Below are 72,089 nucleotides of genomic sequence, written 5' to 3' on the forward strand. Positions count from 1 at the left end.
TTCTCCCGAGAATTGAGAGAATTTACCTTCAGTGTTTTTGATAGCTGATACTTTAATTAGAGGATAAAACCTTGTACAGAATATTTTCTCCAACTTGTTCCAGCTATTAGTAGTGTTTGCCGAGAGAGAGATAAACCACGATCTTGCTACATCACGTAGCGTGAATGGGAAGAGTCTCAGCTTCACCAGATCCTTAGGTCCGATATTAAAATCCAAATCAGTAATGAATTTCTCGAAATTCCTGAGATGCAGGTTTGGGTCCTCAAGAACTGACCCCCCAAATTGAATAGTATCTTGCAGCTTGAGAATGATTGATGGCTTGATGCGAATGCCACTGGCTGATATCGCTGGCTCAATTATGTCAGCCTTATTATCATTGATGTTCAAACGAGAAAATTCACGTGCTGCCACACCAACTGCTGTCCTTGCATAATTCATTGGTTCAGAATTAGAAGAAGAAGATGAATCCATTGCTTCCTTACGGGTTTGAGAACGTGTTTGCATAAACGCGACCCAAGTACCTGAAATAAAGAAAAGAAGAAAAGTGAGAAGAGAATAGAATCCTAGTCAGTGAATTTTAATGCACACTGATGACAAGTACATAAACTAATTAATTAACACCGAGTCCCCGGCAGCGGCGCCAAAAACTTGTTCGGTGAAATCTACACGCAAGCGCACGTGATCACAAGTAATATATTTGTTCGTTCCCACAGAGACTGGTGAATTAAGAATACGCACCTATGCAACAATGTATGATCAATTATCACTGCCAAGACAATTAACAAGGATTGGTTTCTTTTATACTAATACTTAAATTTACTAATCAAATTCAGAATAGGAAAACACATGGGACTCTAATTTCATTATCGAATTCATCTAGAATTGAATTTACTGATTAACATGCGACTGTTGATCCTAATCAGACAACACGGAAGTAATACATGCCAACTCTCGTTGCACACATATCATACCAATCAAAATCCGCAATTAAGACAGAAATCTCATGGACACCAACAAAGCTCAGACCCTATATCTCTATAGCGGTAGTGTAAGCAGAGAGGTTTAATAGCAAGTCGTCTATCGTGATTACACAGGGTGATAAAAATAGTTCAAGTCTACCACAAATTATGCTTCATTCACATAATCCTATGTTTACATGGCATAGTTCTAAATTCAATCATCCACTCTCGCTTCAGAAAGAATTAACAAACAACTTAGAAGTTAGCTACGCTCCTAAGAAGAATAAGCACAGCTCATGCAAAGAAATCAACGTATGTCACACAATCAAGCAATAAATATTCGTTACTAGACTACATCGATAAATCCATTAGAATCCCATGAAGGCGGTTAGTTCATAATCGAACTAATCGACATCATGGTTTCTAATGAAAGCATTATATATAAAAGACAAGAATTAAACGGAATAAAAATGCTTGAATTAATAATAAAGATCACACGTTACAGATTGAAGTTCACGATCTCGCTCGAAACTGTCACTTCCTCGCGAAGAACGATCTAATACAACTGATAATGTGCTTGAATGATTAAACTGAAAACTACGATATTGTTCTATTCTACTCAAACTACTTCTCTATGGCTAGGGTTTTACACACGAGAAATTATAAAGTGCATTGACCAAGTCAACCGGGCCTCGACCGCTGCGAAAATCCATCAGAAAAGCTGTAAAAATCGGCCCGGGGAGTTCTGCTGGGCGCGGCCGCGCTAAGTATAGCGCAGGCGCGCTAGTTGCAGCAGTTAGTAGCGCGGGCGCGCTAACAAGTAGCGCGGGCGCGCTACTGTCTGTGATGACAGCCCCGTTTCTTCGTTTCTCGCTCGTTCTCGCGTGCACGTCCTTCCTCGCTTCTAGTACCACTTCCGTAGGTGATCACGGTTGCATTTAGCACATGCAACAAGCCCTTTAAACCCCTAGATAGCTCTAGTGGACGAGTGTGCTCTCGTGAGGGTTTGTAGAAGATATACCCACAAAATCCCAAGTCGCGGTGAATCCACAATCCTCTATTCTTGCAAATAATGCACCAAAACCAACCTAAAATGATAGAAAATCACTTCATCACCTCAACTCGTGACCTGCACAGAAAAACAATAAAAACACATCAAAAGACACTAAACACTTAAGTACAACCAACCAATTTAAGCGGAAATGAAGGCCTATAAGTGTGTATAAATACCACTTATCATTGATCTTTTTGGACCAGTAAATATAATGTCCATTGTAAAGAAAAGATATACTCTGGTCATTGTTGATGAATTTACCAGATATACTTGGGTATACTTTCTACACAGCAAGGATGAGACATCATCTCTTTTAATTGAGCATGTCAGAAAACTGGACAAAATTTCCAAAGATGCAGTCAAGATCATCAGAAGTGATAATGGCACTGAGTTCAAGAATTCTAAGATGGAAGAGTTCTGTAAGGAAAATGGAATCAAGCAAGAATTTTCAGCACCTGGAACACCTCAGCAAAATGGTGTTGTGGAACGAAAGAACAGAACTCTAATTGAAGCTGCTAGAACCATGCTGGAGGAAGCAAAGTTGCCAACTTACTTCTGGGCTGAAGCTGTACAAACTGCTTGTTTCACACAGAATGCAACACTGATAAATAAGCATGGGAAAACACCATTTGAGATGGTACATAGCAGGAAACCAAATCTCAAATACTTCCACATATTTGGGTGTAAATGCTTTGTTCTGAAAAATCATCCTGAACAGTTGACCAAATTTGATTTAAAAGCTGATGAAGGAATCTTTGTTGGCTATCCTCTATCAACAAAAGCCTTCAGAGTTTACAATCTGAGAACAAAGGTAGTCATGGAATCCATTCATGTATCCTTTGATGACAAGAAAATTACTGGAATGGAAGATTTTGCTCACCATGAGCAACTAAGATTTGAAGATGAAGATGCATTCTTTGACTCCATAAATTCTGACTCTGAGATCATATCAGAGTATGTCACTCCAACTCACCTACCTCAAGCACATGTTGAGGTGGAGCACTTTCACAATGAAAATCTGGGTGAAAATGTTGAAGTCTCAGCAGAAAACACAAACTCTGATACTGACTCCTCTAACTCTGATCATTCTACATCAGAGAATCATGAGAACACATCTTCAGGGGGAGCATCAGAAACTCAGAATACTCTTGGAGATAGCATGAATAATGGGGGAGAGGCATCTGGAAAATTAGAATGACACTGGAAATAGCATGGATTATGGGGGAGGATCAAATTCCAGAAGTCAACTGCCACATGAGAGAAAATGGACAAAGTCTCACACACCAGATTTAATAATTGGTGATCCAGATGCAGGAGTACAAACCAGAATTGCAACAGCAAATGAATGCTTATTTCACTCATTTTTATCTCAAACAGAACCAAAGAAAGTGGAAGAAGCTCTTAATGATGCTGATTGGGTAACAGCAATGCAGGAGGAGTTAAATGAATTTGAAAGAAACAAAGTCTGGACACTAGTACCAAGACCAAAGAACAGATCAATAGTTGGTACCAAATGGGTATTCAGAAACAAGACAGACAGTGATGGAATAATCACCAGAAATAAAGCCAGACTGGTAGCTAAGGGATACTCTCAACAAGAAGGGATTGACTATGATGAGACCTTTGCCCCAGTTGCCAGATTAGAAGCAATCAGAATTTTCTTGGCTTATGCAGCACACAAGAAATTCAAAGTTTTTCAGATGGATGTAAAGAGTGCTTTTCTGAGTGGAGAGTTGGAGGAAGAAGTATATGTTGAACAACCTCCAGGTTTTGTGGACACAAAATTTCCAGACCATGTCTACAGACTGGACAAGGCACTGTATGGACTAAAGCAAGCACCAAGAGCATGGTATGAAACTCTGGCTCAATTCCTCTTGGACAGTGGTTTCAACAGAGGTACAATAGACAAAACTCTGTTTTATCTCAACCATGGTAATGACCTGCTTTTAGTTCAAGTTTATGTAGATGATATCATTTTTGGATCTACTAATCCTAAACTCTGTGAAAGATTCTCAAAGCTTATGCAGTCTAGATATCAGATGGGCATGATGGGAGAGATGAGCTATTTTCTGGGACTACAAGTGAAACAGACTAATGAGGGTATATTCATTAATCAGTCTAAGTACACCAGGAACCTACTAAAGAAATTTGGTATGCAGGATAGTTCAGCTGCTACAACTCCCATGGCAACAGCCACCAAGTTAGATAAAGATACTGGATCATCAGTAGAAATTACTAACTATAAAGGTATGATAGGCTCACTTCTATATCTGACTGCTAGTAGACCAGATATCATGTTTGCTACCTGTCTCTGTGCAAGATTTCAAGCAGATCCAAGAGAACCACATCTGGTAGCAGTCAAAAGGATTTTCAAATATCTCAAGGGTACAGTTGAGATGGGACTCTGGTATCCCAGAGAATCAGACTTTACACTGATTGGTTACTCTGATGCAGATTTTGCAGGGTGCAAAATAGACAGAAAGAGCGCAAGTGGGAGTTGTCAATTTCTTGGAGGAAGACTAGTGTCTTGGTTCAGCAAGAAACAAAAATCAATTTCCACATCTACTGCAGAGGCAGAGTATATTGCTGTAGGAAGCTGCTGTGCTCAGATTTTATGGATGAAAAATCAATTGTTGGACTATGGTTTATATCTTACTCAAATCCATATTTACTGTGATAACCAAAGTGCTATTGCTATGACAGGAAATCCAGTACAGCATTCCATGACCAAGCACATCAGCATAAGATATCATTTTATCAGAGAACATGTGATGGAAGGGACGGTAGAACTTCACTTTGTCCCAACAGATCAGCAGTTAGCAGATATCTTCACCAAACCTTTGGCTGAAGCAACATTCACAAGACTTGTAAACGAATTAGGGATGATCTCTGGTCCTCTCTAAACTCTGCTACATTTCATAATAAGATATCTGTTATTAATTTCTTTTATATACTTGATCAACATCTCCATCTGTTATTCTCTGATCTAAACTCTGATGATTATGCTCTGATTTGACAAACTATGATATTTATACTCTGACCTGACAAACTCTGATGACATGAATTTTCACTGATAAGAGAAATTCCTGTGAAGAATATGTTGCAAATACTTGAATTAAGTCATGAACATCTCTAAAGTCTGATTTTTGTGATATTACATATTTGGAAATCTATGTTACACAAAACATGATTTAAATTTGTTGCCTGGACTGCCTTACTTCTTAAATATTAGACATGTACTCAGTGAAGAACTTGCTTTACTCCCCTTATGAGCTAAGAGTGAATATATCTCAGATAGATATGGATCAACAAATTTGTTTCTTCTCAGAAAAGAAAAGAAAACAAAAAGAAAACAAAAGAAAAGAAAACAAAAGAAAAGGAAGAAAAGTTATCTCGGGTACTCCTTTGAGATCTTAGAAATTCTGTGAAAGGAAAGATCCAAGTGCACTGCTGGTATTAAGCAAAATGCATCAGAAAAATCGTATTTTTCTTGGAGACCTTTCGCATTCTCTGATTACTGGAGAAATACACTGAGTAATAAAAATCTGATGAAGGTTATGCCTCACTTACCATGAGAAGTTTCCTTTCAAAAGATAAATGTTATACAAAAAAGAAGAAAACTTATACTCTGATCCATATTGTGAGACACTCGGCTTATGAGATGGTTAAAACATCTTCTGTACATCTGATTCTTTCTAATATTTTTTTAAGAAATTTGTCAATCTCTATGACAATAGAGGAATCATGTCAACACACACCTTTCACTCCGCATTTGTGATTAACAAATTTTATGACACGAGTGATTTTTGATAAAATTCAAATAATCATTTGCAAACTCTGAGGAAAAATTGTTATTCAGACTTTCAATGTCTATCTCTCATCAGTACAAAATTTTATGAACAATCTCTGTTTTGTCTCTTAATCTGCCATTTAATTAAACTCTGGTCAATGGTCAAACAACTGATCAAAGTCGGAGTTTAAAATAAATGATTTTTGGTCACGAGAATATTAGATTTAATTGTCAAACGGTACAAAATCCATTTGAATTCCTGAGTGGAGAAAAACACGGTGCATAATTGTGTTTTCTCGGTAATTGTTGCACAGTAATTCAGATTCACACGCCTGTCATCATTACCTCTCCACTACAATTTTTTTTACCGTTAGACACCTGCCACGTGTCCCACTACCAAAAGAGTCAGTACATCGTGTATACACACATATATATCGTCTTTGAATATTTTTTTTCACTTTTTACACACAATATTTTACTGTCTCTTTTTCTCAAACTCTACTTTCATTTTCTCCTACACATTTCATCAAACATCTTACATACACTCACTCAATCTCTCATTTTCTCTCAGAAACTATGTCGACTACAACATTTGAGTTCAATGGGGCGAAGTTTGTCACCAACAACTATGCTGCTATCCTAGACAATGATGAAGCCCCCAAGGAGTTTCATCTTATTCAGGATTTCTTGGCTCACAGTGAACTGATGTACGCTTTGACTCAACCAGAGTCTATTTCTCCCTCACAGGTCCTCACCTTCTGGAGAACAGCCAACTATGATGATGGGGGTGATCAAGGCTCTCCATCTCTGACATGTGACTATGAGGGTCAGGAGTATGTCGTTTCTCCAGCAACAATCAGAAAGGCTCTTCATCTTCCGGATCAGAAGAAATTTGATGCTCCAGTTCCTACTCAAACTTTGAGGGACATGATGATTTTCCTTGGGTACACGGCCAGTACAGACAAGATGGGGGAGCTCAAGCGTCCAAACCTATGCAAGGAATGGAGCTTTTTCTACGATTGCATCACCAGGGCATTCGGCATCAAATGCAGCAACTTTGATGCCATTCCAATATTCAGCCAACAGATTGGGTATTCTCTGATCCACAATCTTAAATTTGATATTGCAACTTCAATCTTAAGATTTATGGGTGATAGAAGACAAGAGAATATGAATGTTATTTATTATGCTCGATTCTGTCAGCTCATATTTTCTTACTGCTTCCCTGATGTTCCTATGCCTGAATCTGGAAATCAGTTGCCATTTAAAATTACTAAACGTGCCTTTACTGATCTCATTAAAAAGGATAGCAAGAAACCAAATGCACCAGTATTTGCTATTCCTGTAACAGTACAGGATAAGTTAAGGGTAGCTTTGCCAGATAAGTATGCAGCATTATTCTTTGATGAGAATATTCCACAGCCTCCCTCCTCTACTGATCACCCAGAAACTGTTCCAACCTCTGGTCCTTCCCAAAAAGGGCCAGTTGTAAAATCTGACCAAACCTTACTCTCTGGTTCTTCCCAAAAAGGGCCAGTTGAAATATCTTCACCTAAGAGGGTTCTCAGGTCCTCCAAATCCCCAACCAAACCCTCCCCTCCTCCCAGAAAAAGAAGATTTTTGCAGAAAATATCAGACTCTAACTCTGATGAAGCACCTCCACCTCCTCCACCAGCAAAGAAACTGAGGAAGAAAATCAAGCCCACAAACATCACTGACCTGACTGTTGAGCAGTCAGAGAATCCCACACAGGACTTGATCCAATTCTCTGTTCAACCTTCAGGTGCAGAGCCAGTTATGATTGAACCTATTTCTGCAGTTCCACTTGAACCATTGGAAGCTGATATTCACATGTAAGAATCAACATCAGAATTTCATGATCAACCAGCAGTGGCCAAATCAGATGAAGGGTTGAAGTTGAATCAGGAATCTCTGATTCAACATGAAGACATTAATGTAGCTGATACTCATGTGTCAGAAAAAGCTTCTGATGTTCCAAGTCAATCAGAAGATGCCCAGATAGAAATTGTCTTGCAGATGATTCAAGACTCTCTGATCCAACCTGAAGTGAATGTTGCAGCTCATGTTTAGGAGGTTCTTACAGCTGCAAACTCTGATGCAGCTACTGAAGCTCTGGCATCTCACACTCTGAGCATCTTTGTTGATAATGAAGATGATGATACAACAGAGGTAACATCTATTCCTCTGCAGACTTCTGCTCTTCACCTCTCTATCTCTGATCAAGTCAGAGATACTACACACGTCAAGGATGATTCTCCAATTAAAGCACTGTCACCAGTCCGAGAATCTTCTCCTCTCAGCGCTCCTACAGTTCCAAGCTCTCCACTTCCATCCTCTGTACCTGCAAGAAGAAAAGTCTGTAACCTAACCTACTTTCAAAGGATGTGCAGAGCTACACCTCCTTCTATTGAAGACAGACTTACTTCTATTGAGGCCACTCAAACTTCAATGCAGCATACTCTGGCTGATTTGAGCTCTTCTGTAGCTCAGCTGGTTCAAGCTCTTACCTCTGATAATGTCAAAAAGGGGGAGAAAGTGCTTAAAGACAAATGCAAAGATGACCAGCTATTAATGAAGAATAAGTCAGATGATGATGATGAAGAGGGAAAAGGAAATAAGGAAGCTGCTAAGGAAGCTGTTAATGAAGAAAAATCCATCAAGCAGTTGGTACAGGTCAGAGACAGGAGTAATAAGGGTGCAAACTCTGAGAGACCCAGAGAATCTCAAAAACACAAGTCTATGAAGCTGACTGTTATGTCTCAAGTTCAGAGCACAAGTGAAGAAGTCAGAGATTCTAATGTTATATCTAAAGAAATAGCTCTTGTGAACTCTGAGGTTGAAAAGGAGAAAGAAGATCTGATTCCTGGATCTGATAAGCTGATTGAAGCTGGAGACCCTGAGTCTCAGAAGTTCTGCCAAACTCTGAAGTTCAGAGGCAGAGAAACCACCCTATTCTACAAATCTCCTTCTTTGCAAGCCATTGATGAAGCTGTAGCATGGAAAATATTTGAACAGGAAAATCCAGGAGTGGATATAGAAGCCATCAGACTTGAAGAAGAAAGACTGGCTGCTGAGAAGAAGAAGATCACCAAGACAAAGTCTGATGAGCAAAAACAGATTACTGATCCCTCACAGAAACAGAAGAATTCAAAGCAAAAAGGGATAGTAATTAGTGAGGTGAACTACACTGACATCAACAGACCAAGAACTAGGTCTCAAACTCAATCTGAGACTGATTCAAAAGACAAAGGGAAGAAACCTGTTGATGGAGTTCCTCCTGTGATAAAGAAATCAATGATCAAGATAGCATCAGAAAATCCTTCTCAGAGGATGATCAAGCTAAGCAAGAATGTGAATATAATCACTGATGTATCTGATCAAATAGAAGAAGAAGAAGCTGGATTGACCAGAAGAAGAAAGGGTGATGACAAGTCAATCTCTGATATGACTTTAACCTCTGACAATGCTCAAGTTAAAGTTCCAGTAACAGAAGATAAGATTGAAGATGCTAAAGCCTCTTGGCTGAAGATAAACTCTGAGAAGACTCAAGATCAGAAGAAAAAGAGTCTCTTTAGAAGCCTTGGTACAAGTCTGTACAAGGAAAGTCCAATGCTCACCAGGATCAGGACTCATGGAACCAGAGGAAAGGAAGCTTATGATACAACTGGTCTGGGTCACAAAGAGGAGAAAATTCAAACAAGTTCAGCAACCACTTTCAGAGATCCTTATCCTCTGACTGAGAAAGTGGGAGAGGCTGTTACTCAGAAGGACCTAGATAAAGTTGAATCAGTGTAGATCCTCATGGATACTCATGATGGCACAGGGGACAAAGAGAAAATTGCTATATTTCTGGAGTCTGGCAGAGTTTACAGAGTCTCAGAAGCTGATCTGTTGCTGAAATCTCTGAGGGAGCTTGAACACTTCCATTATATGCTGGAGATCAAGAATGAAGCTACTCAGAGATGGTCTGATATGATGAAAAGGACTATCAATGAAAAGAGAAGATTTTATGGAGTAAAGTCTGATGAAGAATACATTCCAAAGATAGCTCAAGATGATGGTTCTGAAATTTGTATGGAAAAGAATAGCTCTGTAATGGAGACTATTGCAAACACCAGAATCTTGGGTTACAATAATGATGCAGACAGACCAAGGGTAATTCAGCTTGGAGAGGCAATGCAAAGAAGCAAGGTGAATGCCTTGAGAGCAGCTATCTATCAGACTGGGGATGAAACTGAAGAACTCAGAAATGTTAAAGCCCAGATGATACAGACCTTGAAGCTGAAAGAAGAAAATCTGATCAACCAGTTTGTCAGAGAAAGCTATGGATATAGGTTGATTTGATAGATAGTTCTTCTGGTTCTGTAAGTTGTAATTAATTTTGTAAATTAATTATCTTATGCATTTGTCCTTGATAGTTTTTGACATCATCAGTACATATATATAACTTGTTCATTCTGTCTAATGTACAAGTTGGGGGAGATTGTTACATATTTGATGATGTCACAGGTATCTAACTTGTTTAGTGTGCAGAAGCAAATATCAGAGTTTAACTGAAATCAGAGTTTAACAACTGCCAGCTGGATCAGAGTTTATCGATGATCAGAGTTTGCAGGCGGCTGATTTTCAGAAGCAGATCTGGCTAAATAAGGAAGATAAAGATCAAGGGAGATTGTGCAAATCAGGACAGCAGAAGGATAGCTACTGATTAGATTATTTTAGGAAGCAGATAATTATAAATCAATCAGTAGATATCATGTAACTGTGTATATAAACACAGATTAGGGTTTACTCTATAAGAGTTAGAACATCGAGAATATTATTCTTGTAACCCAGCAGCTCTTAATGATAAGATATAAATCACTAAAAGAGTTTTAGTAACCTACTGAGTTTTGTGAATAAGAGTTCACTTTGTTAATTCTCTTATTTGAGTATTCTGTTATTGATTGTGTTCACTATATCGATTTATATAGTGAGTTAATTCGGCCTAACAAGGTATGTATGGTCTATTTGTTCTGCATCTATGAATGTGTTTTACCGCTTCTCCATTGTATTTTGTTTGAAAATGAAGCGCCCAATTCGATGTTGGAGTGTATATAGAATGTGCGTGTAGATGTTCCCAATTAAAAAGGCTTCAGTAATCTCTTCTGAGCATTTTTTTATAAATAATGCCTCCCAATCTTGTTGATATTATATTTAGTATAGCAAATTATTGATAAGACTTGTATGTTATATGTCTTGCACTGGACTGTTTATTTTTTGTCATTTTATTGTTTTGCAAGTGATTGAAGGCAGGATTGGTGTTGAAGAATTCAATGCAGGACAATATCTTTATGTGATGGGTTGATTGTAATCTACAAGACATTTTGTTATGTGACTAGGCTCTAAAATCATCCGTTGTGAGTTCCATTAAAATCATAGCAAATTTTCTTTCAAGTCATTGGACTGTGTTGCTCTAGACTTTTGAGAGGCTTATGTTCTGCATTGAAATTGGCTTTGTAAGTAGAAAACTTGTGGTGGATTGGATGCAGGACAATAGATTAACTTGATGGCTTGTTCTTTGTCTTGTACAAATCATTGATAAGACTTGTGTACTATATGTCTTGCACTGAACTATTTCCTTTTTGTCATTTTATTATCTTGCAAGTGATTGAAGGCCAGATTGTATCGAAGAATTGAATGCAAGACAATACCTTTATATGGTGGGTTGATTGTGACATTGTGTTGTGTGACTAGACTCTAAAATCATCTGTTGTGAGTTTCATTAAAATCATAGAAAATTTTATTTCAAGTCATTGGACTATGTTGCTCTAGAATTTTGAGGGACTCATGTTATGCATGTTTGAAATTGGCTTTGTAAGTAGAAAACTTGCGTTGGATTGAATGTAGGACAATAGATTAACTTGATGGCTTATTCTTTGTCTTGTACAAATCATTGATAAGACTTGTGTACTATATGTCTTGCACTGAACTATTTTGTTTGTCATTTTATAATTTTGCAAGTGATCCACATTCTCAACCAAATGAACTTGCATTCTTTGTTGGACGTGTTGTGCCATCATCTGTACAATATATTATTTTAATGAAAATTCATACACGGTTGACATATACAAAAAATTCAAAAATTAGATAATGCAAAATGAAGAACAAACATGATATTAAAATTTTGCAAGATATTTAAATAACTTAGTTAAACTTTCATCATATATAACTTTATTAAAAACTAAATTGAGAAAAAAGAATGACGATCAGATCCTAAATTGAGAAAAAAGAAATGTGCAGGACAATATACCTTTATTAAATACTTTTCCAAGAGGACTCAAACAAATGTAACTGACATGCGTGTACTTCTCAGAATTATGAGAGAAGTGGGTTTATAATTAATAATAAAATTAAAAAAGATTATGCATAAGAACAAGTAACCGTCAGATCTGTATGTAATGAGTGGCTGTGATCTAGTCTCTGCGGTCTCCAAATTTTATGGTCTCCATAGAACTTTCCACTATATATATATATATATATATATATATATATATATATATATATATATATATGTAGTTGCAAATGAGGTTGCAAATGAAGTTGCAACTGCAGTTGCAACTTTTGCAACTGCAGTTGCAACTTCATTTGCAACCTCAGTTGCAACTAAATGCAACTGAAAACTATATATAGTTGCAAATGAGGTTGCAAAAGTTGCAAATGAGGTTGCAAATGAAGTTGCAACTGCGGTTGCAACTTTGCAACTGCAGTTGCAACTTCATTTGCAACCTCAGTTGCAACTAAATGCAACTGAAAACTGTAAGTAACAACAGATGTATGGTGTGCCCCTGGCGGGGCCATTAGATTGCAATAGAATCAACTGAATGCAACCATATGCAACTGAATACAACCATATGCAACCATATATGCAATTACAATATATATATATATATATATATACATATATATATATATATATATACATATATATATATATATATACATATATATATATATATATATATATATATATATCGATTCCGAAAATGAGGTCGAAAATGACATTTGAAAACTGGAACTTGAAATCAGGAATTCGGTTGCATATGAAGTTGCAAAAGAGGTTGCAACACGGCTGGCGCCCCCTGGAGTTGCAAATGAGGTTGCAAAAGTTGCAAACCGTATTTTTGAAAAAAAAATTTTATGAAAAGGTATTTTTAAAAATAATTCTGGAAGGTAGTATTTTTGAAAAAAATAAAAGAAAAGGTAGGTAGTTTTGTAGATTTCCTTTGATTTTTTGAGCGCAATAGTTAATTTACATATATGATTTCATTTATTTGAGTTTGTAGATCCATTAATTGATTTTTGTCCTAATGATTCTAAATCATGTACAGTATAGGCTTACACATGTTATTTCTCTCTTTGCAGGATATCATGAAAATCTACTTAGATTATAAATTTATTTTAACTAAACATTAAATAAATTGATATTACATATAATATTAAATAAATATATATATATATATATATATATATATATATATATATATATATATATATATATATTCACCTTAATGTTAGAATATAATACGATACATAAACCCTTTTCCCAACAACTGTAGAATTGATAACTTAACATGTATACTCTTTGTTATGGATATTATGGGCAGGTTAAAAATAAGCTAATTTGTAATTCTCTTGAATTATCTCTAAGAGTCTAGATGATTCTAGTTATAAGTAATGAGTCAAATATTCAATGTAAGCAATGGAAGGTCTCCTGAACCTATTCATGAACCTTATTAATGATCTAAACTCATAGTCTTCCTAGTCTATCTATATAAAGACTAGATGGATCAGTTGTAAATCAAGCAAGCAAGTAATAATATATAAAGAAAAGCTTTCTGCCTTCTTCCTTTATCAATTCTGATCCCAACAAATTTGGTATCAGAGCCTGGTTGATTCTAGACCTGCAAAACACTTAAATTTCATAAACCCTCTTATATATATAATGGCAGCGTCTAGTGAAGCATTATTCAGCTATGCACAAAGCAATATTCCTATTTTTAACGGTGAAAGCTATGACTTCTGGAGCATCCAGATGAAGACATTATTCATCTCTCATGACTTATGGGACTTGGTAGAAGATGGCTATGAAGCTAGAGCAACGCAAGAAGAAATTGCATCCTGGTCAGTGGCTAAGAAGAATGAATTTGAGAATAATAAGAAGAAAGATGTCAGGGCTTTACTCTTTATTTAGCAAGGAGTCAGTAAAACAATATTTCCACTTATTATGGGTGCAAAAACGTCAAAAGAAGCATGGGATCTTTTGCGGAATCAGTTTCAAGGCTATGAAGCAGTAATTTCAGTAAAGCTGCAATCGCTATGGAGAGAATTTGACAACCTGCAGATGAAAGAAAGTGAAAGTATTCTGGACTTCTTCTCTAAGGTGTCAACAATCATTAATCAGATTCGAAGTTATGGAGATACTTTGGATGATAAAAAAGTTGTTCATAAAATTTTAAGAAGCCTGCCAACGAAATTCGAGCATGTAGTAGCAGCGATTGAAATTTCTAAAGATTTGTCCAAATTAACGGTGGATGAACTTATGGGCGCTCTTGAAGCTAACGAGGAAAGAATTCACAGATTCTCAAATCAGCCCCTAGAGCAAGCTTTTCAAGCAAAAATCAGCATAAGCAACAAAAATGGTGAAGTAAATCAGGAGAACGAAGCACGAAGAAACTACAGCAGGAATCAAAATACTAGAAGAATGAATCAGAAATTTCAAGGAAGAGGAGGAACACGAAATTTTAATCAAAAAAGCAACTTCAACAATTCCAAATGTATCATCTGCAAGCGATCAAATCATGAGTCAAAAAATTGCAAATTCAGATGCAAAAGGTGCAAAGTTTCTAACCATTCTCAAAGAGACTGCTGGTTCCAATACAGAACTCAAGCAAATGCAAATTTTTCGGAGGAGAGTGAAGAGACACATGTGACTTTTTCATGTATGAATGACCAGCAAGTGCAGAAAAGGTGGTATATTGATAGCGCTTGTAGCAATCACATGACGGGCAGCAAGGAGCTTTTCTCAGAGTTTGATGAAAGCCATAAATCTGAAGGAAAGATTGGAGATGGAAAAATGCTGAAAATTGAAGGAAAAGGCATCATTACATTCTGCTTTAAAGAAGGTATGAGTCTAAACATCGCTGATGTTCACTACGTTCCTGAATTAACTCAAAATTTGTTGAGTATTGGCTAACTGATGCAAAGAGGATTCTCAATAAATTTCGATGATGAGCATTGTGTTATTTTTGATAAAAAAAAATCCACAGTGGCAAGAATTAAAATGATTTCAAACAAAATGTTTCCTTAAAATGCCACTGGAACGTCACATTTCTCTAAAAGTTGCGAAGAACGATGATTCATTTTTATGGCATCTGAGGTACGGACACCTCAATTTCAATGGCCTTAAATTATTAAAAGACAAGAATATGATTGTAGGCCTGCCTTCTATCGCAAAAATCAGTGAAGTTTGTGAAGGTTGTATATATGGAAAAATGCACAGATTGCCTTTTCCAAAAACTGCTTGGAGAGCAAGGGCTCCGCTGGAACTAGTTCACTCTGATATTTGCGAATCGAGGACTCCATCCATCAATGGCAGCAAATATATTCTCATGTTCGTGGATGACTACACAAGAATGATGTGGGTGTATTTTCTAAAGCAAAAATCTGAGGCATTCAGCTCTTTTATCCACTTCAAGGCGCTGGTATAAAATTAAAGCAAAGCTAAAATAAGAACTCTCAGAACTGATCGTGGTGGAGAGTTTATATCTCAGCCTTTTCTTAGTTACTGAAAGAAAAAGGAATAAGGAGGCAGCTGACAATAAGGTATAGTCCTCAGCAAAACGGTGTTGCAGAACGAAAGAATCGAACAATAGTGGAAATGGCCAGAAGCATGTTGAAAGGGAAAGGATTGTCAAATATTTTCTGGGCAGAAGCTGTTAATACAGCTGTCTATCTTTTAAATATCTCTCCAAGGCAGTATTCAATACTTACGAAGCTTGGCATAGGCAGAAACCAGAAGTACATCAACTCAAAGTGTTTGGATGCATCGCCTATTCTCATATTCCAGCACAACATAGAGAGAAATTTGATGAGAAAGGTGAGAAGCTGCTCTTTCTTGGCTACAGCGAAGAATCAAAAGGCTATCACCTTTTTAATCCTGCCACAAAGAAATTTGTGATCTCCAGAGATGTAATTTTTGATGAAACAAAACAGTGAAACTTTCAAAACAATGCATCTCAACCATCACTTCAGAATGTGCCAACAATATCTCCAGAAATCTTTGAAGATGTTGTCTTACCAGAAGAAGGATCAAGATTCACAACTGAAGACACTACGGATACGGAAGTACTTAGACATCGTTCAATTCAAAATTTTATGATTCTTGTAACGTGGCATTCTTTACATGTGACCCAAAAAATTTCGAGGATGCTGCAAGAGAAGAAACTTGGAGAAAAGCAATGGATGATGAGATTACTACTATAGAGAAAAATCATACGTGGAAACTTGTTAATCCTCCGAAAAATAAAGATGTCATAGGACTAAAGTGGGTCTATAAGACAAAATACAATGAAGATGGAACTATCCAAAAGCACAAGGCAAGATTAGTTGCCAAGGGATATTCTCAGCAACCAGGAATTGATTTCACTGAAACATTTGCTCCGGTAGTGGTTCGTATGGAGACAATCAAATCTGTACTGGCTGTTGCTGCTCAATTTCAGTTACCAGTCTACCAACTTGATGTCAAGTCAGCCTTTCTTAATGGAGAGCTCCAAGAAGAAGTTTACGTGGAGCAGCCTCAAGGGTACATCAAAAAGGGGCAGGAAAAGAAGGTTTGTCGTCTTTATAAAGCCTTGTACGGGCTGAAGCAGGCGCCACGTGCTTGGAATGCTATGATTGATGGTTATTTTCGAAAAAATGGTTTCCAGAGAAGCAAAAGTGAGCCATCCTTATATGTTAAAAAATCTGGTACGCATGATTTTCTCATTGCATGTTTATATATGGATGACTTGATCTATATGGGAACTAATGCTAAATTGGTGGAAGATTTTAAGAGATCAATGAAAGAAGAATTTGAAATGACTGATCTAGGCCTTATGAAATACTTTCTTGGTATCCAAGTGAAGCAATCTTCTGGTGAAATAACATTATGTCAAGAGAAGTATATTGATGATTTGTTGAGGAGATTTCATATGGAAAATTGCAAGCCAATGGATACTCCTATGGCTGCAAATCTAAAACTACAGCTTGATGATGGTGCAACAAAGATTGATGCAAGGAGATATCAAAGTCTTGTGGGATCGCTTATTTATTTAACAAATACAAGGCCAGATATAGTTTATTCGGTTAGCCTAGTATCAAGATTTATGCAAGAACCAAGCAGCTTGCATTATTCAGCAGCGGAACGCATTCTTCGTTACTTGAAGGGTACTAAGAATCATTGGGGCCGTTTGGGTTAGCTTAAAAGAAGTGACTTCTTGCTTAAACTAAAGAAGTGGAGAAGAAGTGAGAAGTAAATAAGTTAATAAAGTGTTTGGAAAAAAAGTAGAAGCTGTGAGAGAGAAGCTAGCATTCTCAGCTTCTTAAAAGTGCTTCTACTTATTTCCACAAACAGATCAAGAGAAGTAGAAGTTAGAAGTAGCTATTACTTCTCTGAAACAAACACGCCCATTGTCTGAAGTACACAAAAGAAGAAAATAACAGGCTGACTGGTTATACTGACAGCGACTGGGCTGGTTCTATTGATGATCGCAAAAGCACTCTAGGTTATGTATTTTTCTTAGGAACAAAGTCTATCTCATGGTCATCCAGAAAACAGAAAACTGTTGCACTTTCTTCTGCAGAGGCAGAATATGTCTCGGCTTCAGATGCAGCCTGTGAAGCAATTTGGCTCAGGAGAATACTTAATGACGTGGAACAAGTTGAGAAAGGGCCGACTACTATATTGTGTGACAACATGTCAGCAATTGCAATGACTAAAAATCCTGTCTTTCATAGCCGCACCAAACATATTGAGCTACGTCATCACTTTTATTCGGGATCTGGTGCAAGATGGAGAAGTTTTGCTAAAGTTCATCAACACAAATGAGCAAGTTGCTGATATTTTCACAAAATCAGTCTCAACCGAGAAATATACAAAATTCAAGGAAAGTTTGGGAATTACAAATTAAGAGGGGGTGTTAAAAATAAGCTAATTTGTAATTCTCTTGAATTATCTCTAAGAGTCTAGATGATTCTAGTTATAAGTAATGAGTCAAATATTCAATGTAAGCAATGGAAGGTCTCCTGAACTTATTCATGAACCTTATTAATGATCTAAACTCATAGTCTTCCTAGTCTATCTATATAAAGACTAGATGGATCAGTTGTAAATCAAGCAAGCAAGTAATAATATATAAAGAAAAGCTTTCTGCCTTCTTCCTTTATCAATTCTGATCCCAACAGTATCTCCCTAGTCATATAAACACGAACACCGAGGAGTTTGTAAAGTGCTAAGTATAGAGTACGTTGCACCTATCTACAAGTTCGGGCTTTTAGCACAGTAATAAAAGGTCTAATCCTAACAATTGGTATCAATGCGAGAAGGTAGCCATCTATTGTTAATATTATGGCTTATGGCATTTGTGTCCAGCATCTCCCTATTCATATAATTAAACACGAACACGAGACTCTTATAATGTCCTATGTATAAGAAAATAAGGTTACACCTTCTCTACAAATTCGGGCTTTCAGGGCAGTGGTAATCGTCTGATCTTAACACTCGTTTGTAGTTTTTAATGTTGTAATGCGGTTTTATGCCAATTTTGTTTTGCAGAACTTCTTCTTCTCCGATTCACATCATTGGATACTTTGATTTTGTAATAATATAATTATATAGATTATTACATCACACCTATTTGATTTGGAGAAGTTTTACGATATGCAGTAAAAGCGTTCATCTTATATTACTCAATTACATTTCGCTAAGAAAGACGTTTGTAATTGTATAAGAAATCTCATTACAAGACTTCAACCGATACATGAAGGATAATGGCTACAAGGCCACATTTATTGATCATTATAAAACATAGTACTATAATTAAGATATGCAGCAATAACTGATGAAATACATAATCATATGTTGCTGCATGCAGTTAAAACTCTGTCCACTGCAGTTTGAACACTCATGTTCCTAGGTTTCAGAGAATCTGCTTTGATGACCTTGCATAGGCAAGCTGAAAGGTCTTCTGCAGAAAGGGACTTCAATGTGCTGCAGCAAAGCCGAATGGCGACAGGAGCCACGCCGCCACCTAGCACAACCCCACAGGCTCCTAGTCCTATAGGATTTACGCGGCAGTTACTGCAATTGAGATCAGAAAGAGGACTTGGACCCAAGACTTGGCCATGCGTTAGGGTAAAGAAGAGGATGTTGAAAAGCACAACGTAAGTACTAGGTGTGGAACTCATGGTTATTATGTTGAAGGAGTTCAAAATACAAGGCTAATTTGCAGTGATGATGAAAACAAATGATGATGTTGTGGTATTTATAGACTACAAACTGAAGAGAAATCCATAGTAATTTATAAATGCATGTAATATACTTCTTCAGTAGTCCCGTTTAATTCTATAACTTTCTTTTCTCTGCTTGACACGCAATTAATGCTTTTATAGAATATATTATATATATTGTAACTTATTTTTTAAAAAAATTTTGTCTAAATAAAATTAGAACATTCAAATTTTTATTCACAAAAAAAAAACTTAAAAATAAATTATAAAACTATATTTTACACGAGTGTTAAAGTACGTGTCACGTGTTCGTCCTTCGTCCTTCAGTTATATAATTCAGGAGACCGGGAGAATAATCCTCACAGTTCTGGGCAAGAGAAATCAAAGCTGAACAAATGAAAATTGTGTCCTTTATTTCATTATATTTGTTATATAGGACAAGCGGACAACGGACACGATATAAGAAAAGGTAAGTTAATTTTTGTATATAGGTCTGAAAATGTACATGACCTCAAATGTACCTTAATTCACCGCATTTTAGCCATTCAAACATAGCATCAATGTGGACAGTGGTACTACCAAATGATCTTGTAAAATTATGTAAAAGAACCAACCATCTAATTAGATGACCAAACAAAGGACTAAACCACAATTCCTTGCGATAATTACTTGAACCGGCCAAGCACATGTCGTCTTAATTAAAACAAAGAAAATAATTACTCCCTCTGTCCCATTTTAACTGCTTTTTTAGAGAGATGCACACAAACCAACTTTTACATTTATTGAGGTGTTTATTTGAATACTTTTACACAGCTACCCCTCATAAAGTCAAACTAAACTACAATTTGTATTGCATAGAAAATATAAGCTGCATTAATGAGGGGCAAAATTGAAATTCACCTACCAAATAGTGTATGAAAACAAAAAAAAGTCACTTATTTTGGGACAACAATCAAATTCTAAAAAGGCAGTTAAAATGGGACGGAGGGAGTATATAACAAAAAATAAATAATAAATAAATTTGATAAAATCTAAATATATTATCATAAATATTAGAAATCATAACCTTTTACTTAGTTATAATAAACATTCAAGAATAATGTCCAAAACTTTATAAATTATATTTTTAAGGCTTGTACTGATATTTATGGTGACTGTAATGACCATCTTGATAACGTTTTCAGTTCGATTATCAACCTAATACATTAAGCCCACAAGATAATTAACCCTTATTTTAAGGATGCACAGTGATTTCAAAAAGGGCAATGCTAGAGACCCCAAAAACTTTTCCCAAAATTTGTTACCAAATGACGTGGCTAACAAGTGGCGAAATTTGATTGGGTGATTGATGAATCTGCAGGGGGGCCTCATTATTATGGGAATGAATGCAGCCAATGAGATTTTGCCACGTCATTTGGGAAAAAAATTTGGGATAAATATTTGGGGTCCCTAGCATTTTCCTTTCAAAAAAGCGATGACTTGTGTATAGTGAGAATTGAGAAGATGAAACATGTTCAAATTAGATGAAAGACTGACAACTGTATATTGTATCCTTCGTTTTATAGTTTTAAATAAGATATATTCAGTAATTATGACAAAAATAACAATCGCTATTGGCACCATACGCTTTTTAACGGAGAATCAGGCCACTTGACAGATGAAATTTGTCATATTACTGTCATTAAAAGATTATTTTACAACCCTACTTTTAGAATAACGATGAGGGTGTAATTTGTTGGTGGATCAAAACGGGAATGAGTGATATATTACGGGTCACCTGGTAAGGATGAATTATCCAACAATGAACGAGGCTCCTATTTCATTAACCGGACTCGATCATCTACCATAACTCCATAAGAACACATCCTAAGTTGCAGGTTTCAATTTTGTTTTTGATAATCAAATTGTAAAAAGAAACTTTCGAATATTAATCAGTTGTCAAGAGTAAATGGATAGTGGTCATAGTACCATTCACGAGCCATAAATTTTGGGCAGAATCTTAATCTTACAAGCGTTTCAAATGTTCAGTATTCCAAATCATCAAGCAGGTATATGCAAACTGTTCAAAGAGCCAGTAGCAGTTATCTAAACTCTGAAATAAAAGGTTCTCCTTCAGAGGTTTTTCGTACATCTCTATAGTAAAGATTTAAAATGAAAAACTAATAGACTACTGGATCTAAGCACGCAATCATTCAGGAATTCCACACACATTACTGGTTGAATGCTGAAAACTGTCGTATTCCTTCTCCGGTTCATTTGCTGATTATCTTAATATGTGAATCAGACACAACAAGCTCTTAAGTGAAGGATCCTCCCATTGCAGGTGTGGGAACTGTGTACGTCATCATTAAAATGACGCATAATCAGTAGGAATATACTTGCAGCTTTCACATTGAGAATTTATGGTGTTTCTATGGCTTTAGAAGGACGATAACACGATGATGCCCAATTCGGCTTTCAGTTATACGTCCAAGGTGACGAAGGACCTGTAAGAATTACATATCAAGTTAATATTAGTATGCATGGATCTAGAAAAAGGACTTGTTAATTGTTATGCTTGTATAACTGTCCTCCAAGTATTACATAATGCAGCAACTCAGAATATTTAATTAGAGGATTTCCTTGCTTTCTATTAGTTTGATTACAGATCTCCAATTTCTCTTAAAATTTCACATAGATTATTAATATTGTCTGCTACACTATAACATTTTTTAGAAAACCAAAGGAATAGCTCAAAAAGGCGCAATTACTTGTAAATGCCTTTACTTATACATTAAAATAATACAGTAATGCTTATGTTTCACAATGCTAACTGCATATTTGAGTTTAACGATGAAAAATGCAAAATAGAAGTACAGTAGTACACATATGTAAGCCAGTTTTAAGCAAATAAAACTATAATTTGACCAACATTCGTATATATTGCCAATCCCAATTTCTCCAAAGGGATAGATTGATATTAGTATATTACTAGTCCAGGAGCCTGGCATAAGGGGGCTATTAGCTAAATATATAGCTTACAATATTAGCTAAAAATGGACTGTTGGACTTCTATTGAACACAATTTTTAGTAATACTTTCTTGTATGTGGGGCATATATTTGTCCAATAATAAACTACCCTAAGTGCAATGCATTCTACAAAATATACAAGTAATAAATTAAACTGACAGCTAGAGGATTATAATCCAAGATCAGTGAGCCTGCAAACAAACATAAAATGTAAAAAAATGACTTCTAATGTGGCAAGCAGTACTTTATATGGCTGGTTTTACTGGACATGCTCCTTCTTCTTATTTATAAATTTCAGGACATGCTCTTTATTAACCAGTATACAGAGAACCAGCTTACTGTTAGTATTGCTTTTCCAGTATTGTCAAGCTTGAAGGAAGGTCCTTTAATGTCAGTTTCTAAAAAGAAGTGCTTGCCCTTCACAGCATCTGTTCCTGCAATGTCTCTCAATTCCTGCAGTGTCATAGGACAATTAGCTGTACTTTCAGATCATATAATACTAAGCTCGAAGATATCACAAATTGTAGAGACATGCCACAAAGCTGAATACTACGTAATGTCAGTCCAAACTATGAATGCAGTCCAAAACTGGGAGGTACTTGCAGTAGATTGCATGGAAATGAAGTGTTATATCATATAAAATCTAATTGGGGAATCAAAAGTTTTTTAAACATACGCACATAAGATACATACCATAGCTCTGTCCAAAGTAGCTTCTGTCAACTTCAGAAAGAAACATAATAATTTTCAGTAGACAAACAACAAAATTTAATTAATCAAAAGAAAGCAGAGGAAGAGGAGGTGATTTAGACTGAGCAACCTTCTTCCTGGGTGCTGTAACAAGTTGGGAATTCGCTTCAGCATAGGTAGCCATGTCACTGATTGCTGCATTGACCTTTTCTAAAGTTAGCCGTCCTTTCATATACCTGAATATTGCAGAAGAGGATGGTAGTAATTATATTTTAGCACTAAAATATCATGAAATATATTTTAAATACTAATTCGTTACTTTAAAAATACACAACTAACGTGAGATACACTACACATTATATATCAGTATATCACTACACATTATATATTACTAATGTTAGTCAAATTTTAATAAGTATATTTTATGTATCAATACTTAATTAATCCATATAGAGTATATAACTCATGAGCATATTCATTGGAAATCTATCCAAAAATTTGCTTGTAGCCTATATTGCCTTGAAAAGGAGAGATGACGGAGTTACAGATCCAAGGTACTAATAAAGCAAAAATACGGAGCAACTAAACAAGAACGATAAGTAATATAATTGAGTTGATTAATATCTATAAGTTATGACTGCTGTAAAAGAAGGTACTCAACAATTACTAATGGCACTTACGAAGACAATGAATTAAGCTCATCAGCAGTAATGTACCATAGTGGTGGTGGGCCACGACCCTTCTTCTCCTGCGAAGGTACACATTGTGAGTAATCATCACAAAAAAACATCTCAAGTTTGTACATATACAGGGTCACCAAATTCTTTAATCTGGATTCGATTACTGGTCATAAAATTTTCAGGATGAAAGATTTAAGAAAAATGATTCTTTGATTCAACCAAAACCAAAATCATGAATTTTGCATAGGTGACCATATAGTCAAGCTGCAACAGATAGATCACAGCAAAGGGCATCAATAAAAATGAACAACATTATTTACCAGAAAGTGTAAGGAATTGCCTTGTGGATTTGACTACAATTAAAAAAAAAAAATAGTTTTCTTAACTGAATTTTATTTTACATGGTTTTAATTAATTAACTGACACTTGGTACATACTAGTGAACTTCAATATCTACGAATCCATGAGCGTTTTGCCATGAGTCCCCTAGTAACCTCAAACTATGGAATTGTGTGTCGAGATCAAATAACAAGGATCAGTTCAAATTAAAACACATTTAGGCATTAGAAAGTCTCACTTTAGGTAATGCTGGAGGCTCCTCGTAGTTAAGTGAGATGAAAGGGATATCCTGCTTGTTTTCAGGTTGCACACTGAAATACAAGAAAATAAAATATTGGGAAACATCCCTCATTCACGAACAAAATAAGATTGAATCATTAGTAAAATGAAAACCTACATTGTCCTGGGTTCATGATTATTAGTTGAAATTCGTTCAGGCGGATTAGAGGGCACATAGGCAGACATCATTTGGAGTTTCCTTTGCTGCTGTAGCGATGCCTCAATCAGTTTCTGCATTCATAATTTCAGACCAATCAGCCAAGTCATACAATTCATCATCTATACCTGACAAACCAACAATTATTATATATTTTTAAGAAGCATGCCTTCTTTACGGTTCCAATCATTTTCAAGTTTACATATATATATCATACATTCAAGCCGTATATAACCCCGATAAGTATCTAAATTCAGGGCATATTCGGGCTTATGCCTTATAGGCCTAAACACATTTTCTTAGCGCAACTCCAAGGCAGTGCACCTGTTAGCTATATTACTACAGCTGGCATATAATATTAATATTTATACCTATCATCAGCCATATCTCTCCCTCCAAGTCTCCAACCGCTCATCCCTGTTAGCTAAAATTTAGCTACTGAGTTTTCATCCGCTACTTGTGGCGATTACAATCTCGTCTTCTATATTTGTACACCTCATCTCCCGGTCAATTTCTCCTCTCCCGCTTCTTCTTTGTTTATCTCCGGCCGTATCAGTTCCTCCTGCAGAAGTATGAGATCGAGTTTTTCAGTATGTGTTTGTGTTGTGTTGGGTTGAAGAGGCCACCACCGTTGCTGTGTGGGTGGCGGAGTCGCGATCGGCTACGGAAGAGAGGGAGAGGAGATCGAGCAAGGGAGGGAGATGACAGATAAGAGGTAGGCGAGAGAGAGGGTGGCCTGAGAGAAATGCCGGAAAAACTGAGAGTTTGGCTTTGACTTCAACGAGTAAAAAACATGAGTCGATTGTTCACTCTAACAATTTAAAGGGGAGAGAATGGTGATTATAAGGGTTTTGTAATTTCCTAACTAAAAGGAGAGGACATGACCTCAGACAAGAGTTCTTTGAGACACCCTTTAGAGTATCTGAAATTCCTTAGGTCTTTGAAAGCCAAATCTCAAGGAAATTGGTGTTAATAGGAGCCTGCATAAATGCAGTGATACACATTGGATTGAAGCAAGTTCAAGAAAATCAAATGAAACACACTGATCATAGTTGACTTGAAGTAAAGATATCTAGATAGATCAAATATGGTTGTTCTAATAACTACAGAGGTATTACTCTGTGTTCTCAAACTAATAATGTGATTCAACACATCTAGTTACTATACATAGATAGTAACACAGTAATATATTCTAATAACCACATAGTATAACCAGACATAGTATAATCAGACGGCATTACTCTGTGTTCTCAAACTAATATCAATACATTCTATATTTTATATGTATTTTTTTGTTTAAAGTTATATCATTTTAAGTTTTGGCTCCCAACACTAAAATTTATCACATATAGGATTTGGTTCACTTTTTTTGATACTCATAATATAATAGATGAATTCCAGGATTTCAGAGTTTAAAAGAATGTAGAACACAATTTTTATTTGGGAAAACAGATTTGTTTACCATCCAACTTATTATTTATTTAGAAACCTACCACTGAACTATAATTTTTTTTTTTTTGTCACTAATATTAGGTTCGGATTTTTTTCCGTCACTAATGTTAGGTTCAGATTTATTTTTTTGTCACTAACGTTAGGTTTGGATTTAATTATTAACATTATGTTATTCTTTTTAGCATTATTAAAATATAGTGGTAGTCTGTAATATAATGGTGATCTGATATGTGTCTATATCTTTATATGTAGTACAGTCCTGGGTAGTTTATCTTGGAGGACAAGAGTATGAATTTTTTTACTCACAAAGGAAATCTCAAAATTAAGTTATTAATCTATATTTTATAAGAGTGGGAACCTTAAAATACGTGCCAAGTAGTGGTAAAAGAACTATAAATTGATGAGATGGACGAAGGGAGTAATAATGACATAAATGAGTGGTAAAATCAGGAATAATTATAATTAGAATTCTAAAAATTCATTAAATTGTCAATATGAAATCAATGACTTCAAACAATTTATCATCTACAATCAATTCTCAAGTAAAATTGAGTCAAGTGATACTATATTTTTGTGGAGCCTTAAAATAGTTTATAAAACTAAATTTTTTAGGTTATTAAAATGTGTGTTAAACTCTCGTATTTCAAGGTAAACTACCCAGGGGACATACAGATTTTTTTTTTTTTGTCAGGAAGGCAGGGGACATATAGATGACTATATATAATGCTATAGACACATATCATATCACCATAATATTGCAGACTACCACTATGTTTTTATAATGCTTAAAAAAATAAAATATTGTGAATAATCAAATCAAAACATAACGTTAGTGACAAAAAAAATTCAACGTTTTTTTTTAAGGAAAAAAAACCAGCGTTAAATTTAAAGGTTGAATTTTATTCGGAAAAAATAAAATAAAATAATTTTTGAAACTAAATTTTTTAGGAGCCTCAAAATGAGTGTTCAACTCTCGTCCTCCAAGTTAAACTACCTAGGACAAATATGTACTCCCTCTGTCCCTCTCATTTCTTTTACAGTTACTATTTTGAGATGTCCCTCTCATTTCTTTACGTTACTATAAGTAGTAAGTTTTTCTCATCATTACACCCACTATCTTCCCCTACTATCTCATATTTAACAATAAAAACTACTATTACACTCACTACTTTCCTCCACTATCTCAAATCTATTATTAAATATTGATAGGTCCCACCACTTTACCCACTTTTCATCTAACTTTACTCATTTTTTATACATTGTCTTGGTCTCCGTGTCCCCCTCCAATGTAAACAATTGAGAGGGACGAAGGGAGTAATAATACATATAAAGATATAGACACATATCAGATTACCATAATATTGCAGACTAACACTATATTTTAATAATGCTAAAAAAATAACATAGTGTTAATAATCAAATCCGAACCTAACGTTAGTGATAAAATATAATCCGAACCTAACATTAGTGACAAAAAAGAAAAAAGTTATAATTCAGTGGTAGGTTTCTAAATAAATAATAAGTTGGGTGGCAAAAAAATCTGTTTTCTCTTTTTATTTATATGCAAGTACCTTTATATTCTCGTTTCGTATCAAATATAGTTTAATATTATTTTGAATTGGCCCTGTCGGATTCAATTCTGGCTTCGTCCATGAATATAATCACACCCAAGCCACCATCGGAGCATCTAGTAAGCGGCATTGGGGACATTAAAAATTTTAGAAAAATACAGAAGAGTTTCGAAAAGACCTTGGCTTTAGGAATAGCTTCTTTCTCCTCGCGCAAGCGATCTTTAATTTGGTGAACCTGAAGCTCCATTGCCTTGACTAAACTATCAATTGCCGATAAATCAGGGAGACTGCTAGTTGGATACACTGTGGATAGAAGAGATTACATTGGTAACGAGTATCTGAAACAGAAATGAATGTTGAGAAATGAATAAGTGAGAATTTACTGTTGCGAGCGATGACGAGTTGTTGAAGCTCGGAAATGCGAGTGTTGAAACCGGAGATTATCGAGTCCAGTGATGCTCCTGCGCACTCTTTTTTGCCTTCCATTTTCTGATTATTTTCTTCTGGGCTTCGGAATGCGGGGAAGATGGGAAATGTTTTGGGAGCGGAGCGGGGGAATTAGATTTGATTTCTGATTTTCATAAAGCAAGGTACATTGTACAATGTGATTAACATTTTTCCTGATTAATTTTGAACATGTTCTAAGGTGGTGTGGTATAAAAGTTATTTTTCAAAATCTCCTTTTACATATTTTGAAAACAAAAGTTAAAATAATAATTTTAATTATATGATAAATTGACAACATATTTTAAAATACGTGTGAATTTTTTTTGAAAATAAATAAAATAAAATATTTACATAAAATAAGCTTACTTTTCAGATATGTTTTAAATAGAAATTGTATAAAAATTATTTATATTATTCTTGATCTCATTTGAATATGTCAATCATATTATGATAGAATATGATTTGAATATATATATATATTTTTGCTAAAGGAAGGATGATTTCATTCATTAATCAAATCGTTAGTGAACTCCGGGTGATTATCACTCACCCGCCAAATACGATCAGCTACAGAATTGGTAGACTTAGCTAAGAAATGTGCTACCATATTCGCAGACCGTTTAACAAACTTAACAAGAACATTTCTATCTTTCAACTCGGACAATAGGGATTTACATTCATTTATGAGTATGCCGAAGTATGAAAGAGGGACAATATGATTTGAATATATTAATCATATTCCAATGCTTATGATAGAATATGAATTTATTGTAATCATTATTGTTAGCAATCGGGTCGATTTCGGGTCAAGTTTAAATCACTTGAAATAGAATAAAACCAAAAATTGAAATTTTTAGAAATTAAATTCTAATTTCAAGTCATTTCGGGTGAATCGGGTGATTTTCAGGTCACTTTCAGATTTTGTCTCAATAAATTTGATTGCGGATTGGGTCAGTTTTTGGATCGTTTGGCTCAAGTCTCATATTGTCACCCCTGCTGAAACAGACTGAACTACATATTTAGCTGGATTTGGTTATTTGAGTCTTACTATGGATTGTCTCAATAAATTGGATTGCGGATTGGGTCAGGTCTTGGGTCGTGTCTCATATTGTCACCCTGCTGAACTTCATATTTAGCTGGATTTGGTTATTTGAGTCTTGCTATGGATTGATTTATTATATCAGTGAAACTCAATATCCTCATCAAACATTCAAGTAAGAACAACAAATCAGGTCCCTGATAGTCTAGAGGTTGTCAGATGGGATTGCGGACTGGGTCAGGTTTTAAGTCAGTGTTGATATTACCACCCCTTACCTAAACTTCATAGTTAGCTTAGATTTGGTTATTTGGGACTTGCTATGGATTGATTCATTATATCAAAGAAATTTAAAATCCTGATCAAACATTCAAGAAGAACAACAAATCAGGTCCCGATAGCTTAGAGGTTTCTGAAAACCTGTTCATTTCACTAAAGCGCCCTTGTACGGATTACTAATTGATGATGTATTATACGAACTAGCTTTTTTGGCCCGTGCTACGCACACGGGTATTGATTCTTTGATTTTTATCGACTTAATCTATTCTTTGCTTTAAAGAAAAAAACTTAATCTATACTTTATGTCGTGATTAACCCCAAATCTGGCGGGTAATCAGTGCAGTCAAATTATTTATTATGAGTTTTAAATTATAGAATTTAAAATGTTTATTAGCATTTTGTCTCGTGCTACGCACACGTGTATGTTTTTTGTTTTTTTTATCGAGTTAACCTATACATTTTTATTAACAAACAGTATGATATGAGATATATGTTATGAAAGCAACGTACGTAAGAGTCAAAATACTCGAGTTTTGTTATTAGCGAACAGTGCGTTGTAGATGTTAAAAATAATATATACAAATGTCGATTGAAAAAATAAAATCACGCAACAGAAATTATAACGACGCAGACTATATAAATCTTTGTATTTAGAAATATATATAATTATTAACTTAACCTGATTATGCAGATTACAGAGTTTCCATCCATTCCTCAATTATAAAATTAAGGTGAATATGCTGATAATAGAGTTTCCCCCCGTCCTTAATAAAAATTGATAAATATGTTAAGAAATAATTAACCTTAAAGTAATACATCAATTAGGGAATACATATGTATTCATAATTTAGTTACATTACTAAAATTATATAATGCTATAATTATTGCCTATATTGAAAATTGATACTAAGAGAATATACGTGATAAATATCTATAATAGAATAGATTCTGTATTGATTTTATAACGGAATAGATTTTTCATTAATATCATTACAATAACCAAATATTTAATATAATAATAATATTTCATGTTTGGAATAAAAATTTATATGTTCATGAATCTATGATCAAATCATTATTTGTATAGTTAAAATAATAAAAAAATATTCGATAATTGTTTTTAAAACATTTATAAAAGATATGAAAAATAGTAATGACTATATAATTAAAATTTCTCGGCGTCGCCTAAATAAAACAACAAAAACTATAATAAACTATATGTAAAAATTTTATTGTTTACTTATTTAAATGAAAATTTTCTAATTTATGAAAAATTTATTTAAATAAAAATAAACATGTAGCATTTTCGCCCGTGCTACGCACACGGGTATGATTTTTTTTTATCTAGTTAAACAATAAATTTTTTATTAACAAACAGTATGATATGAGATATAAGTTATGAAAACTAACGTATGTAATATTCAAAATACTCGAGTTATGTTATTGACGATCAATACGTTGCAAATGTTAAAAATAATATATACGAATGTCAATTTAAAAAAAAAATCACACAACGGAAATTATGACGACACGGGCTATATAAATCTTTGAATTTAGAAACATAAATAATTATAAACTTAACCTGATTATACGTATTATAAAACTTCCATCCATTCCTTAATTATAGAATTAAGGTGAATATGTTGAGAAATAATTAGCCTTAAAGTAATACATTAATAAAGGAATACATATGTAGTCATAATTCAGTTACATTACTAAAACTATACATATGCTATAATTATTGCCTATTGAAAATTGATAATAAGAGGATATACATCATAAATATCTACAATGGAATAGATTCTGCATTGATTTTATAACAGAATAGATTTTTCATTACTATCATTAATATAACCAAATATTTAATATAATAATATTTCGTGTTTGGAATATAAATTTATATCTTCATGGATCTATGATCAAATCATTATTTGTATAGTTAAAATAATAAAAAAATATTCGGTAATTGTTTCTAAAATATTTATAAAAGACATAAAAATAGTAATGACTATAAAATTAAAATTTCTTGGCGATGCCTCGAATCTTAAATAAAATAACAAAAAATATAATAAATTATATGTAAAAATTTTATTGTTAAGTTATTTAAATGAAAATTTGCTCAATTACGAAAAATTTATTTATATAAAAATATACTCGTAGCATTTTGGCCCTTGCTACGCGCACGAGTATGATTTTTTGTTTTTTTTATCTAGTTGAACTATACATTTTTTATTAACAAACAGTATAATATGAGATATAAGTTATGAAAGGCAACGTATGTAAGAGTCAAAATACTCGAGTTATGTTATTGACGATCAGTACGTTGTAGATGTTAAAGATAATATATACAAATATCGATTGAAAAAAAATAAACTCATGCAACAAAAATTATGAGGACGCGGACTATATAAATCTTTGTATTTAGAACATAAATAATTATAAACACTTAACCTGATTATGCGTATTATAATTCTTCCATCCATACTTCATTATAAAATTAAGGTGAATATGCAAATGATAGAGTATTCTCCCTTCCTTAATAAAAATTGATAAATAAGTTAAGAAATAATTAACCTTAAGGTAATACATCAATAAAGGAATACATATGTAGTCATAATTCAGTTATATTACTAAAATTATATGCTACGATTATTGCCTGTAATGAAAATTGATAATAAGAAGAGATATACGCGATAAACATCTATAATGGAATAGATTCTGTATTGATTTTATACCGGAATAGATTTTTAATTAGTGTCATTAATATAAATAAATATTTTATATAATAATAATAATTCATGTTTGGAATAAAAATTTATAATTTCATGGATCTATTATCGAATCATTATTTGTATAGTTAAATAATCAAAAATATTAGGTAATATGTTCCAAAATATTTATAAAAGATATGAAAATAGTAATGATTGTATAATTAAAATTTCTTGGTGTCGTCTAAAGGCGACGCCTCGAATGTTAAATAAAATAATAAAAAATATAATAAACTATATGTAAAATTTTTATTGTGAAGTTATTTAAATAAAAATATGCTCATTTATGAAATTTTTATTTAAATAAAAATATACTCGTAGCATTTTTGCCCGTGCTACGCACACGGATATAATTTTTTGTTTTTTAATCTAGTTAAACTATACATTTTTTATTAATAAACAATATGATATAAGATATAAGTTATGAAAGACAACGTATGTAAGAGTCAAAATACTCGAGTTATGTTATTGACGATCAGTGCGTTGTCGATGTTAAGCATAATATATACGAATGTCGATTAAAAAAAATAAAATCACGCAACAAAAATTACAATGACGCAGACGATATAAATCTTGTGTTTAGAAACATAAATGATTATAAACTTAACCTGATTATGCGTATCATAAAGTTTCCATCCATACCTTAATTATAAAATTAAGGTGAATATGCAAATGATAGAGTTTCCTCCCTTCCTTAATAAAAATTGATCAATAGGTTAAAAAATAAATAACCTTAAGGTAATACATCAATAAAGAAATACATATGTAGTCATCATTCAGTTAGATTACTACAATTATATGCTACGATTATTGCTTATATTGAAAATTGATAATAAAAAGATATACGTGATAAATATTTATAATGGAATAGATTCTGTATTGATTTTATAACGGAATAGATTTTTAATTAGTATCATTGATATAATCAAATATTTAATATAATAATAATATTTCATGTTTGGAATAAAAATTTATAACTTTATGGATCTATTATCAAATCATTATCTGTATTGTTAAATAATCAAAAATATCAGGTATTATTTTCTAAAATATTTATAAAAGACACCAAAATAATAACGACTACAGAATTAAAATTTCTCGACGTCGCCTAACGGCGACTCCTCGAATCTTAAATAAAATAACAAAAAATTATAGTACACCGTATGTAAAATTTTTTATTGTCAAGTTATTTAAATAAAAATATGCTCCTTTATCAAATTTTTATTTCAATAAAAATATGTTCATAGCATTTTGGCCCGTGCTATGCACAAGGGTATGATTTTTTGATTTTTTTTATGTAGTTAAACTATACATTTTTTTATTGACAAACGGTATGATATGAGATATAAGTTCAGAAAGGCAGTCAAAATACCCGAGTTATGTTATTGGCGATCAATACGCTGTAGATGTTAAAAGGTAATATATACGAATGTCGAATGAATAAAATAAAGTCACACAACAGAAATTATAACGACGCGTACTATATAAATTTTTGTATTTTGAAACATAAATAACAATAAACTTAACCCAGTTATGCAAGTTATAAAGCTTCCTTCCATTCCTTAATTATAAAATTATAGTGAATATGCTGCTGATAGAGTTTCCTCCTGTCCTTAATAAAAATTGATAAATATTTATAACGGGATATATTTTTCATTAATATCATTAATATAATCAAATATTTGATATAATAATAGTATTTCATGTTTGGAATAAAAATCTATAAGTTTATGGATATATTGTTAAATCATTATTTGTATAGTTAAAATAATAATAAAATATTAAGTAATTTTTATCTAAAATATTTATAAAAAAACATGAAAATAGTAATGATTATATAATTAAAGTTTCTCGGCGTCGCCTAACGGCGATGCCTCATACCTTAAATAAAATAGCAAAAAATAATAATAAACTGTATGCAAAGAATTTTATTGTTAAGTTATTTGAATAAAACGATGCTCATCTATCAAATTTTAATTCAAATAAAAAAATGCTCATAGCATTTTAGCCCGTGCTACGTACACAGATAGGATTTTTTTGTTTTTTTTTCCACTTAAGTTATACATTTTTTTATTAACAAACAGTATGATATGAGATATAAGTTATGAAAGACAACGTAATAGATTTTTCATTAGTATCATTAATTAAAGTGAATATGCTGATGATAGAGTTTCCTCCCGTCCTTAGTAAAAATTGATAAACATGTTAAAAAATAATTAACCTTGAAGGAATAATCAATAAAGAAATACATGTGTGATTTAAAAAGAAAAAAGAAATACATATGTAATCATAATTGAGTTACATTACCAAAATTATATGCTACAATTATTGTCTATATTAGAAATTGACAATAAGAATATATACGTCATAAATATCAATAATGGAATAGATTCTGTATCGATTTTATAACGGAACAGATTTTTCATTAGTATCATTAATATAACCAAATTTTAATATAATAATAATAATAATTTATGTTTGGAATAAAAATTTATAAGTTTATGGATCAAAGACATGAAAATAGTAATGACTATATAATTAAAATTTCTCATTGTCGCCTAATGGCAACACCTCGTATCTTGAATAGAATAACAAAAAATTATAATAAACCGCATGTAAAAAATTTTATTGTTAATTTATTTAAATAAAAATATGCTCATTTATTACCACATGAAAATTATTTAAGCATTTTGGCTCGTGCTACACACACAGGTATGATACAGGTATGAAAAAAAATGCTCTATTAATAATGAAATTATAACAAAAATTCTTGATCTGGAAATTGAATGTAATGAACATGAAAACTGTATAAATTAAACGAAAAAGTATTGTTGTAGTAATAAATGTCAAAATCTGTGGAAATCAAATGAAGTTTGACTTTCTATTCGCATATAAGCTATTACAGTCCAGATTCATGTATCGAAAATTTGTAAAACCGAGTGTATGAATACTTCCTTATATATCAAGAGCTGAAATTATTGAATGAGAAAAGACTCCATTAATTTGAATTTATAACAAAAAGTTTTGATTTGAAAATTAAATATAGTGTATATGTAAACCACCACATTTTATACAAAAATGGATTGTAATAATAAATGCCAAAATTATTGAAAATCAAATAAAATTTGACTATTTTTCCTTATTTACATATAAGTTATAGCAGGCTAGATTCATGTATCTGAAAATTTTAAAAGTCTAATATATGGAAACTTCTTTATCAAGAGTTAAAATTGTGAAGTGAAAAAAAAAATACTCAATTAATCAGAAATTAAAACAAAAAGTCCATCTGAAAATTGAATATAGTAAATATGAAAACTGCACAAATTATACGAAAAAGTTTTATAATATTAAATGCTAAAAAAAGTGGAAATCAAATTATGTTTGACTACGTTTCCTTTTTTGCTATGAATTATAGCAGTCTATATCCAAAGTCTTGATTTGAAAATTAAATGTATTGAATATGGAAACCAATATATATTATTTGAAAATCAAATAAAGTTTGACTTCCATATTTGCATATGAGCTATAACAGTCTAGATCTATGTGTCCGAATATTTAAAAATCTAATATATAAAAACTTTCTTATCGAGAGCTAAAATTGTGAAGTGAAAAAGTACTCCATTAATTTGAAATTATAACAAAAGGTCTAGATTTGAAAATTGAATATAGTGAATATGGAAACCACTACATATTATACAAAAAAGAATTAATGCCAAAATCATCGAAAATCAAATATATTTTGACTACATTTCCTTATACACATATGAGTTATAGTAGGCTAGATTCATGTATCTGGACGAAAATTGTGTCATATTCATTCTCGGTGTCTCTTGTCAAAATACAATGACACGCAATAAGAAGTAAACAAAAAGCCTTGATCAGATGTTGAGAAAAAGTGAATATAAATCTTCACACGGTGAGCATCCGATAGTGGCCTGGACGAATTATCTCTTTTCAGCAGCTGCAAGGAAAACTCAATCATAAAAAAAGGATCAATAAATGCATTAGTGGACATATATGCATCATAATCACTATCAATACGAAAGGAAATTATGCAAAAATAATGTCAAAAAAATTAATTACAAAATATAATGTCATCTATACAATATAAAAAAACTTAAAAACTGGAACAAAAATATAAAAAATAGAACATACACCAATGCTAAGCCACAATCCCATATGTGGGAGTCGTATACTTTCAAAAAAGGCCTCTCCAGCTTTCCAAACTTTCACCCAATAACTATCTTAATCCTATATTAGGTGAATCATATGAGCTCCCCACATGAGAATACCTATTAATTAACAACAGACACAAACTTATTACAAATTGTTGTATATCACACTAATGATTCTATATGAAGACGTTAACGACAATACGATCGCGTCCAAGACTTTTGAGGAACCAAGACCAAGAGTACTGTATCTTGAAAATGAATGCGTATGAAAACTTTACTCTAGTGCGGAAATCAATTACCTGATGCATGTGCTTTCTTTTGATTCTTGGAAATTGTCTCAACACTTTTACCACGATCCATGTCCATTTCTTTTCACACCTGCAGAAACAAAATTTTACGATTATAATCGAGGATTTCGATACTGCAACATTATCATCAAAAGGATTGCAAAACCTGTTGACGACGTTGAATCCGTCTTCATGCTAAAAAAACACGACCACTGTTATCACTGCAATATAAAATAAATGTTACTACCATACACTCTACAAATCGAGAGAGAAAAAAAATGATCAAATGATTACAGATGCAAGTAGATAATAAGAATTTCGAATTTTAAATAAAAAATAGCAGAGAGCATAATGGAGGAGGAAGAGATTGATTTAGATAAATAAGCACGGATTTGTTATGATTAATTATCATGTTTGAATTTGAAATCAATTAGACGTAGTAATGAGTGCCATGATTGGAGGAACCGAATTCAATGCTTTTTTCAAACTCTCATATGGTTGGAAGATGCTATGAGATCCAAAAAGCTCAATGAGTGGCTTGATCAATGGAACAGCAATAAATGCCACGCTCCTGATATGGCAGGAACTTGCTGCATGCCCAGTGGAAATCGGGTGGGTCGCATAAAAACCCGGAATATTCTTTCATAGTGTTAAGTTGAATGAGAAAACTGCCGGGTCGATCCGAAGCTTAATGAGTTGATCCAAGAGAAAGTGAAATTACCAAAGCAGCCTTAAAAAATGACTCATGCTTTAAGAATTATATAGATATAAGTATCGACCGGAGGGCCTTGCATATGATTCTTCAATTACTACCGCGTATAAGAGTATTCTGTTAAACTTTTGCCTATAATATTATAATCTTCAGCAAACAAATAAAATAGGATAGGCACACAGAAAACATCATATCTTATTTTCCTCGATTGAACAACACTACAACTAAATAACAAACTTTAGGGTACTCTTTTAAAGTACAAGAAAATCATTAGATGAGCTAATCACACAATGGATGCTTGGAGAGCTGCAACTATGCCAAATTACCAAAATACCTAACCATGTTTTTCTAAGTCAACAGTCCATGCATAGAATACAAATGAGGTATATTTTCAAAGTGTGTCTCGTCTTTAAATACTGAATTTTGCATGTAACTGGATGACTCCGAGGCGCATAAAGTTACAGATCCAATTTTCTTTGTTACGTCTTCTTAATAAGATACCCCAAAAGTATGCCAACTAACCCAAACAGGATAACATACATAAGCGAGATACCACCACGGCTTCTCTTGCTTTCACGTTTTAGAAGTTCCTGCAGCACAGACATCCAACCAACAATTTTTATATGAAACCACCAACAATTCATGAAAAAGAAAAGAAGTTCAAACATATCCTCCGAAAATCAACAAGTAGTCAACAATGTATCCTTTCCCCACACCATCCTTGCATCATACTGGAACATCACATTTAAAAAATATCGACAAAGCAGCTTATTACGTCGAAAATATATAAATAAATGAATAGCAAGTTCTGAGATATATTCCATGAATTCTCTTCACCACAATGAGAGATATTACCCTTTTGTATGAGTCACCCATAGGGGAATATATTTCGAAATTTATGTCCCAGACAACAGCTGTTCATTTGTTAGATTCTCTTAACTCTTTACCCTCAAGACACGGGTCTCCTCACATTTTCTCCAGACCCCTTGTAAAGTTACGTAACAATTGTCATATTAATAACAAAGAGAACATTGTCTATGCTGCCTATTTTGATAGCTAATACATTGCACTTTCAAGGAAAGAAATTTTCCAACAAACCAAAACTAGCCACTATAACAGGGCACTTGTTTTAAGTTTCAACAACCTGACAAAAGACGACCATGCTGGATGATTCTGGAATTCTTAGCAATTGTTGAAATTAGAGAGAGGCAATTGAATAAAATTCTCTTACCAGTTCTTGGTGAAGCCTTTTATTTTGTTGAATGGCAGAATTTTTCTCTTCAGACAGCTTAGAAATAAGCGCCCGTACCTGAAATTTAAAAGGACACTCTAATTAGAAGCCTTGTATTACAAAGACTAAAGTACCAATCATCAAGCAGACTTCTACATGCCACTAAGCACGTGATATCATATTTCATCAGATTGCTTATTTTCCCACCTGGACTTCTTTAGTAATTACGAGACAAAAAATTAGTGTTGCAATGCACACTTAATTGTCTGACATATCAACTTCAAGCTTAAAGCCTCATAAGAGACATACTTTAACTCTGTCAACAGAGGATTTTAGTTATATGCTTCACTAAAATTACTGTTTTGTCCCGCTCAAGCCTACAGACTTGAGACTTCAACTTAACAACAAATATGAAGAAAAAAACAGGAAAATATTCACTTAATCTTTGTTAAACAAGTTACGTGATACAACAGCTTATCCTAAATACCTGATACTGTTAGTTTGTTTGCTTACAAGGGACACGTGGCAATATATACAAGGAATATTCTGCCTGCCTATATTAAGTTCTGAGCATACAATTACGGCATTTCACTTTTGACCTCTAATCGTACAAATAACACTTAATAAATATGCTCAAGACTCAAGAGTAAAAGTATAAATGAATAAAAAGAATAAATAAGCATTTAACTAATGACCATATATAAAAGTGTTCTGGCAAGAAAGAAATCTAGAAACTAACCTCTGGGGTATTCTCTTCAGGCTCAACATATGCTCTGGAGACCTGTGTGCATAATCAAAATAATGTCAACTATGCAAGGAAGGATAATATTCGATCACATAAAGAATTTTTCTTTAAAGATCAATACTGACAGTGTTGGAGTCAAGTGTATTAGCTGTTCCATTTTCTGATACCGAAGCCCTCGGCGAGGTACCTTCCTCAGATCCTTCCCTCACTGGTGATGGTGGTTGACGGGGTGCAACATAACTAACTCTTAGTTTGCACTCCTCAACCTGATTCCCTGACTCTTTACTAAACTGTAAGAAAGCAAACAGATATATACCAATTATATTATAATTCAACCCAATATTATGGAATATGAAAACGAGTCCTTACTGTACAATTACCATTTCCGGAGTAATTTCCTTTGCAGATGCTCCTTCAAATTCTCCAGATGCAACTGCACTTTGGAGTAGGAACTTGTCCTTGCATTGCATGTCTGGAGGAGCCTCTTTTTGTGCTTGCATTGTAACTGATACACATTATACATTGCAATGAATATAAGTAATATAATCACCTAATTTTAAATTCAAAACACATAGCTATAATTATACGGGTATATTCTGTATTGAGAATATATAATTAAAGAAGCAAATTCATACAAATATACTCTAGTAAATTACTCCCACAGCAAGCCAATAAGCAGTTTTTTGTGCCTAAAACTCATCTTAGTTCAGTTCCCACAATACCAAATATGCTTATTGAAGTACGAAGTTTGGAAATTTTAAAACTAAAATTCTAAAAAACTACTCAGCTCATTTGGGCTTGCAGATATTTCAGGACATATATCCGAAATAGAAGGAAAAGAAGTAAAGACACAACCAATTCTGATCCATTCAAAACTCAGAAAAAATATTACTGATGAACAGAACTTTTGCTGAAAACCAAGAGGGAAACAATCACAATATAACCAATTCCATACATTAAAGAACATAACCATATAGGAGTAGTATAACTAGTTGGGTCAAAACATTTTAAATATTAATTTAATAGGGTCAAAATTTGAAAACGATGTCAGAATTGTGATTATTAATAATTAAATTTAATATATAAGATAATTAGAATAATAAGTATGTGTTTTCAAATTATGATAAGTAATTTAGCAAAAAAAGAAAACTAAAATATAATAAGTATGTAGATATGCCCCTGCATACAGCTAAAACAATAAAAAACTGAAAAAAAATAATTCAGACAAGAACATGAACAACCACAATCCAGAAGTTCTCACTAGGTAAAAAGTCACTCTGAATTCAAGAAAAATCCAATGCACCTCAAATGACAGCTGAATAAACTGGTCTTGATTAAGCTTACATAAACTCAACACAAATCGGTTAGCCTAGTCCCATCATTTGCTACACTAGTAAAAATCCTAAATAAAAAGAACCAGAGCAGAAAGGACACAATTATATATTTCAATACACTTGAAATTAGGCGAAAAGCATTACTAGAAAGTAGAAACTAACAAATTGATTTATAAACAATGTCATGCAACATCCACGAACTAAAAAAATCAAAAATTAACAAACTTAAACATAAACAACCCTTACACACACACACACACACACACATAATTACACATGAACTGACCTACAACATCACACTTAGAGTGAGGCGAAACAATTCCAGTATTCGGCCTCACACAGTACTTCTTAGGATTCGTAGTTTTCACCTAAAATCCAAAATTACACAAATCAAACACTAAAACCCACCAAAATCAAATCATAAACAACAAAAATCAAAGAAAATTAAAATAATATACCTTAAATGCAACATGGTTACCAGTCTTATTAGCCAATTGCATAGAACATGAGATCTGCTTCTTCAACTCAACTTACAAAACAAAACAAACACACAAAAGATCATATCAACAAAAGAACAACAACAAATCATATGAAATCAGATCTGGGTATGTAATAAAATGAGAAAAAATTACAAGGGAACTGAAGCTCTTGTGGGTCCACGCTTAGAAGCTCTCCTCCTGTAGACATCCTCGCAGGGGACACGAATTTCGAGGTTATATCAAGATGTAAGAGGAAGATTGATGTGGGTTTTGTGAGGAGAAGAAATGTAAGTAATGATCTGGTGTGTGAATGCAATTATAGAAAGACAAGTGAAGAAAAAAAGTGGAACAACACTAAGTGGGGACACTTGTGTATTTTGCTTTCACTCCGTGTGATCTGTTTCATTACAAACTGTAACTGTAAGTGTTATCTGTACATCCAGTTAGTTCTGTCTGAATTATAGTGCAATATTAAATATATTTACATGGTTTATACACGTTTTTTGCCCGTGAAATATATTTAAATGAAAATTTATATAAAAATTTAATATATTATATATATATTAAACGGGTTGCGCTCAAAAAAGAACCCGTGCTTAAAATAGAACCAAAGAACCACTAAGGTTCTGCTGCAGAACCCTCAATTTTAAATAGATTTTTAAGATCTAAATCTAAATACATATTTTTTTTCATATTTTTTCATGTTCAAAAATAATTTTAAAATATAATACTATTATAGATATTGACATTTTTTTGCATGTGAAGTTGTGTTGCTGAACCCTAACTAATACTAGAATTAAGATAAGATGTCTATGGGTTAAATCTTTCATCTCATTGAAATTGTTAAATCAAACATCTAAATAAAATAAATATGTGATAGTATTTGACCGTGAATTTAGATTGGAATTATATAGTGCTTATTTTTAAAATATTTTTGTACATAGTATATGATGATGAGACTAGGACCACCGGAGTATTTTTGATTTACAAGATATTTATACGGCGAAATCCATCCGGTTTTTGCGAATATATATGTATTTATACGGTTCTCTCTATGTTTTTTTGTACGCAATCTTTGCATCTTGCGAAATTCACCCGCTTTTACGTTAAAAATTGGCTTATATATCTATAATTTTACGCCCCTGTTTGTTTTAATTTTTCTAAATCTCTAAGTCACTTAATTCTATAAAAATATGCAAAACGTATTTTTTTCAAGGTCACCGAAACCCGCCTCGAATAAACATTTTACTTATTTTTCAGAAATACATTTTTCGTGGATTATTGTTTATCTGGATGTGTTTGGGATGAAAAAATAAGTACATATTTTCATATTTTTTTAAAAATAAATGACTTATTTTTCAAAAAATAAAGACAAATAAAACCATAAAAATATAAACAAAAAATATTAACGATATTTTTTAACAAAAAAACGGGTTAGAGTTATAAAATTTAAATTACAAACTGTCATATAAAAAGTTGTATTCCTATGTGTTTGAATCAATATTAGAGAATATAATTTTAATAAATTTTATTATATAAAACTACTTACAAATAGTTAGTTACTTATATTCCAAAGTATTATTTATAACCCCTCTTAGGGGTCGTTTGGTTCGAGGAGTGGTATCGGGTTGGAATGAGAAATCGGGTTAAGCTGGTATGGGTTTGAGGTATCATATCTGATATCATGTGTTTGGTTGAGTGCTGGAATCAATATATACAATTTTTATAAAAAATAAGTTATTAATATATATTAATTAAAAATATTAATAAAATTATTATTGTCATATATTTTTGCATCATTGATTTAATTTTGTATCAAATATTAATATTTCATTACTTAAATAGAGGGAAAAAAAATAAAAAATGAATATAGCTCATACCTTCATCTCATACCCACCTCCCCACTTGGGTATCAAAAACCCATATCTTGGGGGTTTAAGGTATGGGTTTCAGATTTTGTTTCTCATACCTCATTCCAGAAACCCACGAACCAAACGACCCGTTAATAGTTTTATCTTAATCTCTTTCAGAAAATAAAAATCTTAGAAGAAAAATTGTGTGTCCTGTCCTCTCCACTCTGTCTCGTTCACTTGAAGCATTGTAATGTCATATGTCTCTGGATATAATAAGTATACATGTGAATTGTTTAAGACTTCAGAATCAAAGCATGCAGATGCTGATAATGTTTCTCGCTCATCACTTTAATTCCAGATCAAAGGTAAATCTTATTCCTGTATTTTTTTTTTTTTTTGCTTTTACACAATGAATCATTAGTTCCCTTGATTTAATTTTATGATCTTTAGTTAGATTCTGAGAACTGTGATATTTGTGACATTAATTTTGATGCATTTGTGGTTAGATGGTCACTGGTTATATATTTATTTAATTTTTGGGTTCTGCTGTGTTGATGATGTAGCTTGTAAATTTGTGGTTATGAAGAACAGGGTTTATAAATGGCTAAAGAGTCATCTATTTTTGAGATGGAAGATCAGGGAGATGAGGATTTCTTAGATTATTTGGTTGAAGGTGAGGATAGTAATAGAGATTTGGTTAATAAGGAGTTAGATGAGGTGACATCGAGTACTAGTTGTAGAAATGCAGTGATTAGTGAAAGGGTGGATCTAAAGGAAAATGTCGAGTCAGGGATTAGCGCGGAGAATGTGGGAATGGAGGATGGAGGTATGGATTCGTTGAAGAATTGTAATGTGGGTGAAGATGCGATGGAAGTGAGAACATTGAATGATAAAAAGAGTGAGGAGAATTTGCGAAAAGAGGGGAGTATTAAAGAGGTTGATTGGAGTGCATTCAGTTTTGGTGGTGATGGAACGGGGTCTTACTCTGATTTTTTTAATGAGTTAGGTGGTAGTTCAGATAATTTGTTCGGAAATCGTGAAAATCGTTCTGGTGTTTCATTGGAACATGTGGGTGCGGAGGCTGGTGTTACGGGTAGATATACGAGCTCTGTTAATTCTGGACAGAATCAAGAAGGGCAAAATTATTGGTCGGGTTCAGAACAAGTGGTGACTGGGCAAGACCAAAGCATTCAGTACTGGGAAAGCCTTTATCCAGGTTGGAAATATGATTCTAACACTGGGCAGTGGTTTCAGTTGGAAGGCTACAATGGAAGTGGTTGTAGTCTACCAAACTATGATAATAATAGTAATGCCAGATTAGTAAATAGTAATGTAGGTACAACTCAAGATCCAAACCTGTCCTATTATCATCAAACATGTCATTTTGATGGCACTGTTCCGAACTACAATCAAGGTTCAGAAATAAATAGCGGATACACAGCTCATATGCTGTTTGACCCTCAGTACCCCGATTGGTATTATGATTCAATAGCCCAACAATGGAAACCATTGCAATCTTACACTGCACCGCTGATGCCGCAACAAGTAGACAATAACCAACATAGTCAAAATGTAGATCCTTCAACAGTTGAAACCACACATGGACAAAATCATAGCAGTTACAGTAATTTTGAGGAACCTGCAGTGCACTGTTCACCCAGGCTCATGAAAAATAATCAATCTATGCGATGGTGTGGAACTATAAGTGACTATGGGCATCAAAGCTTTACGAATTCACAATTCCAACCTGTGTCCCAGAGTAAGGCTTTTAATTTTTCCGAAAATGAGATTCTACAGAATTATTATGCATGCAATTCTGCTGATCAACACAATCAACAAACATGGAACAATCAATCTGGAACCGCTAATTTATATGAGCAAGCCAATAAATGTTATGCCAATGAGTATGGAGTGGCCGAAAGTTTTAATCCTGATAAAAACCTGTATTCACATAATAATGAACATAGGAGGGAGGCAATCCATCAGAGCCAGTTCTCACTATCTTGCACTGACAATCAGAAGACACCAACAGTACTTCAGCAGCCAGCTCAAAATGGCTCTCAGTCATTCTCTACGTCCATTGAAGGAAGATCCTCGAGCAGCCGTCCTCCACATGCTCTGGTGTCTTTTGGGTTTGGGGGAAAACTCATTGTCAAGCGAGGTTACTGTTCTCCTGCCACAAATTCAATGTCAACCCAGGTTTTTTGCAATACTCTTTCTTAATTTGATCAAAAGCATGTTGATGTTTATTATAAAAATTCTGAATATGTTTGGTGGCTATATATTTCATTTCATAAAGGTCTCAGATGGAGGTGTGACCGATACTGGTGGCGTGATTAATATATTCAGCTTGATAGAACTTGTTATGGATAAACATGCTTCATCCATCAGACTGGGTGCTCGTGATTATTTCTGTTGCTTGTACAGGCAATCATTACCTGGCCCGTTGGTTGGTATAAGTGTTTCCTACAAAGAATTAACTAGATGGATTGATGATAAGATTGTTAACTGTGGATCACCAGACATTGACTATAGAAAAGGTGACCTTTTAAGGTTACTCTTCTCTTTGCTGAAAATTGCATGTCACCATAAAGGAAATCTACGATCTCCCTTTGGCACTGATAATGCATTAAAGGTACCTCTTTCTTTTCTGTATCACTTATGTCCACTGTTTCGGTTCAAAACATGTAAAGTGTAAGTCCTGCTATGAATTTTGCTGAATTCCTGGAGTTATTTGTTGGTATGGTTGTGCTCTAGCCAGTCATTTGCCATCTATAGTGAATCATTTATAATTTTAAAAAATTGCACTGGTGTTAACGTATGTCCAAGAAAATGGATAAGTGTAACACTAAGAATCCAATTTAGTGGTGGGCAGCTTATGAAATACATTTGTCATCTCTTTTTAAAACTCACTTATATACACCCGCACACCACTGCACCTGCTACAGGTTGCCTTTATGTTTCCTGAGCTTATTTATGAAGCTGATTCCGCCTTTTAGGAGATTATTTTATCTTTAGTGTCAGTAATTAATAATTAATGATATTGTCTATTTCATACCTCGGTATTGGTAGATAATGTAAAATGTTGTATCTATTAATGTGTTGTCTATTGATAGATAAGCAGTGTCCTTCTTGGAACCTTGTTGTTTTTCTGACAATTTTATCTTCTTCTTTGGCTCTGTTCTTATTACTAGGATAACGATTCTCCTGAATTCGCAGTAGCTGAACTCTTTGCATCTGCAAAAAAAAAGGTGCCTGAATATAGTGATCTAGGACGTTACATGCAGTACTTCCCTTCTGAAGGGAAGATGCAGGTTCAAAAGCTTATCTTGTAATTTCTTCTTTGCTAAAATATGGTAAATTTGAGTTTCTTTTGCCATAAATAGTTTGTGTTGTAGGCAGTTGCTCTGGAGGTGCAGAAGCTTCTTGTTTCCGGTAGAATAATAGAGGCATTACGATTTGCACAAGATGGACAATTATGGGGACCAGCTCTTGTTCTTGCGACACAGCTTGGTCATCAGGTTCTATTTTCATGTCATTCTTACCCTTCACATTTCTTATAAATTTTAAATATAGACGAGAAAGGAAACTGTTTGATGTAACACCAAATACTTCATATTCAAATTATCTGTAAGCATGTTGTATTTTTGAACTAAGAGTTTAATACAGCTTTAACATGGTTAAGTTACCACAGAAACACTGTTTTAGTTCAGCTGACATGCTCGAAGGCATGATTGTATTTGAGTTAAAATGTATTGACTTCTCGTGTTCTTTCATTGCAGTTCTATGGTGAAACGGTAAAGCAAATGGCCCTGCGACAATTAATAGCAGGGTCACCTTTGCGAACTTTATGCCTGCTAATTTCAGGGCAACCTGCAGATGTATTTTGTTTCTACGATAGTGACAGTTTATCTGTTACTGAAAAAATATCTCAGCAGCCTTCTCAGGTAAATTTTACACACAGTAAGGCTGTTTTATGCTACACGTAGAATGCTTCAGCCTTCTTTTTGTTTCTATTTTCAACAAGCCTGAGAGCTTGAGTTCTCTTCTTTTTATCTGATACACCACAGCTTCAGCATACTAACTCTCTTACCTGCATGCATGTATGCCAATGCCACCCATATATATAGTGATAACGCTGACCTTATCCTTACATTACAAGATCTAATAGGCTACCAAGTATGATTACAGACCTGCAGCTTTTTTTTCTTCGGCTATCAATTAGTTATCTGCACAGCCACAAAATTTTAAGGAACGTTGTCTTCAGACCATATTTATAGCCCTTGGATGTCTGTATATTTGTTGCCTTATAATCTATAATATATGACCAGCCTTGTACATGGAGGTAGCTTTAGTATTAGTCTATTAGATATATATTCAACATGCAGGCTAGGTTTTTTCACGGTTTTCAGAATAGCCAAAATCCAAAAGGAAGGAAGATCACAGCTGGTCTAATATCTCTGAAGCTTCATTTATTCATACAGACATGCACACCCACCTGCAGTCTTAACAGCCACCATTTCTTCTGCATGCACAGATTACAAACTAGCTAGCTTATTATTATTAATGGGAGGTTTGAATTCCAGAGAATTTGTAGTCCATAATATACCCCTGTTTCTAGTTGGTACAGTGGGGTACCTAACTATCATGTATTGTCAATTACATATTAATAATGCTTTTCCTCTGCATGCTCATTTTAAGCATATATAATGTAGCTTGTCGAATACAGGCTGGGGCTCTTGCCATGCTCTGTAACTGGGAAGAGAATTTAGCTATCATAACTGCTAATAGGACAAAGAACGACGAGCTTGTGATTATACATCTTGGAGATTGCCTTATGAAGGAGAAAGCTGAGGTGTGTTATGCTTGTATCAATCAAGATTTGTCTTCAATTTTTTTCTTGTTTTCGTCTTAAGAAACTTCACTTGGCTGCTGCAAATATAAAGAGGTAAAAAAAAAAAAAGTATGGATGTGAGTCTTGGGTATTGAAGGCCTTATTTTACACAAGCCCTATATTTAAAGATTTTAAGGAAAATAGAAGTTGAGACCGAACCCTTATTTGCTAACCCTCTCCCTCAGACCTCAACAACCAACAGAGTTAAGATGATGATGATATTTTCTCTCTTGTTAATATGCAAGACATCGTACAGGTTATTGGTGCCCACATCTGTTATTTAGTTGCAGAAGCAAACTTCGGATCATATTCAGATAAAGCTAGGATGTGCCTTATCAGTGCAGATCACTGGAGATCTCCTCGAACCTATGCCAGCCCCGAGGCTATCCAGGTGTGTTAAATATCCTTTTTTCTCTGTCATTGGCTAGAGCTATTTCTGAATCTAAGGACACATTTAATCTCCAGTCATGTCCATACAAAACCGAGGAAATGATATTTCCTTTTATATAGCCAAGTTCATCAGTTAAATTTTTAATGATGAAAAGGGATTGACTTTTTACAATAATCTTAGGCATCAAGTCAAGCGTACACTTGTTAATTTGCACCATATGTATATGAAAAGGTCTGGCCAATGAATGTATATGGTAAATTAATATGCAGTAGTAGTGACATGTTCATTAGTTCCTCAATACTAAATTTTCAAATGAGCCAAATGAACTCATCATTTATCCTGGACAGATGACAGAATTATACGAGTACTCAAAGTCTCTTGGAAATCCTCAGTTTCTTTTACTACCCTTCCAGCCATATAAACTAATCTATGCATTTATGCTTGCTGAAGTTGGAAAAATTTCAGAAGCTTTAAGGTAAATACTATAACTCATATATGGTTTCCGAGCACTTAGCTTCCATATTGTGATATGATAATTTGGGCCTTGGCTTAGGTACTGTCAAGCTATTTTGAAGTGCTGGAAAATCAGTCGAGCACCAGAAGTGGACACATGGAAATATTTAGTATCATCTCTTGAGGAGCGGTTACGCATTTACCAGCAGGTATCAACATATTTTTTCTTCTTAACATATTAGTTGATTAGGTATCTTATGTATGCAATTTGCAGGGTGGTTATGCTGCTAGTTCATCTCCTGCGAAATTGGTTGGTAAATTTCTCAAATTGTTTGATAATACTGCTCAGCGGGTTGTTGGAGGCCTTCCTCCACCTGTTCCTGTAACGAGTAGTAATGCTTCGCGCCATCATGAGAACCAAAGAGGACCAAGGGTATCCAGTAGTCAGTCCACAACGGCGATGCCATCATTAGTGCCATCAGAATCGATGGAACCAATAAGTGAATGGACTGGCAGTCAAAAACCAAGACACAGTAGAAGCATCTCAGAGCCAGACATTGGTAAATCACCAAGAAAGGTAGATATTCATTCTGTTATTTTTGTAATCAGTCTATATATTAAAATATTAGATTTTATGATAATATAAGATTTAGCACATTTAGATTATTGACATAGATAGTTTCCCTGCCTACTTCTAGGCTATGTGTGTTCGAGATATATATTCAAACAGCATGATCGTTCCAATTGCTTGGGTTAAGTACCTAATCCTTTTAAGAAGGATTGCTCTGGAAGTTATTATAACACATTATTGGATTATTAAGTGCCTGAATTTGTAATATCTTACTAATACATATGTATCTGTCATGTCTTTCATCAATTGCGAGCAGCCCAATTGAGAATGTTAAAAAGTTTTGGTAAAAGATTAATATGGCGGAAAATATTAAGACGTGATATATATATATATATATATATATATATATATATATATATATATATATATATATATATATATATATATATATATATATATATATATATATATATATATATATATATATATATATATATATATATATATATATATATATATATATATATATATATATATATATATATATATATATATATATATATATAGGCTAATGATCAAATAGAAACCAATTTTAAAATAAAAACTAGAAACCAATACAAGTTAGTGATATTCTCAGTACAATTTAGTGATATTCTCTTTAGGATTTAGTGATATGTGTTGCAGGAATTAGTGAAAATTTAATCTCCAGATATGTTCCACTTAAAATCTCCAGATCTGTTCATGTTTTCAATTCAGATGGTGGTGATAGTGGTGGAGATGGTGGAGGTGAAGGTGAAGATGAAGGAATGATGATTGTAGCGGAGGTTTGAGCGGCTTGAAGTGGGGGGTTGGAGCGTTGCCGGATTAGTGGCGGCTCCGCGTTTGAAGTTGAGTCGAGTGGAGAAAGAAGTATGAACATGGTTGAAGGAGGTTGAAGCAGCGATTAAGATGGGGATGGTGAAGATGGAGGTGTGGAGGTTGTGTTGTTAGAAAAATAATGGAGGTGGAGGTGGAGATGGAGGTGGTGGTTATGGAGGGGGCGGGCGGCATAGAGGTGGTAGTGGTTATGAAGGAGGTGACGACGGAGGTGGTGGTAGTGGAGGTGGGTTGGTGAAGATGGAGGTGGTTTTGGTGAAGATGGAGGTGGAGATGGGGTTGTTTAAGAATTTAGTGGTATCTACTTTAGGATTTAGTGATATTTCCGATTGGTTTTTAGTTTTTAGGATAAGAAGGTTTCTATTGGAGTAAAACTCTATATATATATATTAGAAATATAGAAAGGTTAATTTTGATACTCTTGCATAACATTGGTTTCTCTTTTTCGTAGTCCTACTTAAACTGCAACCTTGCAGACATTTAAATAATAAAATAAGAAACAACTATTTATATTTCTGAAAAAATCCATTAAGTCAATTTGCAAACATTGTTCTATGAAATAAACTTAGCTTTAATAAACAATTTGTTTCTTTTTCCCAGAGTGATTCTTCTAAAGATGCAAGTTCGCCAGACATGCACGAAAATGAGTCAGGCTTTGGTGGGTATTACCGGTTTGGTCGATTTGGCTCTCAGCTATTCCATAAAACCGTTGGGATGGTTTTACGATCCCTTCCGGACCGTCAGGTAATTTGTGACTTTTACTTGTGTTCTGAATAAATTTTCCAGTTTCCCAGATGAAACATCTATTTCAGTTGTTTTGGTCTTGTAACGGGTTTTCTATATGTATTGAAGGCAAAACTGGGAGAGAAAAATAAATTTTATTATGATGAAAATCTTAAGCGATGGGTAGAGGAAGGTATTGATCATCCAGCTGAGGAAGCGGCATTGCCACCTCCGCCAACTACTTCAGCTCTCCAGAAGACGGCCTCTCAGGAAAATTTGAACGATAGACTTCAAGCTGAAAACTTGCATGGTAGTAGTGGGCAAGATTTTATAGGCTCTAGTTCTTCTGACTCAATTCCAGGGATTCCACCAATTCCACGTAGTTCAATGAACTCCACGACTCGGGGAAGGATGGGTATTCGTGCAAGGTATGATAAAATGAACTGTTTATGTTGCTGTCTTCACTTATATGTTCCCCACTTTACAGATTTCTGTTTGTTTCTTGCTTGCTTCATTATTTTTTTCAGACTACATATTGATAGAAATAATCGACCTATGTTAGGCGTGTTTATAATTTTGGAAGAGTCTAAATAGAATCCTTTCCAATTATTGTAATTGGAACACAAAAGTTATTTAAAATTAATTATTAAATGAAACAAAAAAAATGATAGGCTACAGGATGTTCAGCCATTGTAAAATCACTAGCTAGCAACAGATTTTCAAATAATCCAAAACATTATTTCAGTTATAATACATTGTATAATTTAAATTATATTGAACTTTATTTTCAAATTAATTGATTTAATTGAGTTCTTGTACATCCTGCATCAGCACGCCTATCAATGGACCGGAGAACCGACCCGATCTGATCAGATCCGGGATTTTCTTAGCGGATATGGCGGATATGGATTCGTCAAAAAAAATAAAATCCGATCCGATAATAAATGGAGCGGATATGGCCTAAGCATCAGTACTATCTCTAGCATATCCAATAGTACCCTGGAATTTGTTAGGAAACAGATTCTTTACACATTAGTGAATTAATGAAATTTATATCACAAAAATATTTTGTTTTGTCGCTGCAGTACCCAATTACCACGGGAGATGAAGATTTAAGAAAACATCCGCAGGGAGAAAATATGACAAAATTGAATCTGTGTGCTAGATGTTTTTAGTTGGTAATCATTGTAGTGAAATTGAATCAATTTAAGTCTTTAATATTAGAAATATCATTGTAGTATAACCTGAAAGAATAGCTCTTATTATCATGCCAAAATAAAACAGAAGTTTTAAATTGTGAGAAAGGAGATTTTTTCTTAAAGTGGAAGATGGATATAATCATTTATCCATATTAAAGTTTTACTGGACTTCTCAGGTATGTTGACACTTTTAATAAGGGTGCTGCAATCCCGACTAACATACCTGCATCTTCTGGTATATCTCCGAAGCCTGGTGGTGGTCCAACTGCCAAGTTTTTTGTTCCTACGCCAATGTCATCTTCATCTAATGAGATAGAAAGAACAAGCGGAGAACACGTGCAAGAATCAAATAACACTAATTCGAGTCCTACATCATCCACTGAAGATGACCCTCCATCTACAACATTAAAACCATTATCAGGAGCACTAAAACGGAATCCCAGCATGGGTAGTATTTTGACCAAAAGTTCGTTGAGATCAAATAGTAACAGCAACCTTTCTCCTCACTCGAGAAGGACAGTATCTTGGAGTGGAAGCTTCAACGAGGTATCTTTTATTCCGGATTCTGCTGAATATAAGACTCCTGGTGAAGAATCTTCACCCCAGATGTTTCTTTCACCTGTAAGTAGCATTCAGGATGACTTCCAGGAAGTTGAACTTAATTAGTCTACAGATGAAGAAACTCCACAAGGAAATGTCAAGACGCTTGACTCTTAACTTCTGCCCAGGGTCGATGTAAATTGATCAAACCTCACTCAGGTTCAGGTATTTGATGAAATTTAATATACTATGTCAAGAAACATGTACTTGGTGCTAACGATGTGCTCTCGTTTTTTCTTTCTGCAGACAATGTCATCAAGTAAAGGAAAATGGATTTAAACAGTTGAAATATTAGTACCTTTTCCTTCTAACCTCTTTAACTTGCTCGGCAATTTTGACAAGTTTATTGGTCTTCTTCCAGTGAACTGTTATCATTGAAAAAACTCATTCAAGAGTATTAGAACAAGGGACACTAATGTTGATTTAACTTCTCTAAATCTTATTCTGTCGTTATCTTTTCATTGCTCCCCCTTGAACAACTAATCTTGGACGACTGGAATGCGATGGAGAAGTCTGCAGTGGCAATGATGTGCACAGATAACAGATTGAATGACTATGACTGATGTTTGAAAATTCACTATGTCATGTCTACATATATACATATAAGCAGTTTGTCTTTCTTTCTTTTTTCTTTATGTAATTTACATATGATGTTTATTGGGTTCAATTAATCTTATTATTTTCTTAATAACTACTCGCTCCTTACCATGTTTGTTGTGATTTTCACATAAATACAATACGGTTCTAAATGTAAAATATTGTGATGGCTAGACGTTGCTTGCAGTTCTGCTATTTCTCAATTCTTATATTTTCCAGCTCCAATGGTTCCATCACTTTTCTGGTAAAAACAGAACAGAGTAATTTCAGGGAATCCGGGAAATGTTGCATTGTAGCGAACACTGTTCTAACTTCTCCCACCTGCAATTCAAGTAAGTTTTTCATATTTTAACCGTTGATGGCAGCTGAATTGCAGATGCAATTTTGGGGAACCTTGTATCAAAGACAACTCGGATATATTGTAGTAAAATCTTCATTTTAATATTTGTAAGTTACTTGGACACGCTTTACTTTGTAAAGTTTGTATCAACTTGTTCTCGGCAGGGAATTTAATTCAGGGCCAAATCTGTTTGATATGAATAGTTACATAGAAAAACTAATGTGTGTTTACTTTGATGAAATGAAATGAGCAGATATTTGAATAAAAAGTTATAAAGAATTGTTATAGTGAAAGAAGAAAGTAAAAAACAATAATGACTAAATATGAGTGACTCTAGATTTTTTATGATGAAGATCGCAGGGAAACATGGAGTCGTGGAATGAGCATTCTTTTCAAAACATGTGAGTTAGATTTCTAATTTAAATAATTGAAATGGAATGAAAATCTAATCACCCTCAATTTTAAAGTATGAATTTCATTTCATTCTCCCCCATTTCATTACATCCAAGTGCACGGGGGCTATGACTAGAATTTTGTTAGTCATTAACCACATTAAAGTTGATCAATAGTCAATCTTGCTTGCAGTAGCAATTCATTTACGAGTGTGATAGATAGTTCAAACCATAAAGTTTACTATCACTTATCATCGAGATTTTGTATTTTAGATTCTCGCTTATTCTGATACGCCATATAGAACATACAATTATAATTTTCAAAAAAAAAACCCAACATATATACTTGTGTTAATATACAACAAATCTAGGTTTTAGGGACGAAAATTATGAAAGAGTTTTTCTCCATATGTGACCAAAATTTTGAAAAGCCACCTAAAGCTAAAATTCCAAAAATGGCTCTAGATGGAAAACTCAAAAATAGCCCCTAATCGAAACCTACTCATGAATGGCATGAAATAGAACTTTAAGTAAAACCTACTAATAACACAATAATAACACAAATTTCATATTTCACAATAATAACACAAATAAAAAAAAAAATACTAAATCAACACAAATTATGCAAACATGTGCACTAAAGAAATTCGAACACCACATACCTGTGAAATTAGTTTCCCCTCAGTTACCCTCTCAGTTGTTATTTTTTATATATTTTGATTAGCTTTATGAAAATATTGAAACACCCACTTTTGGAGGGGATTTTGGTGAGACTTCATAGTGTGAAATTCAAGAGCCTCAGCTTTTTATTTGAGGATATACACCCAAGATATGAAATGGACCAGCAATATCTTTATGAACAATCTCCCTTAGCCTTTTAGCTGGGAGGGGCATAAATCTAAAATATAAGCGGTCAGAACAATTTGGGAGATGCCTAAAAACAAACCCATGCGGGCTCAGCTCTCCATCTTTGACTCCTCAATAGATGTAATCGAGACTTTCACCAATTCTTTTCATCTCATTTGCCATGATTTTCAAACATGTCACATATTCTCCGATATTTCAGAACTCTTGATCTTTATATTTTCGAACTCTCCACGTAGCACTCGGAGCTGCACTTTTTTATTTTCTCGACACCCTCGAATGATTTTTGTAAGATCTCCTGTGTGTCTTTTGCTATTTTGGCTCGTGAGATTATTTTCAAAGGTCGATCAAGTGACCCATTGAACAAACATATATAAAGCTTTTTGGTCTTTTTTCCGGGAATCTTTTAATGCTCTTTTCTCCTTATTTGGAAGGGCAACTTCATCGTTGGCTTCGACCCATTTTCGACAAATATTCAAGTTGTCATATATAGGACGCAATAACACCTTCATTTATATGCTTTTTCGTAGTTTTTGTTGCCATCAACTTCAAGATTTGTTGTTGCACCATCATATTTGCCATCTTTTTTCTCCAAAAAAACCTAGCTCTAACGGCACTTGTTTGAAAGGTGGTGGGCTTTTACTCAAATATAGAAGCTTAGAAAAACTCTTAGTGAAGTATTTTAACACAATGTATAAAGATTTATAAATAAAAACGAACCGGCCTTCTATTTCACTAGATTAAAGATACAGCTTTTCTTTTACACAGGCTACAGCTTCAAAGAGCTTCAGCTCTTTTCTTGCACTCTACAATTATTTTCACTTCGACGTGTCTCTAGAACTAGCTGGGGTTCTATTTATAGGCTAACTAAATACATATGACATTATTGCTTACTAAATACTATATTTAATACAAGCTACGCCTGATCATCGAAGAGATCGATCAGGCTCATTTCCAGGAGCTGCTGTATTTTCCTCCATTCACATATTTCACCACCTTTTGTTTATACCAACAGCTAGTATTTCAAAGCTTCTAGCACACCAGAACTGACTCTCTTTATTACTGCCAGCCTATCTTATCTGTGTGTTCATGATTTAACCCAGCCATTTTGTTCAATCTGCCTTTATATTTCCTTGTTTTCTAGGAAGCTTGTTTCTTGACTGCTGCTCCAATATTTGAATCCATGATTCTAAGAAGTAAGAAGCATGTTTTTTCCATGCATTATTACCAATACTACTGCTATACTTATGAGAGGTTGAATCGAAAAACATTTCCCTAACTAGAATGCAATCGACATAATGAGACTGCTGATTCAATGCTTCAAACATACAACCACCAAGGTCCAAGCTACTCATGTAGTATCAAGTTTGCTTAGTACAACAGTCAAGCTCGAATATATTTCCTCTGTACCTGCACATCCTTTATCCCATATATCTGTTCCAACTGTGCATAGGCTTTTATCGTAGCTGCAAGTTACGACGTACATAGTTATTGTATCTTGTGCCACTACAACAAAAACGGGTATTTACGACGGAAATTAAGCCTTAAATCCGTCACAAGTTCTGAATTTACGACGGAAATGTTCCGTCGTTTTTGCTCAAGTAGTAAGTTAAAAAAATGTCGCAATTTTCCACATGCGTCGTAAGTATGATCTTATTAGTTATTTGCTTATTATATCTTATTGAATTTTTAAAATGATAAATATTTCATTATTGATAAATTTAAAATTATCATTGAAATAGACGATAACATACTAGATAAAATTTGTAGCAAGTCTCAAAAAGAGGTACACTATTTTGGTGGTGTAGTGGAATGTAATTTTGATTCACAATTGGTACAACATTTTGCTTGTGTAGTGGAATGATATTGATGGTGGATGCACTGTGGTGCAACTCGATGTCAAAGCAAGGAATCACTTAATAGAATTTGTAAATCTAAGAAAGAGTGAACAGAAAATTATGTGGGTACTCGAGCTCATTTGGATTTTGATTAGTGTTCGTACATATAAATTGGATCTTAAGAACAGTACATTAGAGATAAGACGTGATATCAATATTTATGCTCATGTCTTGAGCAAGAGAGTTTGCAAGTGTATTTTTATGGAGATAGATTTATTATATATTTATTTATACCGACAATGAGGTTCAAATGCAATAAGGACAATGAGAGTTTTGTTATTGGTAAATATGAACCCAAACACTAGTTGTTTAAAATTTTAACTGTGACCAAAAGTAAAACTTTTTTTGACATTTTTGACAATATTTTGCTTATAATACATGTATGTATGACGTGTGACATTAAACATGGGTTTATCGAAATTTGTAAAATAGAACAAATTAATAGAGATAATATGATGTCTTATATGGAAATGAACAAGTTATTTTGTGAATATTGTATAGAAGGAAAAATAACGCGAAATATTTTTTTAAAAATGAAAAGAGTTGGTGAACTTTAAGATTTGGGACACTCGGACATATGTGTTCCTTGAAATCGTAAAACCCACTCCACTAAATATTATTTTATAACATTTATAAATGTTGATCGCAAGTATGTTTACTATTTATATCTAGAGCGATTGACACTTTGCACCCTAGAAGTTTAGGCGCTTTTTTGATTTGGTCTCAAACAATTTTTTTTCAATATGCACCCGGATGTTTAAAAAGCGCTTCGATATGCACCCCTTTGACCATTTTCCTTCAAATTGACCGTTAAAGTTAACAAATGTAGGGTGTACTTTGCACCCCACAAGTTTAATTTTTTTTTCATGAATATTCTGAAATAAAGCACCTGAAGAAAAGATCGACTTAACAATAATCGGATCTTCGATGGGAGGCTAGATGATGTCGACTCTCCATGACAAGTAGTTTTTCTCGAGTTGCGGGCTTCAATTTCAAATTGTGTAGTGGAAAGTACCATGCATGTATTCCAATTCAAGCTGTTCCTTGAAAAAGAAGAAGTTGAACTTGATTGATTTTCATAGTCTGTCCATCTTTAAGGAAATAGATCAACATCTCTCCTGAACTTTCACCATTCCACAATATGTACAACAAATTTAGTTTCCACCTTATCTAGATGCTTTTGAGATAAAGGTTCCAATAAAGAATCCACAAAGGGATGAAGTTATCGACGGATCCACAAAGCGTGGCTGCTAGAGAAAGGAGGCACATGATCAGTGAAAGATTCAAGATTTTGCAAAGCTTAGTATCTGGTGGATCAAAACTGGACACTGTGTCTATGCAGTACTAGAAAAAGTGGAATAAACATCACACTTCAGACATCAGTTAGAAGTTTATCTGATGTTAAAGATACTTTCAACATCATTTTCACTTAAACTGATGTGTTAAAGTACTTTAGACATCAGTTATTTATGGTCAAAGGGGTGCATATCGAAGCGCTTTTTAAACATTCAGGTGCGCATTGAAAAAAAAATTGTTTGAGACCAAATCGAAAAATCGCCTAAACTTGGGTGCAAAGTGTCATTTACTCTAATATACTATAAAGAAAATTCAAAGCATTTGAATATTTGCGGGGATTATAAGAAATCAAGTTGAGAAACAACTTGGAAGGTGCATAAAGTGTTGAAAACTAATAGATGAGGAGAGAGCATAGATCCACAACAATTGAAATTCATAGTAAAGAAAAATAAATAATTGGACACATAACTATGCCTTATCCATCATAGTAAAAACACATATCTATATACCTTTTTACATGTACAAATACTTTTTAATATGCGAGCTTTGTTATATAAGGCTCTTTAGACTTCTCTACATAGGCTTTTACAGATTTCTCTATGTGTAGTAAAACTTCGACTTTTCGATATTTGACTTAGACAAAATTTATCCTCCAACTATATCTATATTCTATTTCCGAATTTGGAGACATGAACGAAATTTGAACCCTTTTCCTAATTACATTCTTCCAATATTGTAATAATAAAAAATTAGTCTTAAACCATAAACTTAATTATTTTACAAGAGTAAAGTTCCTTGGAGTTCTCATCATTCTTCAAAATTGGATAAAATATAATATAGTGATTTCAATTTCAATTTTTTTTGTTCTACAATATTTTTAAACATCCAACAAGCTAAAGATTATGTTCCACAACGTAATCAATGTGCACAACAACTAATTTTATAAATCACGGGACATATTAAACATATATTGTAGAACATAGCGTCTCGCGATTTATAAAAACAATTGTTATGCATGTGTTACGTCGTAGAACATAATCTTTAGCTTGTTGAATGTTTAAAAATATTGTAGAACAAAAATAAATAAATTTGAAACTAGGAGATTATATTTATTAAATTTTAAAGAATGAGGACTCCAAGACTCCAAAGAAATGAGGATTCCAAGAAAATTAACTATATTTTACAATTTTTCTTACAATTATATTTGAACTTCTTAACACATGGATACAAATAAAAGTAAAATTAATACTTAACATGACTTCTACTTAGACTTTTTATTCTAATGCTTGTTTGCAACATATTCTTAAAAAAAACAATTTTATTCACTTTAGCTAGTGTTAAATTTGTCGAGCAATTTCATTATTATTTAACATGATGACCATTGTTGTATAGGTCTCACATTATAAAAAACATTTATGATTAAACAAATATAAAAATATATTATTTCTAAAAGGGATTTGAAGATGCACTAGCCGATATAAAATTTTCAAATATACACCATGGTAATCTGGTTTAAAGATAAACTCGATCACAATTTGGACGCCCTCAAACGTCTACGAGTTGAAAAGTGTACACTGTTAAATTTGGCTTTGTTGTGAGTTTGAATCTAACTGGGTTTATGTTAGACCATAATATATCACTCTTTGTAGTTATAATTGGATTTAGAATTTCTAATGGGAAATTGGATTCATCACTTGGAGCCATACTATATTTTGAATAGTAAAATAAATGGTACTAAAAATAAAAGTTCTCCATCTCAACCACTATAATTTCTACAAATAATTGGATTTTAAAATCTCCTCATATGCTATGTAAGGTCATAAGAATAAAATTGAAGGTCCAAAATAACCCTAAATTACTTCTTAAAAATACTTGTAGCGCCGCCTGAATAAAATCAGCCCCATATTTGTTTCCGTTCATACACATGGATAATCAATTGGAAATGAATTTAAAGATTATGAGAATAAAGATTTGTTTCCTCTTAGGATTTAGAACACTAGGTTAAGTTTGAAACACAATACTTTATATAAAGATCATATATACCAGACGAGAAAATTGAGTAATGCAAACGTTGTATTACTTCTCTTATTTCTATACAATAGAAAATACAAAGATATATAAGAAAAACACACATAAACGTGGCTACAAAACAGGAAATAAAAGACTCCTAACTTGACTCCACTACTGCATTACTAATCTGCTAACGTATAATGATCAAATCGAACACTACTGACTATTAATTTCCAACATTCCTCAACTCACTGATGATCTCTTGCTTTTAATTTTGTCAATGCTCAATTGTGACCTCAAATTCTTGTGCGGATGTATGCTTATCTCAAAGCATTTTCCATTGTTAATTCCTCTCATTTCTTCAGGAACTCTGTCTATTCCCGGACCCCAAGTCAGATTCTTCCTTTTCCAGGCCAAGTTAAGTATGCCTTCCAAGCCCTTAAAAGTTTCCCAAAGATTCGATCCCTCCACCTTATTTTATTGAAGAGGACCGAGAGAATCTCTAATGGAAGGCCGTGTTCAGATTCTCATCGATTCTATGTTCCCATCTTGAAGTCTGGTGGGAAAAAAAGGTAATGAGTGAAAATCAATGTCGTGCGAAAAATAAATTGATAAAGCTACAATAGAAACAGAACTCAAATAACAAACAATTTGAGATAGGTGATATAGATAAAAATTTTCAATGTAGTAATGGTCAAAGAAAATTGATACACTGAATACAACACCTTTTTTTAGCGCGCTCTACAGTGTTTATTTGTTGTTCCGCGACTAAATTAGACCTTGGCCTGCAAAGTGACGACATAAGTACTCAACAAAAAGATATTAAGAGTTTAGAAAACAGACGAAAAAAAATGGTAAAAGCATCTGCAGTTCCTTTTTCCTAGCATCATTTGTTTATGAACCACGCCATTAAAATGAAAGTATCTAGCTATACTCATGCTTATTTTTCCACTTTCTTTTCAAAATTCTACTCCTTAACCCCATCACATATAAGCAAGTACAAAAAACATATAATCAAAAATATCAAGAAGTTTTATTTATATGAAGTTATTTAACGAACAATATGTATAAGCGAAATTAACCCTCAACATAAATTCAATAATTAATTACCATGAAATGATTTCTTTGAGCAAAAGTAAAAAAATTACCTTAAGATATATGTTAAGCATATATCAATCTCAATCTTTTTGGAGCATTTTCTTCATTATTTGCTTCAAGTATTTCATCAATAGATGTTAGGAAAATATGGCAGGTCAGTTATCTAAAAAAATCTATCATAAATTAATTGAATATATTAGATATACCTGTAGTAGGGGATTTAAAAGAAAATTCATTGTGTGCCACAATAAATTTGTGAATTGATGTTTCAAGAAATATTTTCACGATTTTACTTTATCAATAGTAAATTGTTCAGCTCCTCTTTCTTTCAAAACCCTCCTCTTAATTCCCTCCCTCTTTGTGGCCAACCTGGCAAACACAAATAGAGTATATCAGTAAATAAAAATTATCAACTAATTTAGGTAAAAAGAATACATGATATCTAAGTATAATCTGGATCAATAAAAAGATTTATGAAATTCAACATAATTCTAACACTACATCAAGGCTTTTTAACACAAAAAGTTTATTTCAAAAGCAATCACAAAATTTTGGAGAATTTTATAGAGATGTATATACATATTACCTTTTCCCTCTCCTCAGGTTCTTTATCAATCCTCCTCACTCACCTCCTAACTCGCTTTCTTGAGGCACATGATGGGGGCGCCGCAGTAGAGGCAATTTGTATAACCCTAGTGCTAGCATGTATGTATATATAGCTGGACGAGGGATTTTAATATATTGATTTTCATTATCTTGTATTCGATTTAGATTTTAAAAGATTTTTTTTTCCATTCAATGCAATATGAGGGTATTGATAGTTTAAAATCCATTAAAATCTTGGGATATTCAATTGAGATTTTAAATTAACTATTCTCTTTTAAATTATGCAACAATATCTGACGGTATTAAATTGGGATTTTAAGTTATGCGTAAAATTTTGATGATATTCAATTGAGATTGTTTAAATTCATTAAAATCTGATAATATTCAAATGCAGATGGATTTTTTGGGATTTTATAAAATGATGGATTTTGTGGCCTTGCTAAATAGAACCATGGAACCACTAAGGTTCTGCTGCAGAACCCTCAATTTTAAATAGATTTTTTGGATCTAAATCTAAATACATGTTTTTTTTCATGTTTTTTATCGTTGTGTGTTTCAAAAATAATTTTAAAACATAATACATAGATATTGACATTTTTTGCATGTGAAGTTCTGCTTCAGAACCTAACTAATACTAGAAATAAGGTAAGGGTTCTATGGCTTCTCTCTCTAATGGTTCTCTCTAGAACATGACCCCCCACTAAAATCTATGAGATTTTAAAGTATTGTGCTTAAATCTTAAAAAATCTATATCAACTTTGTGACATTTTATCAAAATTCGGCACAAAATCAAAATCACATAAAATCTACTAAAATCCATGGATTAAAAACAATCCATTAAAATTCCAATCGGATACACCCCGTAGTTGGATCCAATAAATTGGTTATTAAGAGATTCAATAAATATAAATCATATCGAAATTTTAGGATTCTAAATATTAAATATATTAAGTTGTGATTTTTATGCAATTTCTAAAATTTAATGATAACTAAGAATTTATATAAAAACAATTAATTAAAATATTTGTAAAAACATATCATTATACATTTTTAAATTTCATAGAAGTTTAATATTTTTTGATATAAGAAACTCTATAAGATTTAAAGAAAAATGTGTTATCTATATTACTTAAATTATTGGGCCTTTTTATTAAAATCAATATTGATTTGCTATTCAAATTTATTATTTATTTTGTGGCCACATATTTCGAATTTAAGAAAAAATTACTTTCAAGAAATGCACACAAATGATTATGAGAATAAATCTCAACGATCGAAGAGCTTCGGCGGCAACATCTTGACCGAGGAGTTCCTTTCATCCAAGAAAACTTATAATCTAACCATCGGACATGCAAGCGCCTTTCTTCTAGACAACCTGAAATAACACACAGAGTGTCATATATCAATGACAAGAAACAGCAAATTACAACTAATTATTTTACATTATCACCTACCAACAAAACATTTTGTATAAAAAAATAAGGCAAACGATATTTTATCAAAAAAAAAAAAACATAATCTAAACATATTAAGGACAAATGTCCAAACCAAAGGAAATCCTTTGATTTAAACCACTAACCAAAAATTGAAACTATAACCACTCAACCGTCACCGTCATATTCTCCGACCATTTATGCTACCCTATCTCTCCCGCATGCGACTGCATTTTTAGTAACTAAATATTTTAGTCGTAAGAAATCCACCTAAGCCAGACAAATAAGTGAAAAATACCACAAGAGGTCAGAAACATGATGTGAAATTCAAGTTGATACACAATCACAAGGCCGAGATTTGCAGGTTTATAAACATTTCTTTAAATCAAACCTAGCGAAATGAGTATAATCACAAGAACCGTACCAGGGATGTGGTTTTTACTCACACATTCCTTCCATAGTTTGTTAAATATACCGGGATGCCTAATAAATCAGACTGTCTAGCTGACTCGCTGAATTGGGTGATGGAGTCTACTTGAGATGTTGAGTTGCCACGGGTAAAATACCTCGATATCATCAAGCGGCACGGAGACAGATCCGACGGTGTTGTAGATTGGATAAACGGCATCGAAAAGATAAGGAGGAAGAGGGAGATTGCGGAAGATACCATAACAGCATAAACTGATGACTTTAAACTCACCAAAATTTTGAAAAGCCATTTGAAGCTAAAATTCCAAAATTGACTCCTAGATCAAAAATTCAAAAATGGCCTATAATCAAAACCTACTCATGGTGCCATGAAATAGAACTTTAAGTATAACGTCATAAGTGATGTCGTATGCATGTGGCACAAAGTCTCATATTTCACAATAACAACACAAATAAAAAATTTCAAGTCGACATAAATTATGCAAACATGTGCACTCAAGAAATGCCAACAATACCTATACACTATGAAATTAGTTTTCTCTTAATTATCCTCTCACTTGTTATTTTTTACTAGCAGTATAAGAACATGAAACACTCAATTTTGGGAGAAGGTGTGAAACTTCATTGTGTGAGATTACCAACTAATATTTGGTGTAAAATAATTCATAGTATCTACTATGATCAAAACATAAAAAGATATACGAAATCGAACTTCTTAGATAACTATGAAATCCAACTTGTTAAACAATTCTTGTTGTGAAAATAACAATCTCATACAATTTATAAGTTATATATATATATAGGTCCTACTCCAATACGAATTATTAAAATACAAACTAAATATAAACCAAAACTTAAGTATAATGGTAAAGGTTTTGGAATCGGGGATAGACCCCCAGATGGGCCTAGACGAGGTCTAAGTTCTAACTGGGGTTTGGTAGGCTCGGGGTGGGGGATATTGGGACCATAATTGGGTCAAGTTTTGACTCTTAAGGCTGTTTGGAGCCTGTCCAGGACCTTTGCGGAGTTTTAGCGAGGCTCTAGTTAGCCGGGGATGAATTGAGTGGGGGTGGGGGTGAGCCCTGGGTGGGTGATGACATATAGGGGGTGGGTGTTCTCCTATTTATAAACACAGATATTAATAGTATGATTTTCGCATTGATTTTCTTGGTAACATAAATTAAACTAAGGCAAGTTGCTAGGAAATATATTTAACATATTATCACATTGATTTTCTTGGTACATAAATTGAGAGGTTATGCTGGCTTGTGCCTGTTTAAATGACTAAACAAAAATGCACTAATTAGGTTGATGAAAACTGAGAAGTTAAAATAATGTAGATGTCATTTTAATCCTATATATATCACTGACATCTGAAAAATTGAAAGCAAGACCAATTAAGCTTGGCTACTTTTATAGTTTTGTTGAAGGAGAACTGATAAAGTAAAGTACCAAGTCTATTCTATATTGGCGGGCCAATAGTTTCTAAGTGTTGCCTTGTTCAACTCCTCTTGGCCACTTTCTAACAACAGCACGCTACCAACTTCGAACATGCCTTCTTTAAACGTGGCGGTGATCGGGGCCGGGGTGGCCGGCCTGCTCGCAGGACGCGAGCTCCAGCGAGCAGGCCACAGAGTCACAATCTTCGAAAAACAGAACCAACTTGGAGGAACATGGGTTTATGATCCACGAATAGAATCAGACCCTGTAGGCCTTGACCCCAGCAGAGAGATCATTCACTGCAGTCTTTACTCTTCACTAAGAACAAATTTTCCAAGACATCTGATGGGTTTCTCTGATTTTCCATTCACGAAAATATACGATGACTCTAGAACCTTTCCCTCACACGAGGAGGTACTCAAGTTCCTCAACGATTTTGCTCTGCATTTTGGGGTGGATAAGTTAATTCGGTTGAGTGCGGAAATTGTTGGAGTTGAGCTAAGGAATGATGAGTGGATTTTGGAGTCAAGAACGGGGGGATTGATAAGGGAGGAAGTTTTTGACGCTGTTGTGGTTTGCAATGGTCAATATACTGAGCCCAGGGTGGCCAATTTTCCAGGTTCTTATCTTTGTTTTTAATTTTATGAATTTGTTTACACTGTCTAGTTTTTTATTCCTTGAATTGAAAAGAGTCGAGATTAAATTTTATGAATTGAGCTTTTGTGGTTGAAATTTTTGGTGGATAAAACATACTGTAATAGCTTGCGCAATTTAAAGATAATTGTTGTTGAAATGCCAATGTTCTGTTTTCAACATATAGACTGAAATCTAAATAACTAATCGAACACATAGTATGTGTCATATAAGTTAGGAGGTATCTTCCCCGCATAGTATATCGGTATCATTTTCCACAAATTGCCTGTGGAGTAATTTTAATCCAGGTCGATCATTCATATGCATCTTGAATCAAGCAGGGATTGAGAAGTGGCCAGGAAAGCAAATCCATAGCCACAACTACCGTGTTCCGGATCCATTTCGTGATCAGGTACATTCTGACCTGAGATTTCAAGTTCAAAGAATACAAGTTTGCCTAAAAGCATATTCTTTTAGCCAGTATAGGTCTTAGTAATTCTAGGTATTTATAATGGAGTATTTTGCAGATTGTAGTTGTGATCGGAGCTGGGCCAAGTGCTATGGATATATCAGGAGAAATTGCGGCAGTTGCCAAAGAAGTCCATATTTCAACAAGACCGTCTTCTCTCTTATCAAAATCGGTCATTTTTGAAAAATTCAAGCAGCATTCTGAGGTAAGTATGTGTGTAAACACAGTAGAGCCGTGCATTGTGAGGTAATTCACCGAATATCCTGAGAAAATAGATATATTTCACTTTTTTTTCTTTATAGCTTCTGTCATCAGTCACCATCTCTTCTATTGCCCTCAGATGGGCGAACTAGGTCCCATGGAGTACCCTAAGATGTTAATTGTTAACCTTTTCTGTAGAAATATTTTATGGCAAAAAAACAGATATTTACACGCTAAATTGAGATTGAGAACACTCAAAGTCGTCCTATATATTTATAGTTTCAGTTTATTACATCTCCTGGTGACCTGGACGAACAATGTTTAATGATAACAGATAGACTATGTCGATGAAAGTGGTACAGTGGCTTTTGAGGATGGGTCTTCTGTTCAGGCAGATATAATATTTCATTGCACTGGGTAATATATTTTCCAGAAACTAGATCGTTTCATCTGCATTTTGTTCTACTATGGCATCATCTAAATTAAGAAAACCTCACTGAACTTGTTGCATCATTGATCATTATATTGGACTTATACACGGCATTAGCATATGATAAATTATGCCTTTATGCATTTACAGGTACAAGTACAATTTTCCATTTCTTAAAACAAACAACATTGTCACTGTGGAGGATAACCGAGTTGGACCATTGTACAAACATGTGTTCCCTCCTGAGATTGCCCCTAGGCTATCCTTCATTGGAATTCCTAATGCTGTAAGATCTTATCATTACTTCTGTCATTAAAGAATTGAAACTTAGATGACATAAGAATAATCTAGTAACTGAGGCTAATTTTCCAAAAAGAGGCCATATCTTTAATTCTTGACTCTCCTTCTCCTAGTACTTCAGAAATAAGTCATCAGTTCTTGAATTTTAGCAAAATGCGAATTAGTTGCTTGATCAGTGATAGCATTCTGTTGTGGCATTGTTCACACATTATTGCGGAATAAGCTTAATTTACCAGTCCTGTATAGTGAAGAGGTGATTAGCTTTTCTAAGATTAACCGAGACCATTTATCACAGATAACTGTATTTCCAATGATGGAACTACAAGCCAAGTGGATATCGCTTGTTTTATCAGGCCAGGTGCTTCTGCCATCCAAAGAGTCAATGTTGGCAGATACTGAAGCTTATTACAAATCAATGGAGCAATTTGGCAGCCCAATTCGTTTCACCCATTTTCTTTTCCCGACTAAGGTCATTTCATTTCCCTCAATTGTGTTGAGTTTCGACATGTCTAAATGTTTGTTTGGCCGTTGTTGGATTGTTACTTGTTAGTTTGCTAGTGCTACATTTATATTCGCAAACAGAGACGTTCCAGGCTCATAAATTCATTGGCCATGTTTTCCGAATTTTGTAGTTTGAGTACCTAGACTGGTTAGCTGATCAAGCCGGAGCACCACGGATTGATGAACTGACAAGAAGAATATTTGCACAAGTTTTTACAAACATTTTCAGCTCTGAAGCTGATAAGTTCAGAGAATGGGATGTCGATAGCTGGATTGATACAGTCATGTAATTTTATGTCAAAAAGTCGGTATTTTTAATATTGTTACTTGTATGTAAAAAAAAATCATATTTGTGACTTCATATGTCAATCACTTATGACACAGAACTGCATAAAATGTCTTCATTCATAATTAAATGCTGATTGTATATTGTATTAGTGCGGAATTAAGATATCATTTTTAATTTCATGTTTGGTTGAGCATCTCATCCCCACTGGTTAATTTCAATAACTTATAACTTGAGATTTGAAGTATGGACATAGGATAGAAAATCTTTTAACAAAATATTATGATTAATTAGTACTCATACCTAATTTTTTATAATAACACCCGACCAAACCAAATTGACCATTCAATTTTGAGTTGATCACTGAACTTGTTCTCTGTTTTCAAAAATATACCTTACAAAACTGAAATTTCTAGACATTGTAAAATCTTCGGCCCCAACTAACACAATTTCAATTATCTATTTTAATTTAAAACGCGAGCCTAATTATTCGGCAAGACAAATTAGGAACAGGTCGGACCGAAAAAATAGTCCCTCTCATTTATTTACATCTTTTTACAATACTTGACATGCATTTTAAAGACGCATATAAAATATAGCTGTGTAACTTATTTTAAATTTTTTTTTTTTTTTTATAAAAATATAAACATCAAACTTTTATTCAGAAGGAAAAAAATTCAAAATAATTTATTACTCCCTCCGTCCCACCCATTTCTTATCGAATGGGTTGGGCACGGAGGTTAAGAAATATGTATAAAGAAGTGGAAAAGAGGAAGAAAAGTGGGTAAAGTGGTGGGACCCATTGATTTTTAATGTATAAAAAGAAGATAGTGGAGTAAAAGTAGTGTGAAATGGAAAGAAAAGTGGAGAAGTGGTGGGACCCATTGACTATTTTTGGTAAGTTTTGAAATGTAAAGAATTGGGTGGGACACCCAAAAAGGAAAAAGTGTAAAGAAATGGGTGGGACGGAAGGAATAAACTACATTTTATCTATTTTACGAGAGTATTAGAATGCGAGCCGAATTCCGTCCCCGATCTAAACAAATGAGAGGAACAGAGGGAGTAAAGTAATAAAGTAAGGTTTACCAACCCTGCTTCGAGTTGCACATGTTCACATATATATCAAACTCCTCCTTGTCCTTAACACCATTTTGTCAACTTCTCAGCATGCCTTGTTTGAACGTCGCGGTGATCGGAGCGGGCGTCGGCGGCTTGTGCGCCGGCCGCGAGCTTCAACGAGCAGGCCACCGAGTCACAATCTTCGAAAAGCAAAACCAACTCGGTGGAACATGGGTCTATGATCCACGAGTTGAGTCAGATCCCCTAAGCCTTGACCCTAAAAGAGAGATCATTCACAGCAGCCTCTACGCTTCGCTCCGAACAAATTTTCCGAGACACGTGATGGGCTTTTCCGATTTCCCGTTTACGAAAATTTACGAAGATTCCAGGGCATTTCCGTCGCACGAGGAGGTGCTGAGGTTTTTGAACGATTTTGCGGAGCAGTTTGGGCTTGTTGAGTTGACTCGGTTGAACACGGAAGTGGTCCGAGTTGAGCTGAAGGAGGATGAGTGGGTTGTTGAGTCAAGAATGGGCGAGTTGACTCGGGAGGAGGCTTTTGATGCGGTGGTTGTTTGCGTGGGGCATCACACTGAGCCCCGGGTGGCTAATTTTCCAGGTGCATTTTATTTTTTGTATGTTGTTATGTTAATTAAATATATTTTATGTTTGTAATTATTTCGAGTTAAGTATTGATCAGGGAAAATGGTTTTAATATTTATAGTTCAAATATTAGAAAAAAAACATATAGTTTGAGAAAATGGGTCGAAAACATATTTTTGAAATGTAACTAAATATTACGTTAGTGGTGATTGTTTATTATTTTTTTTTTTTGAAAGAGATTTTATTTCATTAAGAAGAAACATCATACATAAGAGCCTCCACCACACATGAAGGAGGAGACGTAAATAAAATCTGGCAATAGGCTAAACAAGGATATCTAGCTAATTGGTGAGCAACCTTGTTTGCACTTTTCCGAATAAAATTAACTGAAGTAAAATGGAGTTGGCTAAGCTTCTGGCAGCAGCTGGCAATCACATCCCCCACTTCTAAGTAGTTGACATCTCCTTTTTGAATAGCTCTGGTCGTTAACTGAGAGTCTGTTTCGATGAAGTGGTGATTGTTTATTACTATTGAAAGAGCAAAACACAAAATATTTAGTATAACAAAATTTTGTTCACTAATAGGCGGGAATAAACCCATGAAAATAAAGCCAAAAGATTCAGAATTGTTAAGCTGAAAAAAGAATATTTGGTCAGGATCACACCTGTGTATATTTGATGGGGAAGAATCAAATTAAGGGCCAGAGAAGACAAAGGTGAAGTGACAAAATAATAACATATAAGATTCAAAGGCAGCTTTTGCCATCGTTTAGCATTGGAGGAGAATCATATAGTGAAAGTTAAACATTTAACACAATTCATGCCGATGAAAAATAGGATAAAAAGTACAGTAATTCCTAAAAGCGACCTAATATATATTAATGAATATGCTATATAAATATTCCAAATTTTCTATATTACTCTATCTGCATCCCACTTGTCCTATTAGTGATGCAATTCAAATTCTGAGTTTGGTAAAATAAATTCTGAGTTCCGAACTAAGCTGAATATATATTTGACTTTTGTGCTTAAAATTTATGACCCGCCCTAACTCAGACCTTCTAAATTTTTTTTGTTCGAATTCAAGCGACAATAATTAACTTGATTACACTACTAGATTGAAGGGTGAAGGTATTAGTAGTTAAGTCGGTGGAGACATGTGTGCATATGAGAAAAAATCGAGATTTTGATATATATATTGTTTTGAGATTAATTCCCTTGAACATATAATTTAATTTATCCATTTTTAACAAAAGCAGGCATTGAGAAATGGCCAGGAAAGCAAATCCATAGCCACAACTACCGTAATAATAAGCCATTTCGTGATCAGGTACATCATAATTTGGGTATAATTTCAATATTTCATAAAACACATTCATATGCTCGACAAAACTTTTTGTATAGTAATTTTACATAATTAAGAACATTCATTACCTGAAATTAGTTGTTAGTGGTTTTGGGAGTTTATTAATGGTACCTCCTTACAGATTGTAGTTGTGATTGGAGCTGGACCTAGTGCTATGGATATATCCATAGAAATCGCAAAAGTTGCCAGAGAAGTTCATCTTTCCACGAGATCGTCTTCTATGTTATCGAAATTGGCAATTTTTGCAAAACTGAATAAGCACCCTGAGGTATGTATTTGTTTTCACACCCCGACACACATTCTCTAACTGACATTATGAGACTGTTCGAACAATATTACAAAATTACAAGTGATAAAATACTTATCTCATTGTATTATATTTAATTATATTAGCCTGAAGTTTTTTAACTGTATATATGCCAACAATATCAAGTGATGTCTTCTGGACAAATGATGTTTATTCTTAGTCTTCTTATAGATAGATTACGTCGATGAAAGTGGTAGAGTAGTTTTTGAGGACGGATCTTCAGTTGAGGCAGATATACTATTTCATTGCACTGGGTACGATCTTGTCCAAACGCCAAATTATTTTTCGTTTATGATTTAATGTCCTTTGCTATTATCTATATAAGAATATAAGCAATGTCATCATGCTACTGTACATATATACCACATTGACATTTAATATATCCTAGTTGTCTCTGTTTTTTTACAGCTACAGGTACAATTTTCCATTTCTTAAAACAAACAACATTGTAACTGTGGAAGATAACCGAGTTGGACCATTGTACAAACATGTGTTCCCTCCTGAGCTTGCCCCCAGGCTCTCCTTCATTGGAATCCCATATGCGGTTAGGTCTTATATAAATATTCGCTATGTTATAGAATTTAGAATTGTATAGTTATGCTACAGCTTCCTGATTTTATAGAATTAGGATTGTATAGTTATGTTACAGCTTTCTGATGATTACTAACTATTTTTAGGATAATGTGTTTAAAGTAATACAATACAATGTGCATTTTGTCACAAAACTATAATATGTGCTGTGGAATGGATAATATTTTCGCTGAACAAGCTTGCCTCAAAAAATTTAGCTATGCAAGAGGAAAAATAAGCCATTTTCTTGTGATTTATTGCAGACAACGGGAATTCCTTTGATGGAACTACAAGCAAAATGGTTATCACTAGTTTTATCAGGCCAGCGACTTCTACCATCAAAAGAGACAATGATGGCTGATACCGAAGACTTCTACAAATCC

The 72,089-nt window shown here is 33.7% G+C and overlaps 6 protein-coding genes and 1 long non-coding RNA gene across 13 annotated transcripts in view; 3 read left to right on the forward strand and 4 right to left on the reverse strand.

The window, feature by feature from the left end:
• Nucleotides 1-18,976: 18,976 nt before the first annotated feature.
• LOC108194839 (putative lipid-binding protein AIR1) lies at nucleotides 18,977-19,309 on the reverse strand. Its single transcript, XM_017361776.1, has one exon. It carries the CDS (start codon nucleotides 19,307-19,309, stop codon nucleotides 18,977-18,979), a length of 333 nt encoding a protein of 110 aa, XP_017217265.1.
• Nucleotides 19,310-21,286: 1,977 nt separating this feature from the next.
• Nucleotides 21,287-28,127, reverse strand: LOC108194023 (spindle and kinetochore-associated protein 1 homolog). Its single transcript, XM_017360912.2, has 9 exons — nucleotides 27,913-28,127; nucleotides 27,708-27,832; nucleotides 24,468-24,580; nucleotides 24,309-24,381; nucleotides 23,732-23,799; nucleotides 23,182-23,287; nucleotides 23,055-23,084; nucleotides 22,701-22,814; nucleotides 21,287-21,837 (listed from the first exon to the last, which is right to left on the reverse strand). The coding sequence occupies exons 1-9, from the start codon at nucleotides 28,013-28,015 to the stop codon at nucleotides 21,763-21,765; spliced, it is 807 nt and encodes a 268-aa protein (XP_017216401.1). The 5' UTR covers nucleotides 28,016-28,127; the 3' UTR covers nucleotides 21,287-21,762.
• Nucleotides 28,128-37,406: 9,279 nt separating this feature from the next.
• LOC108193190 (vesicle-associated protein 1-2) lies at nucleotides 37,407-41,419 on the reverse strand. Its single transcript, XM_017359741.2, has 8 exons — nucleotides 41,176-41,419; nucleotides 41,002-41,072; nucleotides 40,830-40,911; nucleotides 39,590-39,714; nucleotides 39,335-39,499; nucleotides 39,204-39,245; nucleotides 38,465-38,542; nucleotides 37,407-37,823 (listed from the first exon to the last, which is right to left on the reverse strand). The coding sequence occupies exons 1-8, from the start codon at nucleotides 41,228-41,230 to the stop codon at nucleotides 37,713-37,715; spliced, it is 729 nt and encodes a 242-aa protein (XP_017215230.1). The 5' UTR covers nucleotides 41,231-41,419; the 3' UTR covers nucleotides 37,407-37,712.
• A 1,631-nt stretch (nucleotides 41,420-43,050) lies between these two features.
• Nucleotides 43,051-53,273, forward strand: LOC108196818 (protein transport protein SEC16B homolog). Of its 4 annotated transcripts, none has more exons than XM_017364259.2 (15): nucleotides 43,051-43,240; nucleotides 43,439-45,074; nucleotides 45,175-45,510; nucleotides 46,070-46,189; nucleotides 46,274-46,396; nucleotides 46,658-46,822; nucleotides 47,605-47,730; nucleotides 48,026-48,160; nucleotides 48,508-48,635; nucleotides 48,714-48,822; nucleotides 48,888-49,190; nucleotides 50,661-50,804; nucleotides 50,913-51,211; nucleotides 52,159-52,747; nucleotides 52,829-53,273. In XM_017364259.2, the coding sequence occupies exons 2-14, from the start codon at nucleotides 43,476-43,478 to the stop codon at nucleotides 52,646-52,648; spliced, it is 4,077 nt and encodes a 1,358-aa protein (XP_017219748.1). In that variant the 5' UTR covers nucleotides 43,051-43,240; nucleotides 43,439-43,475; the 3' UTR covers nucleotides 52,649-52,747; nucleotides 52,829-53,273. The 4 variants fall into 4 exon arrangements, with proteins under 4 accessions (XP_017219748.1, XP_017219751.1, XP_017219750.1 ...); XM_017364262.2 differs by having other exon boundaries at nucleotides 52,159-52,741; XM_017364261.2 differs by having other exon boundaries at nucleotides 43,462-45,074.
• Nucleotides 53,274-60,024: 6,751 nt separating this feature from the next.
• On the reverse strand, nucleotides 60,025-61,752 carry LOC108195731 (uncharacterized). The gene is made up of 5 exons (XR_001801583.2): nucleotides 61,664-61,752; nucleotides 61,284-61,446; nucleotides 61,128-61,190; nucleotides 60,705-60,764; nucleotides 60,025-60,535 (listed from the first exon to the last, which is right to left on the reverse strand). It is a non-coding gene; the product is annotated as an uncharacterized LOC108195731 (long non-coding RNA).
• Nucleotides 61,753-64,930: 3,178 nt separating this feature from the next.
• On the forward strand, nucleotides 64,931-67,956 carry LOC108196941 (flavin-containing monooxygenase FMO GS-OX5). 2 transcript variants are annotated; one of them, XM_017364448.2, is made up of 7 exons: nucleotides 64,931-65,604; nucleotides 65,960-66,030; nucleotides 66,146-66,292; nucleotides 66,623-66,705; nucleotides 66,869-67,004; nucleotides 67,314-67,487; nucleotides 67,651-67,956. In XM_017364448.2, the coding sequence occupies exons 1-7, from the start codon at nucleotides 65,097-65,099 to the stop codon at nucleotides 67,807-67,809; spliced, it is 1,278 nt and encodes a 425-aa protein (XP_017219937.1). In that variant the 5' UTR covers nucleotides 64,931-65,096; the 3' UTR covers nucleotides 67,810-67,956. The 2 variants fall into 2 exon arrangements, with proteins under 2 accessions (XP_017219937.1, XP_017219938.1); XM_017364449.2 differs by lacking the exons at nucleotides 66,623-66,705; nucleotides 66,869-67,004 and having other exon boundaries at nucleotides 64,958-65,604.
• An 864-nt stretch (nucleotides 67,957-68,820) lies between these two features.
• Nucleotides 68,821-72,089, forward strand: part of LOC108196121 (flavin-containing monooxygenase FMO GS-OX-like 2) — a 3,749-nt gene continuing 480 nt past the window's right edge. Inside the window, exons 1-6 of one of the 3 annotated variants that reach the window (XM_017363236.2) lie at nucleotides 68,821-69,480; nucleotides 70,723-70,793; nucleotides 70,951-71,097; nucleotides 71,308-71,390; nucleotides 71,545-71,680; nucleotides 71,970-72,089. The exon at nucleotides 71,970-72,089 is cut by the window's right edge and continues 51 nt beyond it. In XM_017363236.2, the coding sequence (XP_017218725.1) occupies nucleotides 68,913-69,480; nucleotides 70,723-70,793; nucleotides 70,951-71,097; nucleotides 71,308-71,390; nucleotides 71,545-71,680; nucleotides 71,970-72,089 (1,125 nt within the window). In that variant the 5' untranslated portion in view covers nucleotides 68,821-68,912. The remainder of the gene's footprint in view (nucleotides 69,481-70,722; nucleotides 70,794-70,950; nucleotides 71,098-71,307; nucleotides 71,391-71,544; nucleotides 71,681-71,969) is intronic. The other 2 variants (XM_064081573.1, XM_064081574.1) reach the window with 2 other exon arrangements.

The sequence above is a fragment of the Daucus carota genome, chromosome 7 (genome assembly GCF_001625215.2).
Source record: "Daucus carota subsp. sativus chromosome 7, DH1 v3.0, whole genome shotgun sequence".
Classification (NCBI taxonomy): Eukaryota; Viridiplantae; Streptophyta; class Magnoliopsida; order Apiales; family Apiaceae; genus Daucus; species Daucus carota.

Coding starts and splice junctions, on each gene's coding strand:
- LOC108196941 (XM_017364448.2), top strand. CDS start 65,097: ATGCCTTCTTTAAACGTGGCGGTGATCGGGGCCGGGGTGGCCGGCCTG. Junction 65,605..65,959: donor CAGGGTGGCCAATTTTCCAG/GTTCTTATCTTT, acceptor TGAATCAAGCAG/GGATTGAGAAGTGGCCAGGA. Junction 66,031..66,145: donor CGGATCCATTTCGTGATCAG/GTACATTCTGAC, acceptor AGTATTTTGCAG/ATTGTAGTTGTGATCGGAGC.
- LOC108193190 (XM_017359741.2), bottom strand. CDS start 41,230: ATGTCTACAGGAGGAGAGCTTCTAAGCGTGGACCCACAAGAGCTTCAG. Junction 40,912..41,001: donor GTAACCATGTTGCATTTAAG/GTATATTATTTT, acceptor TTTGGATTTTAG/GTGAAAACTACGAATCCTAA. Junction 39,246..39,334: donor ATACACTTGACTCCAACACT/GTCAGTATTGAT, acceptor TTATGCACACAG/GTCTCCAGAGCATATGTTGA.
- LOC108196818 (XM_017364259.2), top strand. CDS start 43,476: ATGGCTAAAGAGTCATCTATTTTTGAGATGGAAGATCAGGGAGATGAG. Junction 46,190..46,273: donor CTTCTGAAGGGAAGATGCAG/GTTCAAAAGCTT, acceptor TTTGTGTTGTAG/GCAGTTGCTCTGGAGGTGCA. Junction 51,212..52,158: donor AGGATGGGTATTCGTGCAAG/GTATGATAAAAT, acceptor TGGACTTCTCAG/GTATGTTGACACTTTTAATA.
- LOC108194839 (XM_017361776.1), bottom strand. CDS start 19,309: ATGAGTTCCACACCTAGTACTTACGTTGTGCTTTTCAACATCCTCTTC.
- LOC108194023 (XM_017360912.2), bottom strand. CDS start 28,015: ATGGAAGGCAAAAAAGAGTGCGCAGGAGCATCACTGGACTCGATAATC. Junction 23,800..24,308: donor AGCCTCCAGCATTACCTAAA/GTGAGACTTTCT, acceptor GTACCTTCGCAG/GAGAAGAAGGGTCGTGGCCC. Junction 21,838..22,700: donor CTGGAAAAGCAATACTAACA/GTAAGCTGGTTC, acceptor TAATTCTTACAG/GTCCTTCGTCACCTTGGACG.